Here is a 56,806-nt window from a genome sequence, read left to right as displayed (position 1 = left end):
TGTCTCGTACAAGCAGCCGCACATACACATACACAAGCATGCACGTCGTCATATGAGCGAAATATTCTCAAGCACGACGTAAAACCCAATTTCACCTCACCTCACCTTAATTCCAGGCAGGAAAACAACAAGTACCATCTTTTAACGTCAGGTGGCATGTTGGGATTGAACCATCCACTGTCCGTTCTCCTTACGCAGTATCCACAGCACCACGGAGCGGCCATGTTACTGTGCAGATTCATTAAACTGCATGCTTCAAGTGTCATCCTCGATAGGGGCGCAGAACTAACAACAACAGCCCTGGTCGTGTATTTCAGAAGAGTTTATTACCAACGAACAACAAACAACCCGGAGAGTAAGACGGGAAGCACTGAAGGCGTCTTTAAATCGCTAACTCGGGGTGACAGTGTCATCTCAACAATATAGCTCTCTCCTAGCCAGGACAATAACACAGGGTTAAGAAACAGCGAACAATTACTGTTCACCAGGATGACATAGGATGCATCAACACGAAGAAATAAGTTCAGTTCACAGATACAACAGCGGATTTTTTCTCAGTATCATAGAAATAAAATAAAATGAAAATAAATAAATATACATTGAATTGATTTGTTATTGCTATAAAATATGAGTCGACATAGTGTTAAATTTCCGTTTTATCATAGCGTGATATTTCTAGTCAAATGCATGCATCATTGCCACACTTTGAAAACAACATGGGAATTTTGACAGAACTCAATTTCTACAGCTATTCCCACCTAATGCTTTCTTTTCGCCGAAACTTTTAGTTTAAAAGAACGTTTTGAAACAAGGAACAGGCACGCTTTATTTGAAAAAAATATTTAAAAAATATAATTCCTGAAAACGTATTTTTGTAAATATTACGTTGTAGAAATTAATGAATCAACCTAAAATCAACCCTTACATTGTTTCCTCTGGATTTAAGCCCAAACTGTGTTGTTATATAAAATACATATTTTTAATCAGGTTCCCAATTGTTTTACCCCCAAACATAGCATGGTGTCTCTCAAGAACATCCCGTTACAAAAACATAAATCACAAGTAGAAGAGTCAGCATACGCGAATTAAACACGATATATTACAACAGAATAACACAGAATTGGATTTGTAATATTGAAATTAACGCTGTGATAAGTATAATAAGGATTAATTTGACTTAAAGAAGCTTATCTCGTTTATCTGAGACCTTCAGAGATCAGATTACACATGACGGGGAGGAAGACATTACATACATGGAATACTGGGGTTAAGAAACTCGGCTCCGATACATATTGTAATAAGGCACATAATGGTGAAAGCCGCCAACGCCCACATAATATAGCACCAGTTTGGTTGAGATTATTTTTTCATGTAAGCAGGGGGTCTATTAATAGACTGCCCCGAATGGTTAAGTTCTTATTTCATATTTTCACAAACGACACATGATAAATGACTGCAAATTTGACCTTGACCTTAGTATTCTGGCCTTCACCTTAGGTTAGTCTGAAGATCACGTCGGTGTCTAAGAACAGTAGTTTCTATTTCTTTAATTTCCCCAGACCGTACTTGGTAAACTAATTATAACCGTTTGCATCACATTTGTCCTTATATTGTGTTATCACGACACACAAATATGTGCGTTTCTGTACAAGGATATATTTTACAGTAGAAAAGTGTAAAACTAACAATAACCCAGCAGATGTGAAAGACATAAATTAACAGACATACATTATATATATAACAGTAAATATTCGAATATAATATACACGTGGCTACAGTTGAAACCCAAGCATTAGCAGCTACAAGATATATGGTCACAACCAATATTACTGAAGATTGTTTAGTCCAGTATATTTCCAGTACGTGTTGGTGTTACAAGCCCCTGCTTCTACACACAGGTTTAAAGGAAACGTACTTAATGAGTATATGTAAAATGAAGCCCACTTCCAATATTTGAGATGTTGTAACAAGATAAAGCCAGTTTTTAATAAATTTGACAGTATTTAAAACTATTTATTTGAAATAAATCCATAAATGAATATTCCTGAATAATAGGAAGTGTCGGCATTTCACTCATCAACAAATATGTTTTAACAAAGCGGTTGAATCTAACGAAAGAATTGGTCATCAGTACTATATTAATTTATTGAACAACAGACGCTCGTGACTGAAGCTTCATATTGTCAATATTTTCTCTGTCTCAGCTAGTTGATGCATAATAACATTTAGATTTCTGCTTTTGTGTTTCAAACAAAGATAACATAGATGCCCGGATGTAACTGCAACAGCTGCAGTAGCTCATAACCATCGCATGACGAGGTCCAAACGAGGCTAAGTCACGTGACCTGCAACAGGTGCCATGGAAAGTGGGCGATGCAATATGACGTTTACTCCTAAACTGCCCGCTGAACTTGCCGCGGGCAAGTCGATATCCATAACCAAAATGCGTTGCAGTTCCTGACATCAAACTGAAAAAAACCTAATGATGTAAAGTTATCCTGATTCTAAAGACACATATGTGCTATTTTCATTGCTATTTAACATTCATAAAAATCAATCAAGTCACCATTTGATTGCTTGTATATTGATATCCGATTCACCAAAACATGCGTTATCAATCATGTTGTAAACACATACCGTATGTTTATGTAAATGTCTTTTAGAGCGTAAAATATTACGGGGCTTGATTTCTTTTCAGCGTTTAACATAACGTTCATAAAAACATGCAAGTCACGAAATACAACACATTATAATATTTTTTCAGATTTTGTTTCAAACGCAACCCCATGCAACGATCTTTCTAATGCAAACCACACCATAGAACTGTATTAGAGTTAGGAAACCAAGAGCAACTGCTCTTGGAACAGCCGAAAGTTTTTAATTGACTACAAGGTCAAGGACGTGACGTCATTTCCGGTTTCTATAGGCCTGGCTACAGAATGGTGCAGCAGAGCATGCCAGGTTGCTGATCCTGTAGCTTGCTCTCCTTCACATCGCCGTTCTTATTGATGAGTGGAGAGTTCTCGCTCTTGACTGGTGCGTCCTTGACCTCTAGTTTCTTGAGTTCAGTCTCATCCGAATCTGTTAGCTTCTCAGGATTTTCTTTCTCCTGGAAAAAAAGAGATAATATTTTTCAGTCAAATAACAAAATCCTATATCAGAATCACTCTGTAAAACTAACTGCTAATGGCATCCTTTTATGTGTTGGAACGTATTTAGTAGGCCTTCGTTTTGTCTTTGTAGACTGCAGAGTTGTATTTGTAGACAAAACGAAAACCAACAAAATACGTTCCAAAACCAAGGCCTACTAAATACGTTCCAGAACATAAAATGATGCGATTAGCAGTTATTTTTTGCGCCTGTGTCCCTAATACCCCCGAGTCACTGTACTGGAAGACACAGGCAATCTATAATATTTCAGGCTGAGTTCCTTAGAGACCACGTAATATTGCTGAATCCTTCTGGACTCGTAATTAAGCTGCACAAATCAACTGGACCCAACAAATCAATTAGTCGGACAGCCAATGGTTGCTAGAGAACCATTTTAACCCGGGCGTTTAAGATGGTGTTTAAGAACATTTAACATTGGACAAAGTTGAGAATATCCATCTTGGTACATCTTCTTAATGTAAACTGTCGGATGAACGAAAGTAAACACTCGAAAAGTGGATCTGACCAAAGTATTACAAACGTTATCAAAATGTCTGAGCTGAAAACAGGCACCAAAAACAGTGAGATTCAAAACAATGATACCCGTATCAAACACTTCAGCATCGAATAATCATTTCTTCTATGTAATATTCTTAGACACCATATAATACTTAAGTATACTTTCTTTTGCCTGTCAGTTTATTTTGACAACCACCGTTTGTCGTCTCCGGGTATAAAACAAGATATAATTTTCATAACTGAACCGTATTGATATATTTTTCGTAAAGTTGAATGTAATCCTATATTGTCTGAATAGGCGTTGAAACCCCCCCATGAAATAACACAATGGTACCACCACTCTGGCCTGACAGCACCAGCTGGAGTAACTGATCTTCATCAGTAATAATCATTAAACTGTTTCCATTTGGATTGCCATTATCAACCTTTTAATGATTCTTTTTAAAAACGTCAAAATGATTTAAATTTTTTGTCATGATACTCATAAACATACTTTCATTCATTTACTACCTCCAAAACATGAAGGGGTCGTAGGGTAGCCTAGTTGTTAAAGCGTTGGCTCGTCACGCCGAAGACTCGGGTTCGATTTCCAACATGGGTACAATGTGTGAAGCCCATTTCTGGTGTCCCCCGCCGTGATGTTGCTCGAATATTGCTAAAAGCGGCGTAAAACCATACTCAGTCAGTCAGTCAGTCCAAAACATGAAAAAAAATAATCATTTTCAGCAAAAGTATAAATTCTCGACTGTTGGGCGAGGCAGTTTAAATTTGAATTTCGAAAAACATTTTTTCATCCTTAGCATATATTCATGATAACCGCATGTTGAATTTTGTAAAATCTTTTGTCAGAAACTGGACTTTTGATTTTCCAGAACTAAATTGTGACGTGTTTTTAACACTTGTCGTTAAATCATCAACGACGCACGGACACAGAGTTATTAAACTTAAACCTACAATTAGATGTTTTTACCATGTAATATGAATATTCATAACCACCGATTTGTACGCTAAAACTGAGTAAACATGTCTGGTCCATATGCCATTTGCAAGGTAGTTAAAAAATTTAATACAACTTAGATCGTCCTTTGAAGTTAGTAATTTTGATTACAATTACAATATTATGACAATTACTTTCCTAACATACTGTAAACAATCAATAACCATACTATATTTACTTCTAATGTGGGATTTATAATAGCCTACTCTCCGATGCATGACAATGAAGGCTATTAATTAGCACATTAGCTATAATTACACACGATATTGTCCCAACGAAATGCCACGGTGTTAATGAGGTATGAACACATGCTGCACGAAGCCTGCTTAGCGGGGAGACCGAATTATGTATTCAGTATAGTTCATCTTGGGCATATGTGATACTCAAATCAAGATAAACACACGGCCCCTACTCATATGCCCTCGTTTATCCACTGTATTACATGTCCATTATATTGTGGTAAAAACTCTCGTTCCATTCGCACCATAGCCTCGTTTTGAAATTGCCTTAATTCTATTTCCTACCTCTCGCTAAACAGTGAAACACAGAATTTCTTTCTCTCACGAGATTTATATGACTGGACAGATATGTTTTGTCACTCGAATCGGGCTTGGAAAGGTCCAGATATTTGTCACGAGATTTAATTTTAGTGTGAAGAAACTGTCCTCTGGTTTGAGCGAGAACACAGCCATATATGAGTTCAGGTTGCCAAATCCCAGCCACTACAGCAGCGCCCTGGTTCTCGGCTCATTGACTAAAATGTCATGAGTTAAATGCATGAAATTTGGTGCACATGTTCTTCACTCGAGTACAAGTATTAATAGCTAAAGGGACATCCAAACTTTTCCAATATGGCCGCAAAATCCAAGATGGCCACCAAAATTAGCGAACAGGCAGTCCTAACACCAAATAAAAATATAAGAGCGATATAATATCCTAGATAATCGGGAATGGTGGTTTTACTTAGCCTTCCTATTGGGTTTACTTAGCCCTCCTATTGGGTTTATTTAGTCCTCCTATTGGGTCGTTTCAATTGCCATTAGGTTTATAATAATAACATAATGTCTAGTAACTGCCCATGTTTTTGTAGATCGCACAACCCCTGCATCATTCTCTGATAATGCTAATTCTCATTTTTTTCTCTTTCTGTGTAGTCGCCATAATGTCGCCTTATCTACTTTGGAGAGCCAAAAGGTCACAAGCAGAGAAATTCGTATTGGTTGAAAATAGTGACGTTATAAGGTTAACATAGAAAGTTACTGTATTTGATCACTACAGTGGGATCAGAAAGGTTTTGAAGGTTGACGTGGCACACAAATTACAAAACGCTTTCTTGAAACCTACTGCAAAGGATTTATAGTTGACTAACGCTTAGTCCCTAAAAACATGTAATTTTGATCGTAACAAGTAAACTTATTTAGATTGAAAAGGAGCTCCAGTGAGTTGGGAACCTGGGGAAACCTAGACTTGCTTCATTTAGGGCTTTAGCATTGCAGAGAGGGCTAGGCAGTAGCAGTAAAGTGGTTCAGAGACTGTGAGACAGACTAGATTTATAGCAACGGGGCATTAGGTACTGTACTAGTAAAATGGATATGTCACAAGTAACACTGTACAATACTTGACGGTGTTTGTGTCCAGTATACCCCTTCTTTGAGTGGCATTTAGAAGCTGGTATGATAAACAGGAACGAATTTTTGTGGATAGACAATTTCTATATTGCGATGGATGCGACGTTTCGGTGTAGATGCTAACACCGTTATCAAGCATCCTTTGCAATTTGGAAGTTGCCTATCCATAAAACATCGTTCCACAGGAGTGCACAGGTATCTTCCCATAAGACAGACCTCCCAAAAGACAGACCGCTTAAAACAACACATTTTATGGTTGGTAGCAGAAGGCTTAATTAAGCTGTACCCTTGATAATAATGGTATGTGCTATAGTAATATCAATTCATGTAATGAATTATGATTTTTAAATTAAGACAAATTGCATCAACATATATGTACATCAACATATATTTGCCGGATCACATTTACTTGTGAATATTTTCAAAAACAATAATTTATCTATAAATAAATTATTTATACATAAATTTCTCTGTGTCACTAAATGTGATTTTTTAGAATAAAATTTCGGTTTGGTTCTGTTCTGTTCAGTAAAAGGATTAGTAATATGTTTTGAGAGGGGCACAGGAGATAGGAGCGTGTTGCTACTATACTCTGCAGTGACTCTGGGTCAGCTCATTAATTGAATAGGGGTGGACAGCATGGCTCAGCTAATTAGTGTACTCATTGAGTCTGTCTTATTGGTGGTCTGTCTTTAGGGAGTGAACCTTCCTGTGCACTGTTCTCCATCACCCGTAAATATCTATCCCACTATCCTGTCCAGCAGACCATTGTTTGTTGTGCAACACCGCAATCAGATACAGTCAGCTAGTGTGTAAATATATACCTCCATAGACATGGGAAGGTAGGAATACACACACTATGATGCAAATAATCTTCCAAGGTTCCTTCAACAGCTACTACTATCTGGAATACGTCTTCAGAATTTCCCATTCTCATATCAAGGAACCAGCCAATGGCTGACGATATGTCACAGGATAAGAATGATCCTTTGAATGGGGATATGTCAAAGTTCTATGGACGTCATAACAAACCTGTATATTAATACATATACCGCGACTCTCGATATATTACACACTTCTGCATTTTGCTAAAGCATGGAATACTTCTAATCTAATGACTTTGGTCGTTTCTAATGTCCTGGGACCTTGCTAATGGTGAGGGCGTTAATGTGGCTTCACGGGTCGCCTTCAATCAAGGCGGGCTAAACCAAGCTGCTCGATAGTTATCATTGTAATAAAAGTACTTTTAGTAAGGTTCATAATAAAAGAAATAAAGAAGCTCCATATTCAGCTTGGGCACATATGCTATCCATATTGTAATCCGGATCGATTTTTTAGTCAAGCGTATCGAATTCTGCTAGAGAATACACTGTGGATATGCAAATAGTATGTGTTGCAGCAGCACGTGTCACCTCGCCCCCATCAGCCTGTGCCATGTCGTACTACACTAGGCGCCACTGTTTCTCGGCAGTCTCCTGGCTGGAGTATCAATGTTATCATGCACCGATTAAACAACATATCCATGCACGGATACATTAAATGTCGATAGATGGATACAGCATATGTCCATGTATGGACATATCTGGACACATCAGATACACAGGTTATTTAAAGATGATTATAAATATCAAACAGAATACACTTCCAAATAGAGAGGCGTCCTACACGGAGTCACAAGGTCAAGGGTTATAGTTCACATGCACCCATTGTCCCGTACCTGTGCGACTGGTTGACTGGTCTTGGTGTCGTTGCTTGGCGTAGCATTACTGCTGGGGACAAATCCCCCATCCGGGTACTCTTCGTCTTTGCTATCACCCTTAACTGGTTCCGGTTTCTTGGGTATGGTGCTCGCCATCGCGGCCAGTGTAGTCCCCTCTTTAAATACTCGCGGCGCAGGCGTCTGGTCGGCGTCCGGAGCGTCCACGATGGGTTGTTGGTCTTCAGGTTTGGCGTCATCGACAGCTGCCTCATTTTCCTTCTTCTTGTCCTTCTTGTCTTTCTTGTCCTTCTTGGACTTTTTCAAGAAACCGAACGGCATCTAAGAAAGCAAGTCACATTTTGACACAGAGTTGTCAACAGCGCAGTCAGATGAGGTTGCCGCTTTGGTGGGAATGTCTGTCGAGGCAGTATATTGGGGACGTCTGGTGGCAATTTCTGTTGTGGCGCTATATTGGGGACGTCTGGTGGGAATGTCTGTCGTGGCGGTATATTGGGGACGTCTGGTGGGAATGTCTGTCATGGCGGTATATTGGGGACGTCTGGTGGGAATGTCTGTCATGGCGGTATATTGGGGACGTCTGGTGGGAATGTCTGTCGAGGCGGTATATTGGGGACGTCTGGTGGGAATGTCTGTTGTGGCGGTATATTGGGGACGTCGGGTGGGAATGTCTGTCATGGCGGTCTGCCATGGCGGTATATTGGGGACGTCTGGTGGGAATGTCTGTCATGGCGGTATATTGGGGACGTCGGGTGGGAATGTCTGTCATGGCGGTATATTGGGGACGTCTGGTGGGAATGTCTGCCATGGCGGTATGGTGCACTTGGGACGTCTGGTGGGAATGTCTGCCATGGCGGTATATTGGGGACGTCTGGTGGGGATGTCTGTCATGGCGGTATGGTGCACTTGGGACGTCTGGTGGGAATGTCTGCCATGGCGGTATGGTGCACTTGGGGCGTCTGGTGGGAATGTCTGCCATGGCGGTATATTGGGGACGTCTGGTGGGGATGTCTGTCATGGCGGTATGGTGCACTGGGGACACACACACCAACCGCCATGATTTCTGATGAAATTTACACATTTTATCCCATAGAAAATCAAAACTTAGAAGTGTGAAACTTTCATGCACATTTTGAGAGTCAAAGTAAAAAGAATCACTCTTAGGGTCGGGTCGAATTTTTGGGTCGGTAATGAGAAACAAGAATATTTTTATATATGGCCTAGCAACCTTTATACACAAGGTCAGATTCCACATATGTCTTGTCCTTCACATTCTCTATAAATTACCCCCTCCATCCACACACCCCACTAAAACCATAGGTCAGATACTATTTGCGCAACCACAATTCATTAACTTTCTAAACTCACATTTTTGAAACGCTTCCTAACTACATTTCTCCAATACGGAATCAAAGTGATCCACGCTAGTCGTGGTACACATCATACATCACGGTGAATCAAAGTGATCCACGCTAGTCGTGGTACACATACATACATTGTTTGATAGAAACAAACAATTCCTTTTAAATTGAAAAGAAGCTGAAGTGAGAAGGAAGATTCTGAATGAGGAAATCTAGACTTGCTTCATTTAGTGGTTTACCATTACAGAAGAGACTGGGTAGAAGGGAAAATAATTCGGTCCAGGAGCTGTCAGACAGATTAAGTAGGACACTAACTTGATGATATGAAAATATATAAATACTAAATACACGAAATTTGTACCAGATCGGTTCTACCAGAATGCAAACTGTTAAACCATATTTTAAATGTCTAAATTGTTTAGCAACGCATCAACGCTTAGGTTCCAAGGTTGTGTTGTATCATTATCATTAACGTGTCAATGCATTGAAGCTATTACCAACTCTCATTAGTAAGTGCACATTGAATTGCATAACTGAAGCGCTAAACTATAGGAAAATATTATCTATGCCCAACCCTACAAGTGGAAATTAACCTTTAAAAAAAAGTAATACGAACACAATTATTCCGTGACATTTTTAGATGTCACTGTGGTACACTAACCTTTCAGTTCCATTATATTCTCTGCACGTACACATCATTTAAGATCATAATCGTTGAATTTCCAGTTTTGACATTATAATTATACCGTTCAATACCAAAGGAACTCTGAATGGAATTTGAAAAGAAATATCACGTCTACGTGTTATCTGCTACATGATCTTGGTGTTAGTACTACGTAGGTACTTATTAATACCATTGTCGGTCATTAGTCTTTTGATGTGTCAGAGTGAATGACAGCCAAATGGAGACCTCTCATTAGGAAATTAACTTTGCAGCACTTGATGGCACAAAACTCAAACTAAATTAACTGAGAAGCATGTCTTGCATAATCAACTTGCTACATCAAGTGCATAAGATTACTACTTCCGGTGTGATGGTGTTCTAGCACTTTCAGTCTGAAATCGGGTAGGGGCTGATCTGTCTGTCATGCCAATCGTCCAGTAACTGAACATTTTCAATGTTATTGCCACATCTCAATGCCAGCATCGCTCGTCAACAGTATATTAAAGAATTCAGTCGTCAAGGTCACGCGACTACCTTATTTGTGTCGATGTTCTCGCTGTCGTCTGCTTCTTGTTCCCAATCCTGGTTCTCCTTCCACTCCTCGGCCTCTTCTTCAATCAGCGGCTCGGACTCTGGAAATATAATAAAACACAGATTTACAACACACTTCCTGAAATTAACAATCATAGGAACCCTATTAACACTGTACCCTTTCAGGATTAGACCTGACACGCTGTTGCGAAAAAACAACTACAATAATTCATCCTAGAACCATTTCCGAATCGAACTTACTCTTGAAGTCTCGTTTTGCCTCCGGCTTTGGCACAGTGCCTTTGAAATCAGTTATTTCAAATTTATCAGCTTCGCTAGCCTCAACAGTGTCTTGGCCCTTCTTCTTAAGATTCTCCGCCAGTGACTTCTTCAGAATATTAGCTTCGGACTTTGCCGATTCAAGTCCACCATATCGGTTGATCCTTTTCAGTGATCTCTCGCATTTACTGCATAAATTCACAGAGGCGTAGTCACTCCGGAATTGGACTCCGAGGATCTGTACAAACAGTTTACGTGTCTCCTCCGCATCATCGCTGGTGAGGACGACGAAGCTACGGCCATCGAGGCGCAGGTTGACGCCACAGACGAGGCACCAAGGATCCGGGACTTTCTTGTTCTTTCCGGCAATAAAGACGCCCTTCTTCGCCGTTGGAGGTGGCATATTTCCTTAGCACCAGTTAAAGTTGACTTGTATACTGCCTCGCAAACAATTGTCGTCACAGTTCAAACTTGTGATACCATGTTCTTAATCAACCTCTTCAGTTGCATACACTAGCTAATAAATCCTATCCTACCCTTAGAAGTCTGGTTTAGTCAAGCCATATGTTGTTATTCTTGTGAATATTGACTATTTGCCTCTCGGTGACCTAAAGCCTGTTGCATCTCACCTCCGCAGTTATTTACCGATACACCTACGTTGAGTCAAAACTACAATCAATAAGTGATGTGAATAGCATATTCCTATGATTACCAGGCATGTTGCTAATTCTACCTACCTGGCTCCGGGGATTAGTTTCCGCAACAGTGAGCACTGATACTGCCAGAGAGACACACTACAACGGCCTCGTCTACTGTGCAGTGGATGTAGGACATATTAACAATTTGGAAGCATGTAATTGCTGGGATAATTGCAGCTAAATATATAATGCCCCGCATCGAGACTGTGCCCTGACCGGGAATGCATACAGGGATATTTCACAGACAGCTTCTGATCTTGAGAGTTGGGACAAGTGTGACATGCAGAGGCGTACGCGTGTCAATACCGGTTGCACTGCAACACGTGTCAATAAAGATTGCGTCACAACACGTGTCAATACTTGTGCAATGTAACATGCATAAATGCCAGTTGCACTGCAACACGTGTCGATACAGATTGCTCCACAACACGTGTCAATACTGGTGCAGTGTAACACGTATCAAGGCCAGTTGCACTGCGACACCTGTCAATACAGATTGCGTCGCAACACGTGAATACAAATTGCATGGCAACACTTGTCAATACCGGTTGCACTGTAACACGTGTCAATACTGGTGCACTGTAACACGTGTCAATACTGTTGCACTGTAAGACGTGTCAATACTGTGGCACCGTAACACGGGTCAATACCGGTTACACTGTAACACGTGTGCTAATTATAAGTCCATTGTGCCACAAGGCTAATTATAGGGTACATTGTGCCACATGTGTAATATTTTGGTTGCATTTAACACGTGCAGCATATCGATGACATCATACCAATTGTGTCATTTACCGGTTACATTGTACCATATGTGTCATATTTCTGTTGCACTGTGCAAAATGGGTCATGTAACATTGCAACCTGTCAAATGGCAATTGAATTATACAACACAAGTGCCACGTATCGGTTATATTGTACAACACGTGTCAAATATGGGTTACATGTCAACGACATAAACACACGTGCTATGTAATAACGACCTATGGTTGGTATAAAAAAATACGTGTAATAACAAAATATTGGATACATAAAAACACACGTGTCATATAATAACGACCTATCGGTTACATAAAACACACGTTTCTTGTAATAACAACCTGTCGATAACATAAAAACACACGTGTATTGTAATAGCGACCTGTCAGTAACATAACCACACACGTGTCTTGTAATAACGACCTGTCAGTAACATAACCACACACGTGTCTTGTAATAACGACCTGTCAGTAACATACCTGTCAGTAACATACCACACACGTGTCATGTTATAACGACCTGTCGGTAACATAACCACACACGTGTCATGTCATAACGATCTGTCAGTAACATAACCACACACGTGTCATGTCATAACCACACACGTAAAGTTCAACGACGACCTGTCGGTAACATAGCCACACGTGTCATGTCATAACGATCTGTCGGTAACATAACCACACACGTGTCTGTGTCATAACGACCTGTCGGTAACATAACCACACACGTGTCATGTTATAACGACCTGTCGGTAACATAAACCACGGCGTACATCATGTAATAACGACCTGTCGGTAACATAACCACACGTCGTCATGTCACTTAACGACCTGTCGGTAACATAACCACACGTGTCATGTCATAACGACCTGTCGGTAACATAACCACACACGTGTCATGTCATAACGACCTGTCGGTAACATAACCACACACGTGTCATGTAATAACGACCTGTCGGTAACATAACCACACACGTGTCATGTTATAACGACCTGTCGGTAACATAACCACACACGTGTCATGTCATAACGATCTGTCAGTAACATAACCACACACGTGTCATGTCATAACGACCTGTCGGTAACATAACCACACACGTGTCATGTTATAACGACCTGTCGGTAACATAACCACACACGTGTCATGTCATAACGATCTGTCAGTAACATAACCACACACGTGTCATGTCATAACGACCTGTCGGTAACATAACCACACACGTGTCATGTTATAACGACCTGTCGGTAACATAACCACACACGTGTCATGTTATAACGATCTGTCAGTAACATAAAACACACGTGTCATACACTACGACACGTATCTGTAACACAGTACCACACCCTGCTGATATATATATCACTTGCTAGTACCATGCGTGTCAAAGATGAATCGTGTTGTTTTGGATAATTTGAAAAAATGTTAAATCTGTTGCCAGTCATCTAACTCCTTCAATTGACGGCTAATACATTGATCACTAACACATATCAGATAGTCTATTTTGAGTATTTGATCAAAAGTAAAGCGAGTTTACTTAAACGCCGCCATGTATAGTTATCCACACATCATGGCGTGCGAGCTAAATGTGACCGAAGTTTAACTTTTTTCACTGAAGAAAATTTCATTTAACAGCAAGTGTACAGTCCTGCTTTGTCAAGAGTAAGCAAATAACAAACGGATATCTACTCACTTACGAACTACTATGTCAAACTAGAGAAGTAATGATGGGTTGTTTCCCCTATAGGCAAACGCTTGTCTCTGAATGTATGCAATTGTGATAGAAATAAATACTTCCAGTTATAATGTAACGGAGCCCAGCTTGCTTCATTTAGGCCATTCCCACTGCACAAAGGGTTAAGTGGAAGGGAAAATAACGCGGGCCAAGGACTGTGAGACAGTCTATTCCCCCAAAACAGAACACTTTAAAGGTACACTGGGCTGTGAGATAGTGAGTGAGTGAGTGAGTGGGTGAGTGAGTTCAATTGACGCCGTAGTTTAGTCATCCCAGGGCGTGTTTGTTTGGTGGCAGAGGAAATATCGATTGACACAGTTCAGAGATGTTCAATATGGTGGTGAAACCCACGTTAACGGATATGATGCAGGCACAGCCAAAGGGACGCAACTCTCCACAGTTCATTGGCGCGCTTTGTAAATGGTTAGCATAGTGCCCCTTTGGAAGGCCTCCTCTTGGTGGAGCAAAAGTCCTCTACAGCAGAAATGAGTGAGTGAGTTTGGTTTTACACCGCTCTTAACAATATTCCAGCAATATCACAGCGGGTAACACCAAAATTGAGCTTCACACATTGTACACTTGTGGCGAATCGAACCCGAGTCTTCGGCGTGACGAGCGAAAGCTTTAAACCACTAGGCTACCCCACCGCCCCTAAAGCACAAAATGACGTTATCCTAACTTGCATAATGCTTGACAGACAGTTCCCTTTTAGTAAGTTTGGGAAGGGGTGAAAATCAGAGGATGTTCAAAGTCACGCATTGCAGCCATGGCGACTGCAGACTTGTACACATAAGTATGTTCTGGTGGGACAACGTTCCCGTGGTGAGCTTTCTACGACGTGGAGGCTTGAGATTCTGACGGAGTTAATATTCTCAAGCAGGTTAGTATAGCATTGGCCATTTATTCTCTTTGGGTAGATCAGTAGGTGATATGTGCACGTGTAACAACCTGGTTTGGTTCCCATAATGGTACAGCTATCATGTCCTAGTCAAGATCGCAGACCTATGCTGTTTTACCTCTTATGTACTATAGGTCATTTCCATCTAAGCGAGCCTTTCAAAGGGAGGAGAGGCCCCCATTGCCAGAGTGAGTGAGTGAGTGAGTAAGTATGGTGTTAAACCGCTTTCAGCAATATTCCAGCAATATCAAGGCAGTGGTCACCAGAAATGGGCTTCACACATTGTATCCATGTGAGGAATCCAACCTGGGTCTTCGGTGTGACGGGCGAACACTTTAACCACTAGGCTTTCACACCGTCCATGAAACATTTTCTATAATGATAGGGGTATAGAACACTAACGCATTATACACGAAAATAACTGAAAATAATATAGAATGTCCAACTTACTTTTAAAATCAAAGTACATCAAATAGACTCCATTACCATTTAAATCACCGAATGGTTCATCCTCCGAGCCAGTGGATGTGTCAGACTACATAGCTGGGCTCGGTTTTAAGTTTATGGAGCTGAATGGTGACAGAAGGCCATCCAGTGCTTGAAGGTGAGCTTCTGATCCACGGAAGGCACATTAAACTCATAGATTTATCAATACCATGTGTCATGCTTCCATGGCCACATTCCTCAACTGTTTCTTGTTCACAATGCCTCCCAGGTTGATGGCAAATATAATGTTGTTTTATCACCTGGCCTGACTAGCTACATATCACGGCTGCCTGGAGGATATAAACTAGACACCATCCGGCACTGGTCAATAGTGCCAGCTTCGGTGCGTACTGGATACATTGTTACACGACTTGTATCATACTTCAACGTCCATATTGGACATATAATTCCTGATTTGATATCCCCGAGTTTTGACATGAATCGGACACAGTAAGATTTGGTGCAATTTGAACATTATCACATGTTCATTATGTCGGGCCAAGTTGTAAACTTTCATTATTTCTTGAACCCGCAAACACGAATATGTAACTAACAAACCATGAGCCAGGCTCGAATTTCGGATTTTAACCAACGAACAAACGGATATCTACTCACTTACGAACTACTATGTCAAACTAGAGAAGTAATGATGGGTTGTTTTCCCTATAGGCAAACGCTTTTCTCTGAATGTATGCAATTGTGATAGAAATAAATACTTCCAGTTATAATGTAACGGAGCCCAGCTTGCTTCATTTAGGCCATTCCCACTGCACAAAGGGTTAAGTGGAAGGGAAAATAACGCGGGCCAAGGACTGTGAGACAGTCTATTCCCCCAAAATAGAACACTTTAAAGGTACACTGGGCTGTGAGATAGTGAGTGAGTGAGTGGGTGAGTGAGTTCAATTGACGCCGTAGTTTAGTCATCCCAGGGCGTGTTTGTTTGGTGGCAGAGGAAATATCGATTGACACAGTTCAGAGATATTCACTATGGTGGTGAAACCCACGTTAACGGATATGATGCAGGCACAGCCAAAGGGACGCAACTCTCCACAGTTCATTGGCGCGCTTACACGTGAAATGGTTAGCATTGTGCCCCTTTGGAAGGCCTCCTCTTGGTGGAGCAAAAAGGCCTCTACAGCAGAAATGAGCGAGTGAGTTTGGTTTTATACCGCTCTTAACAATATTCCAGCAATATCACAGCGGGTTACACCAAAATTGAGCTTCACACATTGTACACTTGTGGCGAATCGAACCCGAGTCTTCGGCGTGACGAGCGAAAGCTTAAACCACTAGGCTACCCCACCACCCCTAAAGCACAAATGACGTTATCCTAACTTGCATAATGCTTGACAGACAGTTCCCTTTTTAGTAAGTTTGGGAAGGGGTGAAAATCAGAGGATGTTCAAAGTCACGTATTGCAGCCATGGCGACTGCAGACTTGTACACATAAGTATGTTCTGGTGGGACAACGTTCCCGTGGTGAGCTTTCTACGACGTGGAGGCTTGAGATTCTGACGGAGTTAATATTCTCAAGCAGGTTAGTATAGCATTGGCCATTTATTCTCTTTGGGTAGATCAGTAGGTGATATGTGCACGTGTAACAACCTGGTTTGGTTCCCATAATGGTACAGCTATCATGTCCTAGTCACGATCGCAGACCTATGCTGTTTTACCTCTTATGTACTATAGGTCATTTCCATCTAAGCGAGCCTTTCAAAGGGAGGAGAGGCCCCCATTGCCAGAGTGAGTGAGTGAGTGAGTAAGTATGGTGTTAAACCGCTTTCAGCAATATTCCAGCAATATCAAGGCAGTGGTCACCAGAAATGGGCTTCACACATTGTATCTATGTGAGGAATCCAACCTGGGTCTTCGGTGTGACGGGCGAACACTTTAACCACTAGGCTTTCACACCGTCCATGAAACATTTTCTATAATGATATGGGTATACAACACTAACGCATTATACACGAAAATAACTGAAAATAATATAGAATGTCCAACTTACTTTTAAAATCAGTACATCAAATAGACTCCATTACCATTTAAATCACCGAATGGTTCATCCTCCGAGCCAGTGGATGTGTCAGACTACATAGCTGGGCTCGGTTTTAGGTTTATGGGAGCTGAATGGTGACAGAAGGCCATCCAGTGCTTGAAGGTGAGCTTCTGATCCACGGAGGGCACATTAAACTCATAGATTTATCAATACCATGTGTCATGCTTCCATGGCCACATTCCTCAACTGTTTCTTCTTCACAATGCCTCCCAGGTTGATGGCAAATATAATGTTGTTTTATCACCTGGCCTGACTAGCTACATATCACGGCTGCCTGGAGGATATAAACTAGACACCATCCGGCACTGGTCAATAGTGCCAGCCTCGGTGCGTACTGGATACATTGGTACACGACTTGTATCATACTTCAACGTCCATATTGGACATATAATTCCTGATTTGATATCCCCGAGTTTTGACACAGTAAGATTTGGTGCAATTTGAACATTATCACATGTTCATTATGTCGGGCCAAGTTGTAAACTTTCATTATTTCTTGAACCCGCAAACACGAATATGTTACTAACAAACCATGAGCCAGGCTCGAATTTCGGATTTTAACCAACGAACATCGGTTCCTTGCAGCACTAAGGGACACAACTGTGTCTTATATGACCCAAGATTCGTTAAATTCAGAGGATACAGACCACTAAGATGTGTGTGCGTGCGTGAATGTAAACAATTTGACGACCCCTAATATGCACACAGATTAGTTAAACAGTACTGAAGGCTACATATATCAAATACCATTATACAGGAAAGAAGAGCGAAACACTATACGTAATATATTCTGTTGCCGGCATATTTGCAGTCTCAGATGTCAGGAGATACATATTCTAATGAACATCGGAGTCATAAACATCAATAGCACCATTTGGCAAATATTCGATTCCGACTGGCCAGTCAGAATTTTCAAATCACAATAACCACCTTTGATCGATACATGGCGACCGCTGGAGCAAATATTAACTGAAAAATACTTTTTTCTCAATCGATATATATGTATATGTATATGTACACACACCCACTCTACTAAATGGCATAGCACGACAGAGTAACTACAGTAATATGTAAGAATGGAGGCTGTCCTTAACCTATTTTGCGTAGTATATGTACGAATGCAGGTTACAACCTGCAGGTTTGAAATTCAGTTTTGTAGCGTCAAATATACATTTCATAAAGATCAACATTGAAAACACAATAGGGTTATAACTTTGATGACACCACATGGTAATGCATGATGTACATGTAATAATGACACCGGGTGTTGCTGTCTATTGGAGGTCATGCGTGAAGGTAAGGCTAATTATTCAAAGATTTTTGGCCGAATATAATAACAACCAGCTATATGTCAGTTGAATTTCACGTATATAGTCGTACATTGTCTGGAATATTATTCCTAAAACAGGGCGTTCTCTCGTTTCCCGGGTTCGATTCCCCATAATGTGTGAAACCATTTCTGGTGTCCCCCGCCGTGATATTGCTGGAATATTGCTAAAAGCGGCGTAAAACTCACTCACTCACTCCTATAACAGGTAGTCGTGCAGTTGTCGGTGCCATAATTTGACACTTGTTTGAAGTGGTGTTCAGACTTTGTATTTAGTTTTATTCCTGTGCGCTTAGAACATGCTGATGCATGGAATACAGCGCTATATAAATACACTTATTATGTAATGAATAATAAACAAGAGTTATTAGCAATCGATTATGTTATCAACTTCCTCTATTGCAAGTGAAGTCCTTCGTGATATTTAGATCAAACGGTAATACTGCACATATCTAAACATCGTACTTTAATTCGAGGTTAATTTGGACGGTACAAATTTATATGTTCACTTTTTTCAAAGGCCTTCGTTTCAGTGGCCTTTCGTTTCACTACGATATTCTTGCAGTGTCAATGAGTTTTCTTTTTTTTAATTTTGTTTTCTCAGCTTCGGCAAACATTTAGGCTTTGCTTCAGCAAACTATTAAAAATGTACTACAAAACCACACCAAATGGATTCATGGATGTTAAAACTCTGTAAAGTTCAAATACATAATCGCAAATGATTGCTCGGCGTTTGATTGGCTAACTACTGTATGGTCTGTTCATGATTGGCTGATAATAGAATAGGCGGGGTTTGTGTTGTGTTGTTGCACTGAAGCATGTTACTGACTGTACTTTTGTCTTGATGCAGGATGAAGAAAGCCATAAATCCCACGGGTACAGATATGGATGTGACCCATAAAACGATCAAAAGGACGGACAATCCAACGATCGCGCATATCGGCAAGGGAATCAACTCTGCATTGGCAATTACGGAATATGTAAAAGGGCAAATGTAAACACAGTTTTAATGATAAATAAATTCGCACGCTTCACTGAATACAAGAATGACGTTGCTGTCGCAATACACCTTTTCAAGAAATTAAATGATTTTAAAAGTGTAAAAAATATTCAAAATGTTTGCAAGTTGCGTGATATCAATATCAAGCTGGCTGTGCGTGTGTTGCCAATGCTCCCACCTTCTCTGATTGATTCGATCGTGTTGTGTTAAATAGTCAGGATTTTATTGTCAACCCTGTCGTGATATAATAGAATGGCGTCAGTCGTCATGTAAATCGTATAGTCACCAGCGAGTCGGCGCTTCCAACCTGTGACCGTAACAGCCCACGTGGTAATATCCACATCATCTGGATTTAATGCATTGGAAAGACCCTAGCCCTTAAAGCTGTGCAATATATAAAGCCTCGTTCTGGGAACAAACAGCGCATGGAATGCGCAGGACCAACAAGAATATATAAATCAACAAAATTAGAAACACGACACCTAAATTATTTGTAATAATTGTGAGGGGGGTAATTCTTTGAGTGGCATATTTAGTGTCACCGACGGTAATGGCATGTACGCTGTTTGAACACATTGTTGGTGACGGGCGTGAAACATTTGGTCATGAAAGGTGATATAGGCCTCAAACACAACAATTACGTGACGTGATCTCAGCGATTGCACTTGCATTTTCACATAGGCCATTGCTAATCAGGACAACGCATAAAACGGCAGTATGACAAGAACCAAAACTGAGCAGCGTGAGCTGGCCATAGGTAGGCTTTTTGCCGGACTATCCCTTGCAGGGGACCAGAGTGCAACTGAGGCCTGACGTCACACTGAGATGGCGTACAAATCAGGTTCCAATTCTACAACAGATTTGTGAAAGCAACTTCCACTCGCAGACAGTTGTTCAGAGGTAGCGCGTCCCTACAGACCATCAGGAACAGCCTGGTTCCCGGGATCTGCTGCGCTAACGCTTCGACATTGGTCGTTAGCGCAGCAGACCCCGGGAACCAGGCTGCATCAGAAATCGACTTATACTGCCGGTATCCGAGCTAGGCGACCATACACAGGACCTCTCTTGACGCAATTCCGTCGACACAGAAGCAGTGAACCAGGATTGTCTTTGGTGATGACTCACATTTCAGATTCTGCTCTCCCGCCGACAGGGTACGGGTGTGGCATAGGAGTTGGGAACGTCCCGCACAGTGTTGTGTTCGTGAGGTTGACTGATTGGAAAGGGCAGCGTGCATGCTTTTTAGCAGACCCCGGGAACCAGGCTGCATCAGAAATCGACTTATACTGCCGGTATCCGAGCTAGGCGACCATACACGGACCTCTCTTGACGCAATTCCGTGGACACAGAAGCAGTGAACCAGGATTGTCTTTGGTGATGACTCACATTTCAGATTCTGCTCTCCCGCCGACAGGGTACGGGTGTGGTTATAGGAGTTGGGAACGTCCCGCACAGTGTTGTGTTCGTGAGGTTGACTGATTGAAAGGGCAGCGTGCATGCTTTTTGGCGATAATTCTGTGTCAGTGATCGATCTCCTTGGCGCTAAGACTACCTTAAGTCTATGAGGTATGGGAGTTGTCTCTTAGCGCTAAGACTACCTTAAGTCTATGTTAAGGTATGGGAGTTACGGACCTTCTAAGACTACCTTAAGTCTATGTTAAGGTATGGGAGTTACGGTCTCCTTAGTGCTAAGACTACCTTAAGTCTATGTTAAGGTATGGGAGTTACGGTCTCCTTAGTGCTAAGACTACCTTAAGTCTATGTTAAGGTATGGGAGTTACGGTCACCTTAGTACTAAGACTACCTTAAGTCTATGTTAAGGTATGGGAGTTACGGTCTCCTTAGTGCTAAGACTACCTTAAGTCTATGTTAAGGTATGGGAGTTACGGTCACCTTAGCGCTAAGACTACCTTAAGTCTATGTTAAGGTATGGGAGTTGTACAACACGGTCACCTTAGCGCTAAGACTACCTTAAGTCTATGTTAAGGTATGGGAGTTACGGTCACCTTAGCGCTAAGAGTGCTTTGTACAACGGCACCTGGACTGGTATTAGAACATAACAACGCTACGCCACGTACTGCTGATCTGACTCGTAACTTCTTGCGTAAGGCCGACGTTGATGTCATGGAGTTGCCACCCCGTCCCCTAGTCTTGAACTGGATCAGATATATTTGGGATGACCTGGGAACACCAGTGCGATAGCAGATGCAGACCTTACAAGACTTCCGGTTCGAGTATTCCGACAGGTTTTCTGTCAACGAGGAGACGTTTTGTTCAGTCACGGTCGTGCTAGCAGGTCACACTCGTAAATAACTTCCTCTGTTCAAGCAGTTGTATCTGTGTGAAGTCTGCGTTGTGCGTCGTGAAACGGCATGCATTAGGTTCCCAGTATAATGACGCCGACATCCGTAGAAGTGAGTTGGGTTTTAAGCCGTTTTTAGCAATAGTCCAGCAATATCACGTCGGGGGACACCAGAAATGGGCTTCACGCATTGTGCCCATGTGGGGAATCGAACCTGGGTCTTCGGTGTGACGAGCGAACGCTTTAACTATTAGGCTACCCCACCGCCCCTGGGGATTTAAAAGATTACACTTACAAGCAAAAACCGATACATATTGTTTGGGGTATAAGATAATGAAGACTGTTTCGCAACACACAGCTGTTTATAGTGTGACGCAGACCCGGCATAGAGTTGTCTATCACATTTACAGTTACTTGCTTGAAATGCACGCAGAAAGCGCCGAGCGGTATCACGTGCACTCTAGCATTCATCGTCATACCAGTTGTCTCCCTTTGGAACATTATGAATGAAACTGATTCACAACATCGACTGGAAACACATCCCAGTTGTGCAGGTATTCCACTAAATAGTTATTGTTCCAACGATATCTAGTTTCAAGTGAAAAATTGTAAAATGTTCATTATTGTTCAGTGACAATGATAACGAGAATGATAGTGGCAGATGTGTCGACTCAACTTCATCAGACAATTTAAAATCAAAAAGTTCAAAAGCACTATCCCAACACAGAACATAGTCAACAATACTTTGTCCATTATTGGCAAAACATGTTAATATGTTACCTTCACCTTTGTCTTGAAATAGACGGCCGTTACATATTCTCAGGTCCGATGTTTTTCAGAAGTTCAATAAAGTGTAGGCACGTTTGTTGATCACAGTGTCACGTGATGCACGTGGTTCGATGGTGTCGTCGGTTACATTATCTAGGTCATCACCAATCGAACGATACCTTGAGTCATCACTGACAATATAATCTTTTTACCGTCCGTCCCAGTGCGGGCATTAAAATTACCTTGAATTAAAATTCTACAATCTGGTTCATATAATCTGAATTTGTTTACATCATCTTCCAAAATGGTAAAAACAGGTTCTTCAGCATGTGCACTGGAAATTAGAATATTAAACAACAAATATAAATATGGGAAAGTGATATCTCGTACACGCACATAGTATGTTGTTACTTTCCGTCGATATAAAAGACACAAATTGAGAGACAGATTAATACAGTTATTCCACCGGATTTCTGAAGGCGTTGGCATGTTTTGTCTACACTTCCTAAACACTGTATATCCTTGGAATGACGACTCATCACTTTCACCTGACCACGTATCCACGAGGGATACAAAGATGATTTTTTTCAGATAGGTAATGATATGTTCCAGGCAAATTTTCTTCTTTAGACCTTCTTCATTCCACAGAACAGCATTCCCAGAATTATATACTGCACGTGGGCCTTGGCCACGCCCCTATTTGTTAGAGTCAGCAGATGGAACAGGAAACGTTTTTTAACAGAACTAATTCATCTTCAGTATCGTTTAGTCGATAAAGTTTGTTTTCGATTTGGATTTTATCACCTTTAAGAGTAGAGAATTTACCTTCATTCCTGGCCTCGGTCATGAATCCTTTGAGTTTTTGCCTGGTAGACCGATCTTTTTCCGTGAAATCCTGTGAAATGGAGACACTGTGTCCTTTAAGAAGATAGTCTGACTGTAGATCCTTGTCCTGTGTCGGAAGTTGAGACAGGTAACCAGTACCGGACTGGCACCACGTGTCTCAGACGGGAGGCGAACAACACGGTCAACTTCCGTTATGTCAGTGATACCCATTTTGTTCCGTATAACATCCAGAACTTTATTTGTAACGTCTTCGTTTGATTCTCCAAATGTCTCCTCGATGTTGTACAGTATTATGTTGTTCTGTCTTGAGTTATTGTCCAGATTGTCAATTTTGTTTGTTAAACGTTTCACGGTTGTTTTCAGTTCTTGATTTTCTTCTGTGAGTGTCACCAAATCCTGTTCTAACATTGTTACTTGACCGAAAAGTTTTTCGAATTTTTTCTTTGTTTCTCGTCTCAAGCCCCTAATTTCATTTAACGTTTCGGAATCACAAACCTCTCCCTCAATATTTGTTTGTGTTCGTGGTCCTGGGTTCGACTCAATATCGTTGGCGAGTACGAGTAGCAGCGACAAGAGCAGGGCCAGGTGAAGACAGGTTCTCAGTCCTGCGGTCACGTGCAGTCCGTGAACTCGGGTGGCGGCTCGCCTCGTTCTCACCGACATGAGGGTGATAAATACGTCTAAAAAGCATCCAGTTCTGGCTCGAAATGTCTCGTGATCACATCCCATCGTATTTGTTTACACTTAAACACGTTTTCGGTCCAGACTTACGTTTAGGGCAGGCTTCAAAGCCCTTCACAGAGCACTGTAGATACGCGTCCGACCCGTGTTCCCACCAGGTGGCGCCCCCTATATCATTAGTAATTCCAATATATTTGAATATTTCAATACAACCAGAACTCTGACCTAATGAGTCTATTAAGGGAAATGTGATATTTCATGACGTACACAGTTTTGTGTAATTTTAGATCAATAAATAATGTCATGTTTTGAGGTGTTGTGGTTATTTACAGTGGTTATTGATTATTGCACTGATGCCGACGTACGTGTGCGTGTGTGCGTGCGCGTGTGTCTGTGATTCAACTTGTCCGGGCTAATATTGGTGCTAACCCACTGAGGTAGCCAGCTGTAGTTTACCATAGCACCCCACTCAGACACATACACTAACTCTGAGCTGATCAACACTTCTGTTATCTCCTTTCTGCTGAGCGCCAGCCAGGGTAACAACAAATACCATATTTTAACGTGTTCTCCGGGCATATGCTCTGTCCACTAAACCATGGAAGCGGTCATCCCATATGTGACGGGAATCAACCCAGCGTTGTGACCAGGAACACAATAGGCCTGTAAGTCTCGGGAGGCGCTACTTCCGGTACTAAGCCCCCGGCTCCCTTTCCGGGCACCAACTTGCGATATGCGAGACGGGTCCCAGCTTACTTCCGGTACCAGATTTACGGTGACAAGCATATATTCAAGGGCCAGTTCTGGTTCCAAATTGCGCGACCGAAAATTATGCCTTTACTAGACCGAACCAAGTGTACAGCAATCCTTGGCTGCCACAGCTGTTGACAGTCGTAATAATGGGGATGGCTAGATCGGAAATTTGTTATTCTAGCAAGGATTACCGGTTCCTTACTGTCAACTGACAACCATGAGACCATTCGAAAAGGTATGAAACGTTGCTTGTCACCGGAAGTACTAAGGTCTCGCGAAGAGCCGTGACCTACTTACGGGCCCTATACCCATCACACAGGACTAAAGGAACGGCTGGACTAGTGACCAGAGACCGAAGATGTTTAAACTGAGTTGCCTCCCTTAGTTGTCAGTATCCATTGCTTATGGTTTCGATTCCTGCTTGTCTCGCGATCGATTCCTTGTTTTAACACCAAAAGATCCCCGTTGGTGGGTTCAACAGAACGGTAAGTGTGAACGATCTAAATCTCTGTTACCCTCTATCAAATGATATATCACCACAAAATAACATAAGTATCACTCAAACTCGCAAAGCTACGACCAATAAGCCATAAAAAGATATACTAGACCATAAAACAAGTCGACTAACAGAACCAAATTACGTTTCAAAACGTGACATTCAACAGAGGACAACATGTGGCTACAAAATAATATACAGACCTTGCACATACAGTGTTTGTCTGGACACCGGCTGGTCTGCTGTGGCAAGTTTAAACACTCACAGAACTGGTTCAATAATCACTAAACACCATCGTCCATCTGCTAGGAGTGTCTCCGTGCCGGGATGCATACACTGTCTGTCAACATGCCCGTGAACACTATGCACAATGGCGGGTAATTAATAGAATAATGCATGTCAGCAATGCTGATTGGTAATCAGGGGTGGTTAGCATTCCGCTGAACTGGTTTAGCGGTATTTGTTTTGATATGGTATTTGATTAAGGTAAGTGAGTTAGGTGGTTGAGTTCAATGCCGATTTAATAGTATTCCAGTTATATCATGGTGTGTCAGCTTGATGTGGGAGGGAAACCCGAAGTAATGCACGTGTCGGACGTTAACCACTTTGATGAAATCAACGAGCACGGGTGCTGAAAAACCTACAAATATACCCAGAGCAAACCTGGAGTCGAACTCCGACCATAGATTTCTGGCGTGCTAAAGCCACACAACTCTGCAAACTGAATTGCTCAATAGACGACATGACCATTTACAATAATGTCAAGGTCGTGTGTGTTTGGCTGTGTAATGTCTACTAATGGTGGTAGTAGCAGGTTTTCAAAGCAAATTAGACTCTAAATATATTAGCAGAACGGCAGAGCAGTACTGAAGGTTGAACCCAGCAGGGGGTGAGGTTGCACCAATCTAGCTATGCCAGGGCTGAACAGAACAACACAACTTTTAACACCAGGAGGGGGAAACACCATGTGTATGAAAACATTGAAGGGGAAAAACATTGAAGGGACATACACCAGAAAATAACGTATTGCAGCCATGAAGGGGCATACACCAGAAAATAACGTATTGCAGCCATGAAGGGGCATACACCAGAAAATAACGTATGGCAGCCATGAAGGGACATACACAAGAAAACAATATATGGACACACTGAAGGGGCATACAGAAGAAAACAATGAATGGAAGCATTGAATGGACATAGGCCAGAAAAAGGCAATGAATGGAAGGATTGAAGGGGCATACAGGAGAAGGCCATGCACGAAAGCATTGAATGAACATACGCCAGAAACACAGTTCTCCAGCACTGAAGGGTCAAACAGCATTAAACAGGGCATGGAAGCATTGTAGGGACATAAAGAAGAACACAGTGTATGGAAGCAATAGAGGGGCATGCAGAAGAAAACAATGTTTGGAAGCATTGAAGAGGCATTGAAGATGTATTCAGCAAAAATATACCCGAGGTATGGCAGCATGAAAGGTATTAGGATAATACAGCATTAATGTACAGATACATTGAAGGGACATACACCAGTAAACTATGCATGGAAGCACTGGATATGCACGCACAAGAAATCAATGTGTGGAAGCACTGGAGGGTCATAAACCAGAAAACAATGTATGGGTGGAAGTAAATAGAGCCGAAATAAACACAGTAATGAGTAAAATATCGGAATAACAGATTTTCTGCCCTCTTGAATGTATGCTGCAAGTTCCTTGGCAAAGTCTCTAAAATATCTATTCATTCAGTCGGCACAGGTAATCCGTTTCCCCCCGTAGTTCGGTGGTCATTCTTTAGTATGCTAGTCCAGAAAGAATCGAAAAGAAGCGAATATTAAATGTTTCAACACAATCTAAACCTGCTGATCTGCATATCTTCGAAAGGACACTATGTGCAGATTGTTTGATCAGCAGACGACCACACTGCTGTAATATCTACATTTATCTGGTTTGTGAGAAAAGATTCAACCTTCATCTTTATTTTGTTCTGTTCAATAGAAGCATACATCAAGGCAACAGTGTCAAATCTTCCGAGCTCAAAGGCTCTGAACAAGAGCGTCTGTGCCTGTAATCAGTGTATGAACTAAGGCCCGTCCGACCGCCCGAGACTGGTTAGATTTCAGACATACGGTCTAGATTCACAGCTAGCCAGCCTGATGGTCTGGTAAAGATTTAGATGTTATATACTTCTGAGTCATATCGTATTGTCTGGTCTGGTTAAATCCATTTTGGACTGGTAACATTTTGAAGTTACCAGCCCTGATGTCTGGCTGGGGTTTTGGCTTATTTCACACACTGCTGTAATGATTACATAGCCATACACGACAGGTATGTGCAGGTGCGCCCCGTTCTCTCGTACTCTCTATCTCCCAGACAGAGGGACTGGCATACTAACACTGTGGGAGATGGACGGCCGCCAGCATAACGAGGAAGAATACACACACTGTGCACTTGATCAACTTTCGTGAAGCTAAGTCGTTGTGCCCTTCCGTGAAATAAAGCCAAGGAGAAGCTATATTAAGGTCTGCTGTAGTGGGACGTGCACCTGAGATCGGGGACGTCTTGGGATTGGTACAAATGATACGCAAGTAGCAGTGGTGATCTGCTGATTTGTATCACGATATCCTGACTGCTAGTCTTTATGCTAGCGTCGGGACGACATGACGTCACAAGCTGATGCCATACATCGGTACATACACGTCCACACACACACACACACACATTGCTGTATAGGCACCGTGTTGTGTTTAACAGGGCCACCCTAGAGTTGGTGCCAGTAATGCATTAGGATTCGCTCCGATAAAACCTTACCAATTGCCTCAATAAAACCTTACGTTTTACAAAATATAGACTTACAGATTCCAGCAATATACCTTTAGAGTTTTCCAAAATAAAACCTTAAACTTTGCAACAAGATAACTTTACAGTTTCCAATAGTAAGCCTTAGGTTTCCAGAGGTTAAGGGCGGTGAGGTAGTCTAGTGGTTAAAGCGTTCGCTCGTCACGCCGTAGGCCCGGGTTCGATTCCCCACATGGGTAGAATGCGTAAAGCCCATTTCTGGTGTCCCCCGCCGTGATATTGCTGGAATATTGCTAAAAGCGGAGTAAAACCATATTCACTCACTCACTCCAAAGGTTATCCTTTGACATATCTATGCATGGAACCAAATCACAAATTTTGGATGTATGGGTATTCAAATCATGTGATCATTTCGATCCATTATAAAGTACCAAAGTCAGATGTAGGTTAGAACAGGTCACCTGCAACTTAGTCGGTCGTAATACGGATAGACGGACGGACGGACGGAAGGACTGGCAGTGTTCATTAAAATTTCGTAAAATTCGTTGCGGGCATAAAACACACGGACAAACATACTTGAACACAGTGGTATCTACGAAACTTCAGTTCAACCATGACGTTTCCGGGTTAAATAGATAAATGCATTGTCTTTCTGAAACATGATTCTCCAAGTATAGAAAAAGTTAACTGACAACCAACAAACAATTTCAGCTCTATTCGTTATCACGAGTCTCAGATACATTTTATGAATATAATTATTGTTAATACATTCAGTGATAAACCAACATACGGAAGGAATACTATCTATAACAGGTAATAAAAACTGTATCTACATAGCCAGCATGTCATGCACGTGCCAGAACTAATTCTGTATATTATAATTCAGAAACATATTCATTTACGGCTTGAATCAATAATATGTATTAGTTACACTTCAGTGATCATCACGCTTAACCATTCCTTACAGGTCAGAGAGAATTACCATGGCAACAAACCATTGCCGTAACCCATGGGTTCCTCTCTCACTTCCAGTCATCCAGTGTCATCAATAACAATGTCATATACTATACTTACACTTGAAAAATAATCACATTTTAATATATTATATCTTTAATTCAAAATTTAATTAGAAACGGATTTCCAACCGTTCTTACTTATTGTTAATTCCTTCCTGCATCCTACTACACAAATGATAAAAACCGGAAAAATAACTTGTCCTGACGTTTTACCCAGAAAATATTTTTTAAAACCATTTGCATGTTTTGGAGCAGTAAACTGAAAAAAAGGACTCCTGTACATAACAGAAATCACCCCTCACCCCATCCCTGAATGTTAAACTGTGAATCCCTTAAGCATTTTCCGTTACCATTAAAGAATAATATTACTTTGTTTTGTTCAAAAGCCAAAATACTTAGTACATGGGTCACCTAGGCTTAATCATAATTGAAACAAATTGAAAAACATTCAGGGGTTGCTTAAATCAAAGAATTGAGTAAATTGTTGTCACACATTTGCAAAAGAAATAACGCAATTTAAATATAGCGTATATGTATGTTCGTCAACTTCGGAAGTGTCTGATTTGTCTCTGGAATGACAGGATATGTCGCTAGTTACGTACAATACGATATGGATCCATGGGTCCATTACAGACTCGAAATAGAAAGCATTCTGGCACATATACTAGTGACCAAAATATGCTGGAGTATTCAAATGATGTCAAGCATGTATTAAGCAAATACGGTAATCCTATGTCCTTATGTTTCAGACCACAAAGGGCAGTGATAAATCACTCTTGGTATTCGTTATTTTTTAAAAGCCATGTATTAAGTTCCTATCAGTCTCTGGCTGAAAGATGAGTTTTGAAAGTTTTTGAAAAAGCCCAACCTGTTGTTAGAGTAATGAAATTATAAAACGAGCTCTGTGGCTATCTTAATTTAATCTAGACTTGCCAACTATTATACTGACTGTCAGTGAGTATGGTTTAGCGCCGCTTTTAGCAATATTCCAGCAACATCACGGCGGGGGACACCAGAAATGGGCTTCACACATTGTACCCATGTGGGGAATCGAACCCGAGTCTTCGGCGTGACGAGCCAACGCTTTAACTAGGCTATTATAGAATTCCGTGGGTTGTATTGGGTATTTTGGTTTCAGGGTCCGTGTGGCAGTAATCTGGGCTGCACTGGATAATCCTCAGCCATTTCCCGATTAATGCAATAATTCTGATATACGCAGAGCTTTGTAGTTATCCTGATATGACTTCAAGATAGGCACAGGCTGTGCCGTTAATCAACACGACCTACTTCAATTATACTCTCGCTTTTATGTCCCGTGGCATGCGAATAATCAACACGACAATATACACGCTCATAAACACAACGTTGACAACGACGTTCCTGCTGCTCCATCCCGGGACAGAGATCCTGCACTGAACGTCAGACTCTGCAACAATGGCGACGTGGTCACATCTGTTGCGCCTGATAATGGCAGCACTGTCGGTCTGGCAACACGGCCATTGATGATTCAGATACTGTCATGGGGCCACAGGAAAACGTATGAGAAATGGCTTTCCACTCAGTTACACTTTCCTTCATCGACCACTGATCCCGACCTCACAATGCATGACGCGGACATATTGTAACGGCCATGAATATATGTGCCATGTTTTGCCGCTATGCATACATACAATTTATGCAAGGTTGCAAGAATGGATTTTATGACATGTATTGTTGCATGGATGTATAGTTGCAACAAGGCATATATGCCATTTATCAATGTTGCAACGATGACAATATATGTCGTGTACTTTTGCTGGAATGCTTGTATTGCATGCATGTATAGTTGCAACAAATATACGCAATTTTACAATGTTGCAGCAACGAATATGTGTGTGCATGTAACTTGTATACATCCCGGGTTTACATTACAACTAACAGACACATGATCCGTGTATAAATGCATATGAGTACAATTTCGAGAGAACATATATGGTTGCAACTGTGAATATATAAGTGTTGCATGTATATATTTGTTATGAAGAACGAATGTAAGTCTTACTGACACGACTGTCCCTGTGAATATATGTTATACATACAACTCATACATTTCTTTCTAAACTATTGTTATGTATGCTTGTATTTATTGTTGGGCATTAAGGAAATACGCACACAGACACGCACACACACACACATACGCTTCCGGGCAAGGGGAAAGTATACTCCTCCAAATTCACACTTCACCCTGCACATCACCATGTTCCTTGAGACATCAGGTACTCGTCACGTGTTGTATATTCATTCTTATTACCCACGTGGTCAACGTATGGGTAGTTGCATACTAATCTCGTACGTCACACGAGTGTCGTATCGCGTTGACCTGTGTCGTAACGACTTGACCTGACATTCTAACGATTTGATTGGATAACCGATGACCTCTCAATTAGGTCACATTCTGACGTAACTATTTTAATTAAATACATTAAGAAAGTATGATGCAATTAGCGGTTATCCAATCAAATCGTTAGAATGTCATGCATCAAATTAATAAAAGGTCAAATTCTTCCGCAACCTCTTTATGAAACCGGTTTCGGTTTTGAAACCACAACAATACCAAAACTACGCTATTTTGTCAATTTAAGGCATGTAAGATGTGGGTAATAAATAAAATACCACACTCGGTCTCATTACATACGAATTATACGAAACTCGTGACCTTCCTATGGTTTCGTGATACGGAATATATAATGTATATATATTCCTATGGACCTCGTGTCGTATTCTCTATTACCACACTCGGTCTCATTACATACGAATTATACGAAACTCGTGACCTTCGCTCGATCAGATACCATAGGAAGGACACTCGTTTCGTATAATTCGTATGTAATGAGACCTCGTGTCGTATTTTCTATATATGACGCATGAAATAGTAAAAGCCACCATAAAGATGGTTGTAGATTTTCTTAACTTAATGACTATATAAGTAAGTATGTTGTATTATCATTCTTCTACCGCTGCTCTTTCCTGCCTTTTCTGGTGTGTAATATTGCTGGAATATTGCTAAAAGCGGTGTAAAAACCAAACTAACTCACTCACTCTTTCCTGCCTAGATCTAAACCTAACCAGCACGTTATAGAACACACACCAGAAGGTTATAAATGAGTCAGAAAAATCACACGAAACTAGGGTAATTGACGTGATTGATAATGACAGTTCACTCAGCATAGACAATACAAAAACATGCATCTGTACCAGTTTAGCACACGTTCGCGTTGAATAAAATGATTTAGCGTTATCAGATTAAGTTCCACACACAAGGAATGATTATAAGGACTATACGTATATATACGTGTTTACGATTTTAAAAAATGACAACTAATGTCAACCGATGAAGAAATGACAGCTTTTGAAACATCCTGATTATTTGTTTGTTGTTTACCGCAGGAATGTTCCAAATAATGGAATAAATCCTTTGAACTATCGAGTGTGGGCCACATTAACCAGTGATTGATGGAATGAGTAACGCCATAGGGGAACGGTGACAGCCAATTTACGACTCTGATCCCCCGATCCATAAGTCAGCTCTTGCAACCAGTTTGGTTTCTTGGTGTGTGTGTGTGTGTCCCCTGTGTTAGTTTCAACGACATGAACGACGCCAACAACTACACTACACCACTACCTCACTAAACATCGGCACCGTTCACGATATACAATTTCTAAACGACGATAACAACGCTGCCAAAATTGGCCAGCAGGAATCAATCTCATATACAGATCTGAAGATCGTACAGTTAAGAAATCAATACAACAATTTACTTTTGATAAGAAAGATAATATGAAATTATTGACACTGAACAGGTATTGAATAAACACCCTATCCCATAACTCGAACCTGTCCATTTCTGTGTTATCGTGCCATATATCTATATATACAATATGATAAATGGGGAATGTGCATACAGTCAGTTGCAGCTGGAGCTCACAACAATAACATTTACAAACGCACACCTAGGTAGACAGATGTTTCCAATCATTTTCCTACCATTTTTCAAAACCATATAAAACTGTTCCACTTACGCGATTTCCACGTATCCTTTGAGACAGATAATCCGTGACGTCACAGTATCCTGTGCTTCGTCTCAAGTGTAAGCTCGAACGCCGACAGTAAGTATATATACAAACAGTTTACACACACAGTATACTTAAAGCTTCACCTGTGTGAGGTCACACCTGTGATCGGTCCACGCAGGATTGAGCCAAGAATCGATTCCAGTGTGCATGGTGAAATGTGGTCGTTCTGAAACGCCTACAGCAGGGAGAGCCTGTGGGGAAGAGTGAACCATTTGGACCAAGTTTTGACCAGTCCGTTCGGCTTAATCGTTTTACTTCCCCATCTACGCAAGCTGGCACCAGTGAGAAGCGAGATTATTAACTACATACATTCACTGAAACGCTTTTTTTTTTTGTATATACGTTCCGGAATTGTAATTACTTATTTGCAAAAATGCACACGATGTAGCGTTACCGATAGCTTTTACTGCGACCTACAGTTGTGTCATTATAGCAGTAATATATAGTTGTGGAGGACACAGGATGGATTTCACTCAACTAAATTGTACACTACGAGCCCTAAGTAACAGATGATTGGCGGGATCATGCGACATCCGGGCAATTATTTATGCCGTTAAAGGGCAGAAGAAAGACTCGTGTCGGTCTGTTGTTTTAACAAAGGCTGGCGTTGGCTGGTCGTGACAAGGTCCGTTATAATGATGTGGAATCAAATTTCTGTTGGTGTTGACATATTTTAATTTTTGCAGTTATTAATACATATGAATAAACGAAACATGATCCGATGCAGCTGGAATGTAAAACTACATGTGACACAATTGGAGCTCCTCAATGTCAGTTTTTGACTCTAATAAGAGTGAGTAGCTTTTTATGGCGCTTTCAATTCAGTGGTATTGCAGTCAGTGTGCGAAATAGTTTTCACATTTTGCTTGCCAGTCGGGCTAGCTATGCTTGAAAGTTACTAGCCCACAAAATAATTCACTAGCCCAAAATTTGAATGTAGAAACTAAGCAAACCATTACAAAAAATAAAATATCTTCATTTATCAGACCATAATCTTGCATGAATTAATAGTGTATTATAACTTAACAAGTCGGAGAGAGTGATATATTTAAAAAATGACCCCATGAAAATTCACAAGCCAGTTGGGCCAGTGACTGTGGAGATTTACTGGCCCGACTGGATTTTTACTAGACACGGGCTAATGGGTCAGTGGCTATTTCGCACACTGATTGAAGTAATGGCAAGTCATGTGATAGTAAGAATTGGATTCACGTAACTGTGCACACGAGGACTGAAATCTGGTCTATAACCATTTGGCTACTCTGTCGGTTCACAATCGTGGGAGTGGATGTCCTTTCAAAACATTACTTTTCTGCACAGAACGTGGGCATGGTTGAATAAGAGAGGATGTACGGTTTTGTATTGAAATATCGTTGTTGTACATTGAAAGTAAAAGTTTTACACAGAACATTGACGTGGATGTCTAATGGAGGGCGTGTGGTTGCATACTGAAAGATCGTTGTTGTACATTGAAAGTAAAAGTTGTACACAGAACATTGACGTGGATGTCTAATGGAGGGCGTGTGGTTGCATACTGAAAGATCGTCGTTGTACATTGAAAGTGGTAGTATCTGTTGTATACAGAACATGGGCGTGGTTGAATAACGGAGGATACGTGGCTTTACAGTGAAGTTGGGTGTGGTTTTATACTGAAAAGGTGTTGTATACTGGAGGTGCGTGATTGTTGTACAACGAAGCCTCGGGTTGCTCTGTTTCTGTACATGATGGGCATGGTTGTACACTAGAAAATAGGCGTTGTTGTATAATGCGGGACGGGGTTGCATAGTGAATTTGGGCGTGGTTGTATGATTAAGGAAGCGTGAAGGTATCGTGGTTGTATGGAAAGGTTGGCACGAGTACGTTATATATCAGAATGGCCATTGCTGTACACTAGCAGGTACACAAGACTTTTGAAACATCCTGATTATTTGTTTGTTGTTTACCTCAGGAATATTCCAAATAATGGAATAAATCCTTTGAACTATCGAGTGTGGGGGCTACATTAACCAGAGATTGATGGAATGAGTAACGCCGTAGGGGAATGGTGACAGCCAATTAACGACTCTGATCCCCCGATCCATAAGTCAGCTATTGCGACCAGTTTGGTTTCTTGGTGTGTGTGTGTGTGTCCCCTGTGTTAGTTTCAACGACATGAACGACGCCAACAACTACACTACACCACTACCTCACTATACATCGGCACCGTTCACGATATACAATTTCTAAACGACGATAACAACGCTGCCAAAATTGGCCAGCAGGAATCAATCTCATATACAGATCTGAAGATCGTACAGTTAAGAAATCAATACAACAATTTACTTTTGATAAGAAAGATAATATGAAATTATTGACACTGAACAGGTATTGAATAAACACCCTATCCCATAACTCGAACCTGTCCATTTCTGTGTTATCGTGCCATATATCTATATATACAATATGATAAATGGGGAATGTGCATACAGTCAGTTGCAGCTGGAGCTCACAACAATAACATTTACAAACGCACACCTAGGTAGACAGATGTTTCCAATCATTTTCCTACCATTTTTCAAAACCATATAAAACTGTTCCACTTACGCGATTTCCACGTATCCTTTGAGACAGATAATCCGTGACGTCACAGTATCCTGTGCTTCGTCTCAAGTGTAAGCTCGAACGCCGACAGTAAGTATATATACAAACAGTTTACACACACAGTATACTTAAAGCTTCACCTGTGTGAGGTCACACCTGTGATCGGTCCACGCAGGATTGAGCCAAGAATCGATTCCAGTGTGCATGGTGAAATGTGGTCGTTCTGAAACGCCTACAGCAGGGAGAGCCTGTGGGGAAGAGTGAACCATTTGGACCAATTTTTGACCAGTCCGTTCGGCTTAATCGTTTTACTTCCCCATCTACGCAAGCTGGCACCAGTGAGAAGCGAGATTATTAACTACATGCATTCACTGAAACGCTTTTTGGTTGTATATACGTTCCGGAATTGTAATTACTTATTTGCAAAAATGCACACGATGTAGCGTTACCGATAGCTTTTACTGCGACCTACAGTTGTGTCATTATAGCAGTAATATATAGTTGTGGAGGACACAGGATGGATTTCACTCAACTAAATTGTACACTATGAGCCCTTCGTAACAGATGATTGGCGGGATCATGCGACATCCGGCAATTATTTATGCCGTTAAAGGGCAGAAGAAAGACTCGTGTCGGTCTGTTGTTTTAACAAAGGCTGGCGTTGGCTGGTCGTGACAAGGTCCGTTATAATGATGTGGAATCAAATTTCTGTTGGTGTTGACATATTTTAATTTTTGCAGTTATTAATACATATGAATAAACGAAACATGATCCGATGCAGCTGGAATGTAAAACTACATGTGACACAATTGGAGCTCCTCAATGTCAGTTTTTGACTGTAATAAGAGTGAGTAGCTTTTTATGCCGCTTTCAATTCAGTGGTATTGCAGTTTCCACATTTTGCTTGCCACTCGGGCTAGCTATGCTTGAAAGTTACTAGCCCACAAAATAATTCACTAGCCCAAAATTTGAAAGTAGAAACTAAGCAAACCATTACAAAAAATAAAATACCATCATTTGTCAGACCATAATTTTGCATGAATTAATAATGTATTATAACTTAACAAGTCGGAGAGAGTGATATATTTAAAAAATGACCCCATGAAAATTCACAAGCCAGTTGGGCCAGTGACTGTGGAGATTTACTGGCCCGACTGGATTTTTACTAGCCATGGGCTAATGGGTCAGTGGCTATTTCGCACACTGATTGAAGTAATGGCAAGTCATGTGATAGTAAGAATTGGATTCACGTAACTGTGCACACGAGGACTGAAATCTGGTCTATAACCATTTGGCTACTCTGTCAGTTCACAATCGTGGGAGTGGATGTCCTTTCAAAACATGACTTTTCTGCACAGAACGTGGGCATGGGTGAATAAGAGAGGATGTACGGTTTTGTATTGAAATATCGTTGTTGTACATTGAAAGTAAAAAGTTTACACAGAACATTGAAGTGGATGTCTAATGGAGGGCGTGTGGTTGCATACTGAAAGATCGTTGTTGTACATTGAAAGTAAAAGTTGTACACAGAACATTGACGTGGATGTCTAATGGAGGGCGTGTGGTTGCATACTGAAAGATCGTTGTTGTACATTGAAAGTAAAAGTTGTACACAGAACATTGACGTGGATGTCTAATGGAGGGCGTGTGGTTGCATACTGAAAGATCGTTGTTGTACATTGAAAAGTAAAAGTTTTACACAGAACATTGAAGTGGATGTCTAATGGAGGGCGTGTGGTTGCATACTGAAAGATCGTTGTTGTACATTGAAAGTAAAAGTTGTACACAGAACATTGACGTGGATGTCTAATGGAGGGCGATGTGGTTGCATACCGAAAGATCGTCGTTGTACATTGAAAGTGGTAGTATCTGTTGTATACAGAACATGGGCGTGGTTGAATAACGGAGGATACGTGGCTTTACAGTGAAGTTGGGTGTGGTTTTATACTGAAAAGGTGTTGTATACTGGAGGTGCGTGATTGTTGTACAATGAAGCCTCGGGTTGCTCTGTTTCTGTACATGATGGGCGTGGTTGTACACTAGAAAATAGGCGTTGTTGTATAATGCGGGACGTGGTTGCATAGTGAATTTGGGCGTGGTTGTATGATTAAGGAAGCGTGAAGGTATCGTGGTTGTATGGAAAAGGTTGGCACGAGTACGTTATATATCAGAATGGCCATTGCTGTACACTACAGGTACACAAGACTGGTGTGTACATACAATGAAAAGCAACAAAGTGTCTCCTTACCGTGCCCGCTGTCGTCCCTCGTGGACAGTAAACCAAGCTTCTTGCTCTTCCCTTCTGCCTTCTTCGCATTCTTCTTGTTCTTGACTGCAAAGATCGAGAACAAACTGTCAGGCAGCTAGTCATGCTTTATAATCCGGTAACATTGATGGAATCCAACATTTAAAGCCTCGATCATAGATTTCCGGTACGTGTAATAACAATAACAATGTCCCATATTGTCGGTGTTCGGGGAAAAGAAACACCTGATACCCACGTATGCCGCCCTTAAGGACATGCATCAATTACTGGGTAAATATATTCTAACCGGAAACATCCAACCGACAACAACATCTAAAGTCCAGCGTTTCTGATACTTCCGGATATCCGATATCATATTAAATCAATGACAAGTTTACGTGCATAGATGTACACTGACAATAACAATGGCACTGGTTTGACAGAATAAACCCTTCAGAATAGAATGGAATCCCTTTAAAGTTTTATCCACATTAACAAGTGTCCGGATTAATCAATAACCGCGATAACTCCACAGCAACATTCCGAAAGGAGGGCCACGAAACTATTTGTGTTGTGATCAACCCATAGAAACAACAGTTCCCCCAAATGAGCTGAAGTACAAAAGAAAGTGCTCACTTGATGCTTTAGGATCATTTCCCCAAAACAACGTAACATATTTTGAAAAAGTGTTTTGATTGTGATTTACAAGTCAAAACATTGTGTTCATATTGCCACAATATGAGGATTGTATTCTCGATATACATGTATATGATCACTGCTTATGTTTAGATGAATACAATTATGACGATAAGAAACAAAATATATATTCCCAGTGAAATTACAAAACAATAAGACAAATGATTTGACATAGATATAAATGCAGATAACAGGCATATATTGACAATCATGTTACTTCATACACGTGGATAAAATATATATTTAGGCTCCACGACTCCGGTCCCGAAACCAAAGGATGTTAAAGCGAAACAGTTTAACTCAATTATTCCGTATCGTTTTTTATTCTATTTTAACTACACGAAATTCAAACAGATTCATAAAGTCGTTGTTTAAGCAGAGTATCAAAATATGTACTTTAAACAAGTTCGATAAAACAGCAAAGTAACACCGACTGACCTTATACACAACAGGGAGGGTCTCTGGCAAAGCAGGAATAACTCAATGGCGAGCTATTTATACCCGAGACCTACCGTCCAGAATTGAAAGCAAGTGGATACCCGCTTGACCAGTTTGACTTTAACAATAGACTTAACACATGCTGGCTATGATATGCAAGTTTGATAATTAGTGATAAGGTTGGATAGCCAAAGGACAATTAAGTCCGCTAATTGAAGATTAGAAATGCCTTAGGAATGTTATAGTTGCTGATTTGCTTCCTTAGTTATTTTGGGCCGGTCATCCGTGACCGTGGGGCAAGACCCCAACACCGATAAGTGACCCGTGTTTGGATCAAATAGAGCAATGACGCAACATTTATGTGTCTATCGCAGCTGTTTTACCGGTTGTGGCAGTTTGCAGCGCTGCGAATTATTATCAAGGTTCTGAAAAACGGTGTTGACTTAAATGGTTTGAGAAATTAAAATATAAAGTTGTAGAATATAACTTCCTTAAGTGGCATATAGAAGCCGGTATGATGAAGTGGAACACTTTTTATAGATAGACAACTTCTTTGTTGCAGTGGTAGTTGCGACGTTTCGGTGTAGATCCTAACACCGTTATCAAGCAAATGATACACAACATTAGCACAAGGAGAAATATATACATGGCGGGTATTGGTTGTAGAATATATGTGCATTTAATGAAAAACCACTTGATACAATCGTGTAATACAGGTCACTCCACAACGATTTTTCGCAAACTTGAATAACATGAAGCCGACATTACCCACAAAGCAGCCTTCTTGAACCCAGTGTCAAAATGGGGTTGGTGGGGTAGCCAGGTTAAAGCGTTCGCTTGTCACGCCGAAGACCCGGTTTCGATTCCCTACATGGGTACAATATATGAAACCCATTTCTGGGGATATTGCTGGAATATTGATAAAAGCGGCGTGAAAATCAATTCACTCACTCACTAGTTTAAAACTGGCAAGTTCCATTTCACACTACACTTTAAAATATATTTTGACAAAGTCACCATACAAAATTTGAAAACTAAACAAAAGAATATTTTGGAATACCATATTTATGGCTGTAGATGGTAGATGGTAGATTTGAATGGCAATAATTCCCATGGGCTAAGTATTCTCCGTTCAGCTATTGAAGCTATAGACAGATTTTGACGGAATGTGTCGAACAGCTCGAAAATGTCGTTCAGAAGATCCCGCGATAACATTTCGATATTGCGTGATCAGAAAACCCATTCTGACTGTTAGATTCCTGATCATTACACTCGTAGCCAACCCTTGCTATTTCGGGAAAAACAGCGACTCCACTCGTCACCACTCGTTCCTTTCCGTACACTGCAAGAAGACTCGGAATAACACGAGTGGGTCACGAATCGCGCCTCTCTCGTACATTCGTCACAACTGGCCATTTTCCGTAACTTCCCTTTTCAAGAAAGCTTGTCGCCTATCCATGAAAGTTACGTGCGAAAGTACCATAAGCTAAACAACGTGTACAGCTTCAAATATTCAAAGGGATCATTCTGGAACATTTTCTATGTTACAAGCGTGTTGTTTATATAAGGATATATAGTTAATTATTCTCAGTCATACTGGGTGTCAACCAAGTCAACTAGCCCGACGTCCGATCCCGTGAGTCGCCTCTTAGGACAAGCATGGGTTGGTGAAGGCCAATTTTAACCCCGATCTTGTGATGTCCTCTGATCCTTGTTATGCGCTAACTAGAACCAAGATCTGATTTTAACGAAATTCCTAACGTGTTCAAGGGACGCAACTCTGTACAGCTAATTGCGGTGCCTTAGGCGATTCTACCCCCTGCTCAACATGAAAAGATATACACACGCCAAGTTTCTCTGACAGTTTCAGAGAAGACGTTATGGTACGAAATATGGGATATAACGTATGCTAGGCAGGGAATTGTATTTTGAAATTCTTTAGTAGCATGTTTAAAACTGAAAGGTCGAAAATGTAAATTTCACCAAAGAAAAGCCCCCAACGATTAGGGATATGTGTTACAACAATTAATATCTACACAATTACAAAAACTCGAATACATTTTGGACAAAATCTCTGATTAATGGCCGTAACAAATTGCAGTTTCAGCATGGTGAATGTGCAGACGTCAAATCGATACCTTGTTGATTGCATGATTGCTCTAACTGCCACCCTATATATAATGCCATATTTTCACCTGGACAAACGGTGGCATTATAACCAGGGTACACTGTATTTAGGATATTGCAAATATGAATATACACATGGCGGTCTGTAAAAATCGGTCTAGACCAGACAATCCGGTGATCAACAGCATGAGCATCAATCTGTGCTAAACAGGACTGACCAGGTGAGCTGAGGTGCGTCCAACCGTCCCGTTAAGCATCAGAAAATACACATTTAGATGAAATAAAATCCATTGTGTAATTAAAGATTTCATTGATTATATATTACCAATCAAACATTTACACTCGCTAGTGTAAATGTAGCCACTTACTTCAGTCAACTGTTCAAATCTAGACTTTGCAAAATATTCCATACTGTTTAAAGGTACTGTTTACACATGAACTGATGTATTGTAAAACAAATTTGTAACGTTGTAAAGACTATTGTCATGAGTTCAAAAAATGATGAAACTCAGTGACAATTGGCGAATTCTTAACAAAACTTTACACCCATACGTAGCGGTTCACATGCACAATATCTGCACATGCTTTTCAGCAATTTGATGCATGATCCTCGTGCAATTTATCTGCATAAGATTTTCAGTTTATTCTCCCAAGTTAGTGGAGAAATTAATCTTCGATGTAACCATAGGTATATCCATACTATATAGTGACAGCTTTAGGTGAGTCTAAACTTTTGATGGGTAGTATATGTTAGCCTAAAGCCCATAATACATATATGTACTATATATATATATATATATAGTTCATGGTTCCTGTTAGTGAATGAAATCATGCTCCCCTGCTGTATTCTCTGATTCACGCATCTTGTTTACAAGTTACAATGACTTGTGAGAGGATCACAGGCGCCAAAACGCAACCCACATGTTCGGTGCCAGTGGAATTCCAGGAATGGCAACACAAGAGCGATGCACACAGCACGTGGCTCATCCAAGCCCCGCGTGAACATGTGAGTGCGCCATTTTACCAACCACGTGTCAGCGACATTATTTTACCTACCATTGTTCTTAGGCTTGGGTTTCTTTTTTCGGTTTCTTCTTCTCCCACCTACGATAAGCGCGCCCAGGTCGTTGTCAGGTAACAGAGCCCTGTTGATTGCATTTTGTAGTTTTTCTTTGAGGGGCTGGCGCATTTCACTCTTCACTGGCCGCGAGGCGAGCTTGTTAGTATAGCTGCATGGTGTTCCTAAAACAAACCACATTTCACATATCATCCAAACGTAATTTACTGCTAGTTTCAACGTATAGTGAACTCGTTTACAACTTACCGGTTCAAACCAGACTTTACTGTTATTTTCCCGACGCTAAAAACCTTAGTTTTACAGACAGACCATTCCTCTCTCGAACCTCAACTTGTAACGTTTCCTTCAAGGTCACACCGAAAGGTTATGACGTCACGTCCGATATGTGATTCACCCACATGGAAGGAAGTGCATTTCTTATCACTCAATTCTAAACATCAGATAACAATGCTTGCATCCAGGCAACGTCAAGGCCAAATATGGCACCCCTCCCGGCAGGGTTATACCGGAACTGTCGGGGAGGGTTGACCCCCTGACCATCTGACCCCCTCACCTGAAGCCGGGCGTATTATTTTCTGCAGCAGTCCAAGAAAGTGTGTTTTGTAACGATCGTGCAGGAGTCCTTGTATTCGGAGCTCATTCATGCCAAGTCTCGTTGTGTCTCTCGTAGTCTCGTATCAGTTTACCCCTGTGTTTTGTTGATGCATAAGACATGCCGTTGGCCATATCTGTATGAAAGTAAACATGCGCACGTGAACAGTTTAATGTTCTCGCAAAAAGAATTAATTTTGTTTATGGTCGTGTATGGCGGCGGTCTCTAAATACTCGAGTCTGGAAAAGACAACCAGTGGTTGACAGCATGAGCACCGACTTACGCAACGGGGATACAATGACATGTGTCAACTAAGTCAGCGAGCCTAACCACCGATCACGACAGTCGTTGTGACGGTCACTTGTGACGTCGGCGGCAACAATCCACGTTTTGAGTGACAAGATTCACACTAGTCTGTCTCACAGTCCCCGAATCATATTATTTTCCCAACTGCCAATCCTTATCTGCAGCGCTAAAGCCCTAAATAAAGCAAGTCTAGATTTCCCCAGATTCTCCCTGGGTCTCCTTTTCAATCTATATGGGCTTGTTTGTTGCTATCAAAATGATATATATTCAATGACTATAAGCGTTAGTCTAGATTCACACATTCGGTGTACGATGACACCTTGTTTAAGAGTACAGTGTAATGAAGAACACGTGCAGTATATAGTAATATAGTGTTATATAGAACACGTACAGTGTAAAGGGAGTAAAACAGTGTTATATAGAACACGTGCAACATATAGTTTAGCAATACAGTGATATATAGATCACTTGCAGTCTGTAGTTGATAATACAGCGTCACATAGAACACATACATTGTATAGGGAGTAAAACAGTGTTATATAGAACACGTGCAACATGTAGTTGGTAATATAGTAATATAATACAGCGTCACATAGAACACATACATTGTATAGGGAGCAGTGTTATATAGAACACGTGCAACATGTAGTTGGTAATACAGTGCTATATAGAACACTTGCAGTCTGTAGTTGGTAATGCAGTGTTATATAGAACACGTGCAACGTATAGTTGGTAATACAGTGTTGTACAGAACACTTGCACGTGTGTTAAATAGGACACGTACAGTGTAAAGGGAGTAAAACAGTGTTATATAGAACACGTGCGACATATAGTTTGCAATACAGTGTTGTACAGAACACTTGCACGTGTGTTAAATAGGACACGTACAGTGTAAAGGGAGTAAAACAGTGTTATATAGAACACGTGCAACATATAGTTTGCAATACAGTGTTGTACAGAACACTTGCACGTGTGTTAAATAGGACACGTACAGTGTAAAGGGAGTAAAACAGTGTTATATAGAACACGTGCAACATATAGTTTAGCAATACAGTGCTATATAGAACACTTGCAGTCTGTAGTTAATAATACAGCGTTATATAAAACACGTGCGACATATAGTTTGCAATACAGTGTTGTACAGAACACTTGCACGTGTGTTAAATAGGACACGTACAGTGTAAAGGGAGTAAAACAGTGTTATATAGAACACGTGCAACATATAGTTTAGCAATACAGTGCTATATAGAACACTTGCAGTCTGTAGTTGATAATACAGCGTCACATAGAACACATACATTGTATAGGGAGTAAAACAGTGTTATATAGAACACTTGCAACATATATTTGGTAATACAGTGCTATATAGAACACTTGCAGTCTGTAGTTGGTAATACAGCGTCACATAGAACACATACATTGTATAGGGAGTAAAACAGTGTTATATAGAACACGTGCAACATGTAGTTGGTAATACAGTGCTATATAGAACACTTGCAGTCTGTAGTTGGTAAAGCAGTGTTATATAGAACACACCTGCAACATATAGTTAGTAATACAGTGCTATATAGAACACTTACAGTCTATAGTTGGTAATGCAGTGTTATATAGAACACGTGCAACATATAGTTAGTAATACAGTGCTATATAGAACACTTGCAGTCTGTAGTTGATAATACAGCGTCACATAGAACACATACATTGTATAGGGAGTAAAACAGTGTTATATAGAACACGTGCAACATATAGTTGGTAATACAGTGCTATATAGAACACTTGCAGTCTGTAGTTGGTAATACAGCGTCACATAGAACACATACATTGTATAGGGAGTAAAACAGTGTTATATAGAACACGTGCAACAATTAGTTGGTAATACAGTGCTATATAGAACACTTGCAGTCTGTAGTTGATAATACAGCGTCACATAGAACACATACATTGTATAGGGAGTAAAACAGTGTTATATAGAACACGTGCAACATATAGTTGGTAATACAGTGCTATATAGAACACTTGCAGTCTGTAGTTGGTAAAGCAGTGTTATATAGAATCCGTGCAACATATAGTTAGTAATACAGTGCTATATAGAACACTTGCAGTCTGTAGTTGGTAATGCAGTGTTATATAGAACACGTGCAACATATAGTTGGTAATACAGTGCTATATAGAACACTTGCAGTCTATAGTTGGTAATGCAGTGTTATATAGAACACATGCAACATATAGTTAGTAATACAGTGATATATAGAACACTTGCAGTCTGTAGTTGGTAATGCAGTGTTATATAGAACACGTGCAACATATAGTTGGTAATACAGTGCTATATAGAACACTTGCAGTCTATAGTTGGTAATGCAGTGTTATATAGAACACGTGCAACATATAGTTAGTCATACAGTGTTATAGGGAGTAAAACAGCATTGGGTGCATACTGGTTATAGTATCACTGTGTTGTATAGGATGCATATTGGTTATAGTATCACTGTGTTATATAGGATGCATACTGGTTATAGTATCACTGTGTTATATAGGATGCATACTGGTTATAGTATCACTGTGTTATATAGGATGCATATAGTTACTGGTTATAGTATCACTGTGTTATATAGGATGTATACTGGTTATAGTATCACTGTGTTATATAGGATGCATACTGGTTATAGTATCACTGTGTTATATAGGATGCATACTGGTTATAGTATCAATGTGTTTTATAGGATGCATACTGGTTATAACATCACCGTGTTATATAGGATGCATACTGGTTATAGTATCACTGTGTTATATAGGATGCATACTGGTTATAACATCACTGTGTTATATAGGATGCATACTGGTTATAGTATCACTGTATTATATAGGATGCACACTGGTTATAATACGATTGTGTTATATAGGATGCATACTGGTTATAATACGATTGTGTTATATAGGGTGCATACAGGTTATAATAACATCGTGTTATATAGGATGCATACTGGTTATAACATCACTGTGTTATATAGGATGCATACTGGTTATAGTATCACTGTGTTATATAGGATGCATACTGGTTATAGTATCACTGTGTTATATAGGATGCATACTGGTTATAGTATCATTGTGTTTATAGGATGCATACTGGTTATAACATCACTGTGTTATATAGTATGCATACGGTTATAACATCACCGTGTTATATAGGAAGCGTACTGGTTATAACATCACAGTGTTATATAGGATGCATACTGGTTATAGTATAACTGCGCATATTGGGAACATACGAGTTATAATACGATTGTGTGTTATATAGGATGCATACTGGTTATAATACGATCCCGTTATAGCAGGTGCATACGACAAGATATTGGGAACCGATTATATGGGATGCACACCGGTTATAACAGCACTGATCCCGTTATATCGCCTCGATACATACAAGCTATAGGTTATAGTGGCAATCACATGTGTTATATAGGATGGATACTGGTCTATAGTATCACACGTGTTATATAGGATGGATACTGGTTATAGTATCACTGTGTTATATAGGATGGATACTGGTTATAGTATCACTGTGTTATATAGGATGCATACTGGTTATAGTATCACTGTGTTATATAGGATGCATACTGGTTATAGTATCACCGTGTTATATAGGATGCATACTGGTTATAGTATCACTGTGTTATATAGGATGCATACTGGTTAAAGTATCAATGTGTTATATAGGATGAATACTGGTTATAACATCACCGTGTTATATAGGATGCATACTGGTTATAGTATCACTGTGTTATATAGGATGCATACTGGTTATAGTATCACTGTGTTATATAGGATGCATACTGGTTATAACATCACTGTGTTATATAGGATGCATACTGGTTATAATATCATTGTGTTATATAGGATGCATACTGGTTATAGTATCACTGTGTTATATAGGATGCATACTGGTTATAATAACATCACTGTGTTATATAGGATGCATACTGGTTATAACATCACTGTGTTTTATAGGATGCATACTGGTTATAACATCACTGTGTTATATAGGATGCATACTGGTTATAGTATCATTGTGTTATATAGGTCGCATACTGGTTATAACATCATTGTGTTATATAGGATGGATAGTGGTTATAACATCACTGTGTTATATAGGATGCATACTGGTTATAGTATCACTGTGTTATATAGGTCGCATACTGGTTATAATAACATTGTGTTATATAGGATGGATACTGGTTATAACATCACTGTGTTATATAGGATGTATACTGGTTATAGTATCACTGTGTTATATAAGATGCACACTGGTTAGAACATTGTGTTATATAGGATGCATACTGGTTATAATATCATTGTGTTATATAGGGTGCAGATTATATAGCTGACGGACTTGCAGTTCTGTAGGTGTGTTCTGGACACTGGGCATTACGCTTGCCCATAACACAACATGGGTAAATTTCCAGAAACAAGCTGAAATGTTCATCAAGTCGAAAGAGCGCCACACGCTTTAATGTAGGCTAAATTTAAATTTTGAACTTCACGGTGAACAATATTCCTTTGAAAATATAGTCAAGTTGATAACAAATCAATACACCGTGATATAGCCGTAATAGACAAACAAAACAGATCAATACACAGTCAACCATTCGTATATTACATTAATCGACCTGTCTTTGACAATACAGCTATATTGAGCAAACATTTCAAACATATTACAATTTCCACAGATGGCAAATATCTTAATCCTGAATATTGTCATAGGCACCAAGACAGCAATATGACAAACACGAAATCTGGCTAAGAGAACTTCCTCCCAAATGCTTCTTGTATTGCATGAATAAAGGACACGATGTTGTAAAGACGTTGTGCCTTTAAGGAGAGTGTCCATCACTTTTACCAATTTTTACAAGAATATATATAGATAATGGTACATAGTACTACAGGCTAAGGTGACAGTCTGTCATCCTTTTCAGACTTATCGAATTCTAAAGGGGAGGTGGGATCACCCATCACGCCGATTCCCACATGGGTACAATGTGTGAAGCCCATTTCTGGTGTCCCCGCCGTCATATTGCTGGAATAGTGTGTGAAAAGGCGTAAAACAACACTCACTCTCTTTGGAAGATGGCCGGGATCTGTATACACTGCCTCGGAAAACAGCATATTTACTTGACACTTTGATTTGGCCTGAGAATTATCTGCGTTATGTAAACGTTACTTTGCTTAACAGCACCCGCCACAGGTAAGGTCTAAAACACGATTCCATTATTCCCTATTCCATTTGCCCAGAGGTTTATGGTAGTAGTGAAGATTTGTATGTGACACCACAAAAATGGTGTTATGAGAGTGTATACAAAGTACATACTGCCTGATTGATCTAAATGTCTGTCTCTCTGTGTGCCTCTCACTGTCACTCTTTCAGTCACTCCTCCCTCTCTTGCGCTCTCTCACTCACTCTCTCCTTCTCTAACCTAGTCTGTTTCACAGCGCCTGAACCACATTATTTTCCCTTCTGCCAGACCTCTCTGCAATCAGAGCCCTAACACAAGCAAGTCTACACACACACACACACACACACACACACACACACACACACACTGTCAAAATTACACATATTCACACACAGTCACTCCACACACACACACACACACACACACACACACACACACACACACACACACACACACACACACACACAGAGACACAGAGTAATGCATATAGTGCAGGGTTTATGACAATGCACACCTGTTGCCATATGAACTGTTTATGTATCTCAAAACGTACTTGGAGGCATTATAGCAGTATATATATTGTATAGAATCCTACTGGGAGATTCGACACCCCGGGTACCTGAGTACAACCAGTGACGGCACACCCACGTCGTGCGACAGACGCACTCACGTCATCAATAAAAGTTAATAGAAGTTGATTGTACTTTACAGGATGTGTCATTGCCGTTTGTTGTTCAAACTGGTAGTTACCGAATATCAATAGTAGCTCCATCTCCCACCTCCCATCCCCGTATAGAAGTACACAACAAATTCTAAGAAACCATTAACCCAAACACAGGACACTGGGGTCGCCAAAGGTCGCCGAAGTCCTGCGTTCGAGTCCCAAAGTGTGAAGCCCTATTTCTGTTGACCCTGTCGCGATAATGTAGAACCGCACTCACTCACTCACTCACTCACTCACTCACTCACTCACTCACTCACTCACTCACTCACTCACTCACTCACTCACTCACTCACTCACTCACTCACTCACTCATCACTCACTCACTCACTCACTCACTCCGCTCACACTCACTCACTCACACCTCACGCCCACTCGGGTTCCATTCCTCACTCACTCACTCACTCACTCACCCATCACTCACTCACTCACTCACTCACTCACTCACTCACTCACTCACTCACTCACTCACTCACTCACTCACTCCCACTCACTCACTCACTCACTCACTCACTCTTAATGTTCTGGAGTACAAGTCCCCTTAACTGAACACCCGAGCAGTCAGGAATGAGGATTAGATTGAACAATGTCTGATCTGGATGATGGTCTGTCACCTCGACGGAGTAGGTCGTCGCCAAGAGGTTTGCTGGACACACTTTCTCTGTTTAAGAGTGTCGTAATATCGCAGTAATATTTAGCTCTTATTGCACCTAAAACCAACATCCATCACTCTATATTTAGTTACAAGCTCTGCTAAACTCCGTGTTTCAAATTTCGATTTTCGTGTGTACGAATTTGAACACCTGTGTGCATGACACAGTCGAGAAATTCTTGTGAATTCTGAACCTTATAACCGTATCTATGTTACGGCAGGGAGGCTATATAACGTAGAGTATCCCTGGTTACGGTTAATATATAATTTTGCTCAACTTGTAGGAATACAATGCCGTCCGGTAATTCCGCTCACCTAAGCACATCAATCGCAACACGGCAACTAACGTCTCTTATTTTTTGTGGTTTACGTGACTAAACATGCTGGTATGCATCATATTTACCTAGAAATATAAGTTTTATTGACGACTATAAGATTCTAACGTTGCATTATGCCATACGGTTGACTTTACCGGCGTTCTGACGACATCGCTTGCTGTCCGGTAATTCTGCGCAGCAACTGATGCGCATAACACCCAGCTAGAGACCCGAAGTATGGGAGCGTATTAGGCCAGATTATTTTCAAAAATCACTTCATTGCAGCTGCGCAGAATTACCGGACTCGCTTGTGTACGTGTTGGTAGCAAGTGCAACAACAACATGGAGACATCACCATGGTGGTTTAAACCGGTGGATGAGTTGGACGGTGACACTGAACTCATGATATTGTGCCTGAACTTCAGGCTTAAACCTGAACACGTACAAGGACTTCATGATCGGCAGTCCTTTACAGTTGTACGAGCAGAGTGGCGCCCCTTTGAATACACACAAACATATGACTCTCTGAGTTCGAATCCCTGATTTTATGCCACGGTTTGCCAGCACCATATCCTTGCCCAAGTGAATCAAAGTCATTAAACCGTATAAGACCTGAGTCACTTCGGTCGTTCCTGTGATATAACAGATAGTCTATTCAAAGCGACTTTATACAAAACTCACTTGCTATTAACCATTTTATACTGACTCTCGTTACACAGCACAGTGCTGTCCTATAGCGTTTTCCTAATAAATCTCCGATTCAATAAACACCGCATTAATAAACCCTGCCATAAATGTACACCATTCGTAATCACACAAAAACGATATGCTTATTTTCGATCAAGCACCTGTGTATAAACCTATCGGGATGGGATCAGCGGGTACATAGCTACAACCATGAATATCTTTACAGGTCCGTTTTCCGGCTCGCATAAGACAATATGTTGCTCGAACTAAATTATTATGTACTCGCATGTGAAGACATATGTCTCGGGAGGTCAATCAATGTTTGAGTTTTTCGTTAGATTGCGGAAGTATATAATGGGCGATGCAGATTGTGATTGTATGTTATGAATCTATTAGGAAAACACCACGGTCTTTTTCTTCTGTGTAGCGACATACAGTAGTAAAAAAACACGAAGCGTCACTCCCAGCTAACATCACGTAACTGGGCCAGTACTGGCACCGTTCTGGCCTGTACCGTTAGTACAGGCATAATGTACGACAGTATAGAGCCAGTACTGGACCAATGTTTGTTTTCCGTTAGTGGCCCGTTACAGTACTGGTCCACATATGGGTAGTTACCATAAATACTGCACCGCAATACTGTACCGGCCCAGTACTGGTCCAGTACAGGCAGTGCACTTCTTGTCTGGTGAATTGTGGTGGATTATCTCAGGACCATGTCGTCTGTTCAAGAGAGGTGGACATGTGAGTGTGACATGTTCCACATTTATGAATGTAGATTGACTTAATGTGACACTAAAAAGTAACGGTTATTTGTTGTGAAAAACTTATAGAGACTATTTTTTCAACTAAGGTTAAGTGTTGAGATAAATTTTGAACAATAACATGCAGTATGAATTTCGCTGGAACAAGGGTAGTTTGAAACATTCAGTATGTATGTGATGTTGTTAGATCAAGGAAAACCTGTTGACCTCATTTTTGCCTCATTCAAAAACATAAATTCAATATATGGCCTAGATTATAGTATTGTTTGATAATCATGTCATACTGGATAAAACGTCGGAAAGATTGAATTGCAAATGAAAATTTGAATTGAAGTTTGAAACTTGTTGAACAAGCTCATCCAGAAGGACAATGAACTCTGAATCAATGAAAGAATGACGCGTCATGTTTTCATCTTGTTTCATGAATTAAACTCATTTGGATAAACTTGTGTTTTCTTGTTATTGTTGTTTTCTTTTTGGTATCAGCTTGTTTTAAATAGTAGAAATTGTATTAAACTTAACCGGGCCAGTGCCGGCCAAACTGTAAAGGGCCAATTTGCAACCGTTACGGCTGTGTACTGGGCCATACTACTTTGCCTGTACTGGTCCAGTTCAACGCCAATGTGCAAAATAGTACAGGCCCAGTTCCGGAATGCCTTAAATGGGCCTGATTTTCTGACTTTACTGTGCCAGTAATGGCCCAGTTACGTGATGTTAGCTCGGACTGAGATGGTTACCATTGGTGGTGAGCCTGAACCATGACAATATTTTCCAGCCGCTTCTTTCACTGCGCTTATTACGAGTTACGTCCCTTAGAACACATCATTTTCATCATTCGTAACCGCTTGAATATGTCCGTGCCCGTGAAGATCCGGGTTAGAGTCTCGCTGACTTGGTTGATACATGTCATTGTAATCCCAACTGCGTAGATCGATGCTCATGCTGTTGATCACTGGATTGTCCGGTCCAAACTCGATTAATTACACACTGCTGCCATATGGCTGGAGTATTACTGGTGCGGCGTAAAACAACACACCAACAATCATAGTGTTCATACCACCCTTCACAGACTGGAAATAATGTTCATACCACCCCACACAGACAGACAATACTGTTCATACCACCCTTCACAGACAGACAATACTGTTCATACCACCCTTCACAGACAGACAATACTGTTCATACCACCCTTCACAGACATACAATACTGTTCATGCCACCCTTCACAGACAGACAATACTGTTCATGCCAGCCTTCACAGACAGACAATACTGTTCATACCACCCTTCACAGACAGACAATACTGTTCATACCACCCTTCACAGACAGACAATACTGTTCATACCACCCTTCACAGACAGACAATACTGTTCATGCCAGCCTTCACAGACAGACAATACTGTTCATACCACCCTTCACAGACAGACAATACTGTTCATACCACCCTTCACAGACAGACAATACTGTTCATACCACCCTTCACAGACAGACAATACTGTTCATACCCCACAGACAGACAATACTGTTCATACAGACAGACAATACTGTTCATACCAGCCTTCACAGACAGACAATACTGTTCATACCAGCCTTCATAGACAGACAATACTGTTCATACCACCCCTTCACAGACAGACAATACTGTTCATACCACCCTTCACAGACAGACAACACTGTTCATACAGCCTTCACAGACAGACAATACTGTTCATACCACCCCACACAGACAGACAATACTGTTCATACCACCCCACACAGACAGACAATACTGTTCACACTAGCCTTCACAGACAGACAATTCTGTTCATACCACCCCACAAAGACAGACAATACTGTTCATACCACCCCACACATACAGACAATACTGTTCATACCATCCCACACAGACGGACAATACTGTTCATACCACCATACACAGACAGACAATACTAGTCATACCATCCTACACAGACTGGCAATAATGTTCATACCACCCCACACAGACAGACAATACTGTTCATACAACCCTATACAGACAGACAACACTGTTCATACCACCCTTCACAGACAGACAATACTGTTCATACCACCCTATACAGACAGACAACACTGTTCATACCACCCCACACATACAGACAATACTGTTCATACCACCCTATACAGACAGACAATACTGTTCATACCACCCCACACAGACAGACAATACTGTTCATACCACCCTTCAAAGACAGACAATACTGTTCATACCAGCCTTCACAGACAGACAATACTGTTCATACCACCCCACACAGACAGACAACACTGTTCATACCACCCCTTCACAGACAGACAATACTGTTCATACCACCCTATAGAAACAGACAATACTGTTCATACTAGCCTTCACAGACAGACAATAATGTTCATACCACCCCACACAGACAGACAATACTGTTCATACCACCCTTCACAGTCAGACAATACTGTTCATGCTAGCCTTCACAGACAGACAACACTGTACATACCACCCTACACAGACAGACAATACTGTTCATACCACCCCACACAGACAGACAATACTGTTCATACCACCCTTCACAGACAGACAATACTGTTCATACCACCCTACACAGACAGACAATACTATTCATACCACCCTAAAGATACAGACAATACTGTTCATGCTAGCCTTCACAGACAGACAATACCGTTCATACCACCCAACACAGACAGACAATACTGTTCATACCACCCTACACAGACAGACAATACTGTTCATACCACCCTATAGATAGACAATACCGTTCATACCAGCCAACACAGACAGACAATACTATTCATACCACCCTATAGATACAGACAATACTGTTCATACCACCCTATAGATACAGACAATACTGTTCATACCACCCCACACAGACAGACAATACTGTTCATGCCAGCCTTCACAGACAGACAATACTGTTCATACCACCTAACACAGACAGACAATACTGTTCATACCACCCTATAGATACAGACAATACTGTTCATACCACCCAACACAGACAGACAATACTGTTCATACCACCCTTCACAGACAGACAATACTGTTCATACCACCCCACACAGACAGACAATACTGTTCATACCACCCTTACAGATACAGACAATACTGTTCATACCACAATCTACACAGACAGACAATACTGTTCATACCACCCCACACGGACAGACAATACTGTTCATACCACCCTTCACAGACAGACAATACTGTTCATACCACCCTATAGATACAGACAATACTGTTCATACCACCCTATACATACAGACAATACTGTTCATACCACCCCACACAGACAGACAATACTGTTCATACCACCCTCACAGACAGACAATACTGTTCATACCAGCCAACACAGACAGACAATACTGTTCATACCCACCCTATAGATACAGACAATACTGTTCATACCACTGTTCACAGACAGACAATACTGTTCATACCACCCTTCACAGACAGACAATACTGTTCATGATAGCCTTCACAGACAGACAATACTGTTCATACCACCATTCACAGACAGACAATACTGTTCATACCACCCTTCACAGACAGACAATACTGTTCATACCACCCTACACAGACAGACAATACTGTTCATACCACCCTTCACAGACAGACAATACTGTTCATGCCAGCCTTCACAGACAGACAATACTGTTCATACCACCCTTCACAGACAGACAATACTGTTCATACCACCCTTCACAGAGAGACAATACTGTTCATACCACCCTTCACAGACAGACAATACTGTTCATACCACCCTTCACAGACAGACAGAACTGTTCATACTAGCCTTCACAGACAGACAATACTGTTCATACCACCCCACACAGACAGACAATACTGTTCATACCACCCCACACAGACAGACAATACTGTTCATACCACCCCACACAGACAGACAATACTGTTCATACCACCCCACACAGACAGACAATACTGTTCATGCCAGCCTTCACAGACAGACAATACTGTTCATACCACCCTTCACAGACAGACAATACTGTTCATACCAGCCAACACAGACAGACAATACTAGTCATACCACCCTATAGATACAGACAATACTGTTCATACTAGCCTTCACAGACAGACAATACTGTTCATACCACCCACACAGACAGACAACACTGTTCATACTAACCCCACACAGACAGACAATACTGTTCATACTAGCCTTCACAGACAGACAATACTGTTCATACCACCCCACACAGACAGACAATACTGTTCATACCACCCCACACAGACAGACAATACTGTTCATACCACCCCACACAGACAGACAATACTGTTCATACCACCCCACACAGACAGACAATACTGTTCATACCACCCTTCACAGACAGACAATACTGTTCATAACACCCCAAATAGACAGACAATACTATTCATACCACCCTACAGATACAGACAATACTGTTCATGCTAGCCTTAACAGACAGACAATACCGTTCATACCACCCAACACAGACAGACAATACTGTTCATACCACCCTACACAGACAGACAATACTGTTCATACCACCCTATAGATAGACAATACCGTTCATACCAGCCAACACAGACAGACAATACTAGTCTGCCACCCTATAGATACAGACAATACTGTTCATACCACCCTATAGATACAGACAATACTGTTCATACCACCCTACAAAGACAGACGACACTGTTCATACCAGCCCCTACACAGACAGACAATACTGTTCATACCACCTAACACAGACAGACAATACTGTTCATACCAACTTCTATAGATACAGACAATACTGTTCATACCACCCTACACAGAC

General features: G+C 40.8%; 1 protein-coding gene across 3 annotated transcripts; it reads right to left on the bottom strand.

Annotated features, from left to right (window-relative positions):
* Window positions 1–307: 307 nt before the first annotated feature.
* Window positions 308–43,395, bottom strand: LOC124272082 (DNA topoisomerase 1-like). Of its 3 annotated transcripts, none has more exons than XM_046707225.1 (6): window positions 43,290–43,395; window positions 42,715–42,900; window positions 38,401–38,484; window positions 10,571–10,668; window positions 8,012–8,332; window positions 308–3,109 (listed from the first exon to the last, which is right to left on the bottom strand). In XM_046707225.1, the coding sequence occupies exons 1-6, from the start codon at window positions 43,378–43,380 to the stop codon at window positions 2,933–2,935; spliced, it is 957 nt and encodes a 318-aa protein (XP_046563181.1). In that variant the 5' UTR covers window positions 43,381–43,395; the 3' UTR covers window positions 308–2,932. The 3 variants fall into 3 exon arrangements, with proteins under 3 accessions (XP_046563181.1, XP_046563182.1, XP_046563179.1); XM_046707226.1 differs by lacking the exon at window positions 43,290–43,395 and adding an exon at window positions 42,983–43,116; XM_046707223.1 differs by lacking the exons at window positions 38,401–38,484; window positions 42,715–42,900; window positions 43,290–43,395 and adding an exon at window positions 10,829–11,487.
* Between the last annotated feature and the right edge of the window lie 13,411 nt (window positions 43,396–56,806).

Source organism: Haliotis rubra, unplaced genomic scaffold (assembly GCF_003918875.1).
Source record: "Haliotis rubra isolate DU_JTF1 unplaced genomic scaffold, ASM391887v1 Scf166, whole genome shotgun sequence".
Lineage (NCBI taxonomy): Eukaryota > Metazoa > Mollusca > Gastropoda > Lepetellida > Haliotidae > Haliotis > Haliotis rubra.
The sequence above is the reverse complement of the archived record's forward strand: the minus strand, read 5'-3'. Positions and strand labels throughout refer to the sequence as shown.

Bases quoted from the DNA above. Each gene is read 5' to 3' on its own strand.
- LOC124272082 (XM_046707223.1), bottom strand. From the start codon at position 11,249: ATGCCACCTCCAACGGCGAAGAAGGGCGTCTTTATTGCCGGAAAGAAC. The intron at 10,669-10,828 runs GTAAGTTCGATT...TTATATTTCCAG, and splicing joins GGCAAAACGAGACTTCAAGA to AGTCCGAGCCGCTGATTGAA. The intron at 3,110-8,011 runs GTACGGGACAAT...CTTTTTTTCCAG, and splicing joins CCAGTCAACCAGTCGCACAG to GAGAAAGAAAATCCTGAGAA.